General features: G+C 39.8%; 1 pseudogene; it reads right to left on the bottom strand.

Moving 5' to 3' along the window:
- Positions 1-7,648: 7,648 nt before the first annotated feature.
- LOC142844216 (small ribosomal subunit protein uS2 pseudogene) lies at positions 7,649-34,635 on the bottom strand (annotated as a pseudogene).
- Positions 34,636-72,089: the final 37,454 nt, after the last annotated feature.

The raw sequence follows: 72,089 nt of genomic DNA on the forward strand, positions 1-72,089 counted from the left end.
ACTAAATCAGATTGTTATGCTTGTCAACTTTGCACAAAGGAAGGAGGCAACCAACAGTTGTATCCAGCTATGATGTCTATGGACCACACCAATGACCAGCAAGACGTGATAATCTAAAGGCACAGTATGAGCGTACATCCTTTGATGGTAACCAACAGGTTTCTAGTTGGACTTCAGACCAGCTCAATGAGAGTAAAACTATGCCTGGTGCTGGGAACTTAGCTGAAAGTACTCAGGGCTAGGGAAGCCATGGCTATTGGAGGAGCATCTATAGTCACTAATTCCCTAAGTTAGCATAATCCCTAACAAAAATCTGTATATATGTGTTTCTATACCCACAGACATGTGTAGTCTTCATGCTTCCCCTTTTGCAACAGCAGAGACCATTACAGAAAACCACAACCAACCAAAACGCAGAATTGTGGAGCCTAGTCACAATGATACATCTACAAAACACTCCCATACTGAAGGCTGTAGTGATATTTTATTTGTATGTCAATAGATCAAGCTGGTCTGAAGTTCAGAGAGTAAAACAGCTGCACTGATCAGCCTTACAGACCAGGCAGTGGTGACACACACCCTTAATCCCAGTAGCCACACTAGTTTGCTATAGAAACCAGGCAGTGGTGGTGCATGTCTTTAATTCCAGCGCTAGACAGGAATACAAGATGGGAGGAGACAGCTCTCACACACAATCTCATTCTGAGATACCTGGAGGCATTATTGCTATTTCGGACTTAAGAGGTAAGACCCAGTGGCTGACCGTTTTGCTTTTCTGACCTTCAGGTTGACCCCCGATTTCTGTCTTTGGGTTTTCATTAATCATGAAGGCTAAGGGAAGAAAGATTCTAAAGGCTAGACGGTCAGGGAGCTTTTTTTTTTTTTGTGAGCTGAGCAAAAATGGCAACGATAAACATGTCACAGCAGACGGTGAAAGCCCACGAGGTCTCAGCCCTACCTGAAGAACTACAGGCAACTGAGGGAAGCTGGGAGGTTGAGATATAATCCTTCCCAGGGAAGATCATATCAATTGGTTGTCCAGTTTCAAAAGCATACATAAAAATAATAATATGGACAGAAGAGGTTATATTTAGAAATGTGTGCACATATACATATATTCATATAATAATAATTAATGAAAAGAAGTCATGAGTTGGAAGAAGATCATGAAGGGGTGTACGAGAGGGTTCAGAGAGAAGAAAGGGAAGGGGAAATATTGTAATTATTACTGTAATCTCAAAAGTGAAATTAAAAACATTTTTAAAAAGCAGTAAGAATTACTTCTACTCACTGATTACATTGTGGCTTAATCACAGTTCCATGTCCAAATAGTGAATTAAACATTCCAAAAATCCTACAGAAATGGAATCCTCTGATGACTTAGAGGCAGCTAGAAGCAATTGAGAGCCAGAGTTAGAAATACCGACATAATACAAACACTCTGCTCTTCCAGGTTTGGTTTTATTCTTCTGTCATTTCTCTGATATAAGTCAGTTTCTGTTTTATTTTAAAGGGAAGTGCTTTATTCTTGTTGAGCCTTGCTGCTCAGGTCACGATTAATTCGAACGCTAATGCTTGATTTGACTGGTGGACTTTCATTCCTATTGTTGGTTTGGATCCCTACAGCTCCCAAAATTGTTCATTGTCAGTTCCTTCTGCTGTCCTGACATCTCTTTGCCTTTTTTCCCTTTTCTTTTCTTTCCCTTTCTTTTCCTCTTTTCTCCTATCCTCTCCTTCCTTCCTTCCTTCCTTCCTTCCTTCCTTCCTTCCTTCCTTTCTTTCTTTCTTTATTTATTTCTTTTTTGTATTTCTCTGCATTTTTGTTGCAGGTTTTTACACTACCAGTCCTAGCTTGAGACCAGTCTTTCTCCAAAGATTACTGGTCCCTTTCAGTGGAGAAGGGTGTTTTTGAAGGTTTGAGGGGTAGATGCAATTCATTCTTGTGGAGTTTTGCCATTTCATGACCCTCTTAATTGACACAGCTACTAACAAATTTATTTCGATGTATACCCACACTAGCGTACATCTTCATAAACATATGCATACATGTAAAATATAAGTATCTCTCTCCATGCACTTAGTTTTAAAACAGGGAGGCAAAATATGCGGTGAGAAGAAGACAGCAGGAAAAAGAGTAAGGAAATAAAATGCTAAATCAAGCTAAAGAAAAAAGTAATAAGAGCTGAAGGGATGTCCTGGTGGTTAAGACCACTCCCTCCACTTCCAGATGGCCTGAGCTTTGTTCCCAGCACCTACATTGGATGGCTCACAACCATTTGTAACTACAGCTTCAGGGGATCTTATGTCCCCTTAGGGCCTCCAAAGACACCTATACTGGTATAATTGGTATTCATACAGACACACATTGCACATAAAACCAAAATTGATCTTAATTTTTAAACTTAAACTAGTTAGTATATTTGGCTCACATACTTGTAATTGAATCTCAGTGACGGAGGATAAGCCACAGCAATATGAAAGTAATTGGCACAAAAAGTTGAACACTTACCGTTGGGGATGTGTTAAAATAGTGACACGATCAGGACTTTCTTTCTGCTGCAGAGTGAAAAGTGGCCTTTGAGCAAAGTCTCAGGATGAGATTATGCTTCAGAAAAAGTCCTAGAATGTATTGCTAAATCAGAGTTAGGAGATGAGAGCTTTTACCTTTAATTTTGAGAGCAGCTAATTGGTCAAAAGTTTTCAGAAATACTATACTTATTTATCCCATTGACTCATATATAAAGCTTCATATGTAATATTTTCATGTTTATCTTATATGTGTCTAGGTATTCATAGACACAGTCATAAAATATAGCAGCAGTGTTAGGCCACAGTAGAAATCAATTCTGTGAATGGTTTATCTCAGGTGACCCAGGTCTGATACCCGTCAAGTTATAAAGGGTTACCTAGAGGTAAAATCATTTCAGATGAAGCCATATGGACTGACAGAAAAAGGCCTCATAAAAGTATTAATAATAACACAACAACTGTGTTTTGTGTATACATGTGTTCTAGAAAGATGCATGTGAATGTAAACAAAACACATTAATTTATTTTCTCTAAAACATAAACAAACATTGCCTTGTTTGGCAGAATCTGCAAAATGCATATTGCTCCCTTTAGCTTTTTCCTTTGCTACAATAGACAAATGTTTTGTATTAAATCCATTGTTACTAGAAAATTCATCCCAAAATACACCAATGTCATTTTTCCATAGTATTGAAAAATCTGAATTTCATATGAAAAAAAACCCTGCACCATCGAAAGAACGCATAGGCTCTGAGAAGTTAAAAAAAAAATTAAAGGATAAAATTTCCTCAAGTTGGATGCAATAGACAGTCTGAAAATCGCCAGGAGAGTTGGATACCTTTGTTTGTCGGTCAAGAAAGGATTGAAGAAGCATGAGTATCAGTAGGAGACCAGTGGAGAGTATCACACATCGAAGGAGTTTGCTAGGTTAGATCACTCACAGAGCTGTGAAGGGCAAGGAAAATGGAGGCAATCCAATTGTCTGAGGACATTTATAAAGACAACCCCTGTAAGACACATTTCTCCCTTCAGGTGTAACTGAATTAGTTGATGAAAAAAAATATTGTGTATAACATAATCAACCTTGAGAACTCTGAACCCAGAGTCATCTTGAAGTTTGCTGACTTGGTCACTCTGTTGCATGTCCCAGGTAGATAGGACTGAAGAAACGTTGGAGAGGTCTGATCCTGACTGACAACACACACACACACACACACACACACACACACACACACACACACACACCATGGCAAATGGCATTCTAAAAGTTCTGGGCTCCTTTGGTCCTTCTAGTGACTGGACCATGACCCTTTCCATATTAACTCCAAATCTGAGTACTACACAATTTTCTTGTCCCTTAAAGGGAGAAAATGGTCATGTCTTCGCATGATTAAAAATGTCTCTATGAGTATGGAGAGGCCACAAAGCCAAATTCATAGAATTTCCAGCTATCACCTTAGGGAGGATGAGGCACAATGTCCACCTTCACCTTGGAGTAGCAATGTATTGGGTCCAATTTTAAAAGTTACAAGGTTTTCTTACTGAGTTCTAAGAACACCTTTGTCCCTTCCCCATGGGCAAGAGTATGAGGTCTACTCCTTGCTGTTCCCTTTTTCGAGAAAAGGTTCCTGTCACTTGGCAGGAATGCAACAATTCATCTTGACAGAAAGAGGGACTGTCACAGGTGTGAAGCAAAAGCTCCATGTGTGGTGGGTGCTGATGGGCATTTTGGAAAGCAAGTAGGGAAACTCTCTTGTGTGTAGGGAAACTCTCTTGTGTGTAGGCTGTCTCCTGTCCTCTCCACAGTGACAAGTAGGTAGGGTAGACTCCTCTGTATTGCCACACCCTCTGCATATAAGGGACCAGAGGCCCTTGTAAGGTAGCAAAGGCTGCTGAAGCCTGACAGAGGCAATGCAGCCAGGTTTTTTACAGCTGTTTACAGGCCTGGACTTCACATTCCTAAAGTGCTGAGATGAGCAATAGGAGCTTTAATGACATGGGACCAGAAGTTGATGGACCTTAGAAATGATGCTGAGTTGGATCACAAAGTCACTGGAAATTGGGCAGCAAAATGATAATCTGTTTTGACCTGAAGACTCTAGAGAGGAGTTTCTAGGGTTATGGTTACAGATATTTTCCAAGTAAGAAACTAGTCTCCAACACTGATGATCTGAAAAATAGGAAGAGTGGGTTCAAAACTGAGAACAAGCTGAGACCCCAAGAAGAAAGATGGCTATTTTCTGACTGACCAGATAGCTGTGATGGCCTTGCATTGTCTGCCTTTGAACAGAAACCTTGTCGTGAATGAATGAAACTCTAAAGAAAATGCTTCCACTCTGAGACCTATATTAAAAATGCCGTAATGGGAAGACAGTATTGTCAGCATATCACCAGAATATCCAATAGCAAGAACAAGAATTGTGTTAAATTTCCACACAGTGCCTGGCTCAGAAGTTTACTTAGAATTAAAAAAAAAATTATACTAAGAAAGTGAGGTTTCCTTTTGAAAACCCCACTGTTAAAGCCGATTCAATTCTCCTCTCACACCTTTTCTACGAACATCTTGCAAATGTTAATAATTAGTTCACACAACAGTCTTATAAATTAGTAGTATAACCCTTGCAACCTCAGGTTGAATGAGCTTGGAAATCACGTTAAAAACCACAGTTTGTTACCCAGGAGGGATGTTTTCTATTATCAGTTCCACCAAAAAAAATGTTTAGGGGGAAAATGAAGTATAAACAAAAACTCTAAAAAGTTAGGACCAGAAAAATGGCAGCGTGTAAAGGTGCTTGTTGCCTGGTGGTACAAGCCTGAGTTTGTTTTCTAGAACTACATGAAGGCAGAAAGAGAGAACCAGCTTCAAAAATTTGTCCTCTGACCTCTATATATCTTCTGACCTCCGCACATGCATCATGGCACTGATACCTGCACCCCCCCCCCCCTCTCTCTCTCTCAAACACACACGCTAGGCTCAGTAGTTAAGAGAGCTTGCTGTTCTTTCCCAGTTTCAATCCCAGCACCTGTAAAGGAGGCTTACTACTGCCTGTACCTCAGCTCCAGGAGATCAACATAACCCTCTGGCCTCTGTGAACACACACACACACACACACACACACACACACACACACACGCACGCATGCACGCACGCACGCACACACACACATGCATGCAAGCATGCACACCTATACACAAATAAAAATAAAATTAATTTTTTCAAAACCTAGAAAATCATTAATATTGTATGGTTAAAATGCAACAAACAAACAAAATAATAGAAACCACTCTAATCATTATATTTCAACTTGAGGAGAATAAGCTTGGAACATTATCTTTAAAGAACAATAGATGTACCCTTCTGTTCTTGATGAAGTCATTGCTCAATCTCCATTTTATATTAACTTTGTTGATCCTGCTCATTTATTTGCATGTCTTTGACCAAAAAGCAAAAGCAGTCTCATAATTCAATATACTGTGTTGTGTGGCTACATCTAATGCCAGAGGGTTAAAACCTGGACTTAACTTCTTGGAGGAGAAATCGCACACACTGGGTTGGCTTCCAGGGAGGGCTTTTTCCACTTTCTGAGGCCATGTGTGCCTTGTCCATCTTCTGGATTTTGGGTCCAAGTAAGTAAACATGGTTTGGAATAATTGATGTGGAGCATGTTTGGTAAATGACTAAAATGTACTCCAGATTCAAGAGGTTTCCAAGGGAGACAACAGCAAGTTGCTGCTGGCAGTGTCCCAAAGTGAGGGGCAGACAGAAAGAAAATCTCCACTACCATCCCCTTCGCTAAGCTAAGACTTGGTGTGCTGAGGTCAATGAAGATTGCTGAATGTCATCTAAAATGTTTAACTTCAATGCTCAGATGTAGCATCCCTTAATTTGTTAATTTTAATACTGATACTTGAAAAACTAAATATGTACTATCTACAGAGTGTTCTGTGATATTTCAATATGTATGCATCATGAGCTATATAAGTTAGGTGAAACGTATCTATTCAAAGATACATTCAAAACATTTAAAAACACTCAAAATTCTTCATTGTAGCATTAAAGCATATATAGCAATGTAATCCCACTGTCCCAGATCCTTGAGCACCTATATATTTTTGACAAAGTAGTGTACCTATATTTGACACTAGTTATGAGAAGTAGTGATGTTTGTGATGTGGGATGTCCTCCCGCATATGTGTTGTTCTTATTGGTTAATACATAAAACTGCTTTGGCTTATGGCAGGGAAGAGTATAGCCAGGATGGAAGATTATATAGAAAGAGTAGGTGGAGTCAAAGAGATGCCATGTAGCAGCCAAAGGAGGCAGATGCCATGTAACCACCTAAGACGCAAGAGGTAACAAACCATGAGTCTGGTGGTAAAACATAAAATAATAGATGATGTAAAAGTTATCTGGAAATATGCCTAAGCTGTTGGCCAAACAGTGTTATGATTAATATAGTTTTTGTGTTATTATTCGGGTTTGGGCAGCCAGGAAATGAATGAACAGTCTTGGCTTACACATTGGGCGAAATAGGCAAATGCTCTCAATAAGTCTGACATCAACTTGTACAGGGGATACACAGTATCTCTAGTGTCATTTGCTGAAAGATACTTTCTCTGACACACTATTTCCAGTCACCAAAATATGCAGTCAACATAAGGGTCTATTAACTGACACAGAAATAAATACGTATTTTGGGATATTTAGTTACAAAGTGAAGAAAAGTCAGTCATCTGTGGTGATATGGACAGAAAAGGAGACTACGATGTTTAGGGAGCCCATTCATGTTTAATTTTAAAACTGTTGCTCACATAGAAGGTATGGGTAAGGTGGTGGTTCTCAAAGGTGAAGGCTGGGGATGCATGAGACAGAAGGAGAAAGAGTGGCGAACGGTTGCTAAGCTACTTTGAGATTAAGACTGAGATGTGCTGGTGTGATATTTCACATGACCATCTAAAGATGCTCACTCAAAACTGTACAGCTAACAAAGCTGGAAGTGAGGATATTGAAAATTTTCACTATGAAGAAGTGTTAAATATATTTTTTTCAGCTTGTAGGAACTTTATTTTCCTTCCACCTTTTTCATCTTTGCTCAGGTGTCTATGGAGGAGCTCAGGATCACTTAGTGGTGGCTCCAACCCACTCAGTTGCTGTAGGAGCTGCTGCCCAGTCCTCAGTGGCTGGCTGGGAACTCCAGCCTGCAGTAGGGAGCTGCTGCATGGGTACAGAGAGCACCTACACACTCAGTCACCTTGGGTGCTGGAGCGGTCCATTCACGCTGAAATTCCTCCTTGGTCACAACCTTTTGAGCAACAGCCTGCTCCTCCTTCTCAATCTCCTCCGGTTCTCTGTAGAAGTAAAGATCAGGCATAACCTCCCATGGGTGCTCACTGGAGATAGTGTCATGCATGCGGAGTACTTCCCTGGTCAGCATCCACCACATCAGACCGACTGAGTGAGCTCCTTTGTTGTTGCACGGGATGCCAATGTCCACATAACGAAGAGGTGAGTCTGTGTTACACAGGGCAACAGGGGCAGTTGACGTAAGACGCCTCTGTGAGGGGCTGGTGGTCAGCCCTGGGATCAGTCACCACTAGAAGTTGTGCCTCCCTGAAGGCTGTGTGGATCTGGCATGTGAAGGTGGTAGGAGTGAAACGGCCAACAATTGGAGAAGCTCCAGCCGCCTCAGGAAACTTCGGCACGGCTCGCTGCCCAGTGTTCCTGGAGGCGATGATGCTGACCTCAGCAGGGTTTTCAATGGCAGCAGTAGCCCTGGCTGCAGCTAACAGCTTCTCCCAGGTCCTCTTCAGATTTATGACGCAGATGCCATCACTTTTCCTTTTGTAGATGCACTGCTCCATCTGAAAGTCCAGGGTGGTGCCGCCTGCAGAAAGGAATTTCAGGACACACTCTTCCATGATCTTCAGGCTCTGGTTGTTGTGTGAATTTCCCTTTAAGTTATGGAGAGAATCAAGAACAAGGTGACCCTATGAATCTGCCTCAGGGCAGTGTGGGAAAAGCAGAAGGATAACTATATAAGGAGGTATACTTAATCTGTTTTAACCATTACACAATACACACATGAATTGAAACATCACTGGGAACACCCATTTCATTAACATGTGCAATTTTGGTGTTTTATGCTGGCTTCAAAACTACAGAAAAACAACGAAGCCAGACTTTGTTCCAGCTTCAGAGATCCTGTCCAAGGCTCTTACTACACATTTGACCCGCCTCTGAGTCTCAAACCCAGCCTCAGCTGGGATCCAAAGGAAGTTAGTAGGAGACTAACTTAGCCCAAATAATTCTTAGGCAATGGTGAAAGCTGGAGTCTAGAACATTCTAAGAAAACTTGTCTGAAGTAAAATTTTAATTAGCTACCATTTTTTTTTTGCTTTTGTCAAATCCTCCTCTGATGTTTGCCTTGTTATTCTGCAGTTTTAACTTTTCTACCAGCATTTAGATATTTCAACTCTAAACTCAAGAGACAGGCATAGACAGATGACTGCACCACAGTGATTTTGACATAAACTCATCAATGAAAGTGGATTCTCTCTTATGTTTAGAATAATTTTGGTTGGTAAAAACAGATTAAGTATACCTCCTTATATAGTTATCCTTCTGCATTTTACTGGGTGAGATGTTAGAATCTAATCAGCTAAACCTTCTAGTAATGGTTGTAGAGCGATTACTTTGGCAAATATTTTAAAGAGAATAAAATTTCATTTTCATTTATGTTTTACCTTGTCACGGGCACCAGAATACCTTGCTTAGCTTTGAACTGAACTAGATGGCACAATGTCTTTCCCTTAGTCAGGGCTGTGTTGAAAACACCCACACTGAGGTTGCCTGTGGGTCGAAAAGGCTTTTGAGGCTCGAGAAGTCAGCTTGGCCACTTCAGGTAAAATAAAATATCTATTTAAAGATCCAAGGAGCCCATCCCTTCTCTTCTGACTTCAAAGGTAAAAGGGACCACACAGTCCACACCAGAGAGACCAGAAGGCGTTTCTATTACGCCTCTGTCAGCGAGGATCCCAGGCATCCTCCATTCAAAACCCACACAGAAGGGGAAAGGTGGAACACAACTGTATGTTCTGATGTCATTCTGTTTGTGCTCCCAAAACAAAGGACTCCTTCTTTCCAGGAGAGAAGAACCTCCATGTTGGGTGTTCAGAGTTTAAGAATTGTAGTTGTGATGCTTCTATCGTGAAGAGTTAATTTCTTTACTTCTTGGCTTTCCCATTTGAAAAATAACCATTGGCGTAGGACCAATCAATTGAGAGAAGATAAGAAAAACAGTCCAAGGGCCAGGAGCATAGTGAGAGTTGTCCAAATTTTCTTTGAAAATATGAAGTGGAATAGAATTACAATGCATACTAACATCTCTCCATGTAGTCCAGTGTTTTTGCAGGATGTTTAATTTGTGTAAAAATTCAGATTACATTATGCTTAATGAATATGTTCATTCCTCATCTTACTTATTCTATTTTGTAGTTTTCTTTTGTAACTTTTAATTATGTCTTTTACCTGACTTCTAATTTAGCTAAAATTTAACAAACACACATACTAACAGAATATTTTCATGTTATGGTTTATTGTGGCATATTTATCTTTTTGCTTGCTCTCCTTTTGAAGGCTGGTAAAACATTTCACTGTAGTTACCAACTGAAGATATAACCGTTCTTTTGTAATTCTGTGAGGTTTCTGTAAACATAAAACAGGAACCTGAGACCAATAACAGAGATGAACATTCCTGGTTTCCTTTTCTTTAATTTTTCTTTTTTTTTGAGATTATAATTACAATATTTATCCCTTCCCCTTTCTTTGTCCAAACCCTTCCATATAACCCTCCTTGTTCTCTATAAAATTTCTGGCCTCTTTTTTCAATAATTTTTATTGTTTGCATAAATTCCTGTATCATGTTAGGTTCATTATGTTTTCCGGTTTGACCATTTGGTATTGGATAACCTGCTGTTGTGTTCTTTCGTCCTGCTCAGTATTCCTTAGTTGCCTTTGTGTGTGGGACGGAGGCCTCTTGGGCCTTTGGCTTTCTCTCCTGCCCACTTTAGCCAGCTTGTTGCTGATGTCCTTGTTCATCTCATGTCCAGGCAGTCGTGTTTGTTAGACTTTATGGATATAGCTTCTGGCTTCAGAGCCTCACAGAATACTCTGATCTTCTGACTCTCCCAGTCTTTCTTCACCACCTTAAGCAATGTTTCCCAAGCAGTAGTATTTGATAGATTTATCCCCTGAGATCCGGCTCCACAGTTTCGCATTTTGATTGGTTGTGGTTGTCGGTAGTGGTCTTCATCTGTTGTAAAGAGAAGTTTCCATGATGAGTAATCCTCCTCCTAAGAGACCTTGATGATGGTTATATATTATTTTGAGTACCTGGTTCTGAATATCCCGATTGTGTGATTTATCACGTGGCTTCAAACCCACAGTAACACTGTGGCAAAGGAAATTTGGGTTGGCTTGACACACAGGAGCAGTCTCTGATTGTTTTTCTTTTGTTGCTGGGTTCTGTGATAGCTGCCAACTAAACCATGTCTACCATGCCATAGAAGGTGATGTCTGTGCTTCCTTAAAGCTGTATATCCTAGCAACCAAGTCTGTATTTTATCACACTATCTTCAGTAATTAGGATCCAAAGCAGAGATAGTCACTTAACTGCTGTATCTGAAATCGGCCACAGTTGAGAGGGTCAGGAATAATCGTGTTCACTGGGGACTGAAAGAACTCTAAGCCATGTTCACAATTAAAAAATGTTCCGAAGCAAAGAAAAATAGTGGGAATAAAACTATAAAACAAAGAATTATTAAAATGTTTAATTCATTTAAAGCAAAGTCTGCTTTTTTGCTGGCCTCATTATCATTAAATTGTATTACTTTATTTTCTACTATCTATAGTTAAAAATGGCTGATCAATTTACTGAACTGTGTTGTTATAATACTATAATAGTACTAGTGACTAATGACTTCTCATTGTATCTGAAACATGGTGTTAAGCTGTTTTATTTATTAACAGATCAATCATAGAATGAAGTAACACTATTTAAATTTATAGATGTGACCCTAAGTCTTGAAGACATTTTGTAATCTTAAAAAAATAAATCAGTTAATCGGTAATGCTAGAGCCAGGATTTGATTGGTTCCAAGCTATCATTTAAAATTTTCTTCTTCTTTCCCTCCCTGATGGCCTCACTCTGCTTCATTGTCTATGGATTCATAGCCTACATATCTATCTGAGGTTCTTAAGGTAAGAAATCTTCAGACTTCATTTCCATAAGGTAAGAAATCTTCAGACTTCATTTCCATTTCTATCTTAAATATTTGAATGTATATGATAAAGCATTGTAGATGATATGCAGGTTTAAAAATAAAATGTGTGTGTTTCTTGCATGTATGTTTGTGCACCACATGTGTGCCTGGTGCCTGCCTAGGTCAGAAGAAGATGTTGCATGCCTGGGACTGGAGTTACAGATAGTTGTGAGCCACCACGTAGGTGCAAGGAATCAATCCCAGGTACTCTGGGAGAGTGACAAGTGCTTTTAGACACAGAGCCATCTTTTCAGTCCCCCCCCAACTTATATTTTATATACACCTTGTACAAGCCTGAAGGCTATTCTATACAATACTTTTGTTGTGCTTATTTGGGTTGAAACCTGTCACCCCAAGTATAAACCTTCCATTTGTGGTGCCACATTGGTGCTCAAGAAGGTTTGGAGTTCGGAGCATTTAGGATTTTCAGACTATGGAGCTCCAGCTTGCATTTATTTGAGTGTGTGCCTATGTGCACGTATGTCTCTGTATGTGCACATATATAGATTTCTGTATTTTGAGAATTCAGTGCTACTATCTATCTGGCAGTTTGAATGAGAAATGTCCCTCATGGGCTCAGGTACTTGAGCACTTGCCTCCCCTTGATGAAAGTCTCTGGAGGGTGTGGGTTTCCTAGGAGGTGGAGTAATTTACTGGGGTTAGGCTTTGCTAAAGTATAGCCTTCAAAATCCCTGCTCTGCTTCCTTTGTGCCAATAAATGTGACCCGCTGCGTTCTGCTGCCATGCCATGCCTTCTGTGCCATCTGGAACTATTAACCAAAATCAACCCTTTTTCCTTAAGTTGCAGTTGGCCGTGGTATTTTTATTACAGCAACAAAAAAGCAACTAATACTTTTAGAAGCTTCTCATTTTCTTTTCTTTAATGAAAGTTGAATGAATGCAGACAGCACACATCCGTAGCTGTGTGTTGGAAGACACACCCAAGAAAGAGCAAAATAAAGATGGATTCTGGACACAAAAAGATCATTCATATGTTCATTGCAGTTCATTTCCCAAGTGAAGCTTAAAATGCTCTCATAATTTGCCAAACTCAATTATCATTAGAACTTGAAGTCAATCCCTAATCATACCCTGCCTGCACTTTGATGAGTTCAAATAAAATCTGATTAAAAAATTCATCACATTAGAATTATTATAGATAGCGTAGAAGCATGATCAGATCCGCTCTCTCTTCTTCCTTGTGTTGAACTTCCCAACCTGGTCACAGATCTGCTGGGCAACAAACAGCTTCCCCGGCAGATGCTGTCAACACAAGAGAGCAGATGGTGTTTGAAGAGGCAGGGGCTGCATTGTCAACAAGCACAGGCAAGACCCTGGTTCCTCAGTCTCACCGGCCAGAGGTGTCTTCATTCTTTTTCTTCTTGGAGAAGATGGGGAGAGATGAGGGCAAGAGGCTATTATTCTAAACAAGCATACAACAGCAGCAGCAGCAGAAACTAACACTACAGGAAAACTAAGCTTTATGGATTTTCTACTCTGCATCCTTCTTGGGAATAAAATCACCTTCCCCCAGTAGAAAATAAAATGAAATGTGGGTGCTTATGCCAGATTCAGAAATTGACAGTTGTGTCTCTCATTGGAAAAGCCTTTGTGGTTGGCCATAAGCTGTCCAGGGCTAGACAGTCAGGGTTCCAAGGCTACCTCTTTATCCTTTCCACCTGAGAGTGGCACTCACATGGGAGTCTCATTTCCTTCATCTCTAGCGCTCAGAGTTGCTGTTGCTCTGATGATCAGTCATATGATAAACACGTTTGTAATTGTAATCAATCATCAGTCAATATCTATATGCTGGTATTAATGACAATAGTGTATCTCTGTAAGCCTCCGGCTAAACAAGGCTCAGCCAACACCTTTTAAATTCTGTTTTTGTGGAAAAAAAATTGATGCTGTTTTATTTAACCATTTTTAAGTACTGAATGTTAGCTTTTGTTATCTGTACCCCCAGTAAGTGAACTAAACGAATTTCTCGTTCAAAGTACCCTGTTGCTAAGGAGAACTGGATTCACACTGACTTCTTCTAACTTGGTCTAGTTGGCAGTACCCAGATGCAGTTACTCATCACACCGTGACTTTTCAGTTACTGGATCAGGCTTGTAGAATGAATACAGCATATTAAAAATAAGCACTAAAAAAAATCTTTGCAACTTGGGAACGTATTTCCTAAATAGGAAGCCCAATCTCAAAATATTTGTTCCAGTCAGGATATGTCTAAAATCCTGTCTGAACAATTTTATTGCTTCCAGGGATGCAAGAAAAAAAATTAAGAGAACATTTACCCTAGAGAACCTTTCAATATAGTAGGATAAAGGGGTGATAATAAACACTATAACCTTGCTACAATGTTGGTCATAAAGAATACATCTCTTGGCAAGATTTTCATAATTGTGTAAAATCCATGTATTCAAGGGAATTCTTAAATCACTTCAGATATTACTTATACTATCTAAGTTTTCCCATTTGGTTTAAATTTTTAGGGTTGAGAACTGTCACCTTCACTATAATACTTCCACATAGACTACTTTTATAGAATATGACACTCTAAAATACGTGTTGAGTTAAATTTATTATAAAAGATTTTATTTATGAGACCATTTTGGAAACAGGGAAACAACAGATTAAAAAAACCAGTAAATCAGCTGAAATCTTGGCTAATAAAGTTGAAATTAACTTATCAAACTAGGAAGGAAGTGAGTACAACCAATGAAATGATTCATCTGAGATAAAATATTCAACAAATGAAAATTATGAGGGTCTAGGGAATTGACTTGACTCTTTTCTTCCCCAGGCTTAGTCTGAAGCCATGTCAGCTTTGTGTTTGGGGTAGGACATGCATTTATCACGGAACTGTTGAGAGGCGGAACAATGGGAGTGGGCTGGTGATGTCAGGCTCCCTTTGGGAATGAGATTGCTTCATGAACGTTGAAGCGAAAACACTGGATTTTGGAAGAGAAGAGCCAAAAGAGAAAAGCAGCAACATTTCCCCTCAGGTTTCATGAGATGAAGGGGCTTCGATAAATCTAGGAACGGTCGGGTCCATAGTCTCTACACTCGAGGAGAATTCAGGCGAGAGCAGGTGATGGTCAAGCTCCTGAATGAACTTGGAGATGAGCCTTTTCAATTACGCTCTCATGACTCATGCTTCCTGCGTGGTGATAACATAGAGATATATATTGCAACATCCATTTTCATCATAGCTATCAGTGGGAAGCTCACATATGGAACACATTTTGATTGATCATCACATGCACCTCTGTAGTGCAGAATTATAAGCCATGTTGCGAAGATTCATTTTGAAGAGATAGATGAGATTTCTTTTCTGTTGGGTGAATGATTTCCTCCTAAATACTTTTGTAGCTATAATGACTGAAGACCTACCTGAGCATCATTTCATAAATGTTTGCAGGATATTTATAATGACTATTAGTATTGCTCATTTTATTCGTTTGTTTGTGGTAATTCATGCAAATCACCATAACACCAAGCTAAATATAATTGTTAGTTTAAAAAATAGTTCAAGGAGTATGTGTATATTAAGAAGTAAAATTGGCCATTAGAATGTATTTTATATATGAAAATACATAAAGGATAAAGCCAATCATTTTAATAATTTGAAAGTGTAGTGTGCTGTGGTGTTATTAACATGCACAAGATTGTGTAGTCTGCTAAACAATACCCTTCATGCCCTCTCTCCTAAGGCCCTGCTCACTTTCAATTTAATTCTCTTTTCTATGAATTCATCTATTACAGATATATAATATATATAATATAAGTAGACTCAAGCAATATGTTTTCCTTTCAAGTCTAGTTTACTTCATTTAGCATGCTATTTTCTATGATCATCCATGTTGTAGGATGTGTGAGAACTATGTAGGATGTTTTCACTTCAGTTTCTTATGATGAATAATTATAGACTTTCATTTGCCCGAGAAAGCAAGCTTGAAGTATGGCTGTTCATAATGAAGTCATTTAAAGGATTAAGAAAGAGGGGATCAGAGAGATAAGTGGTCAGATTATATTAATTGTTACCGGATTCGCAATGCCTGATTTCGGTTGCTAATACTCCAAGTCACATCTCCGTCAACTTCCACATCCTATTCCAACTCATTTCCTCTTAGACACTCTTGACATTCCTTTCTTTTTGCTTTGTACATGTCCATATCACAAATTCATTTTCTCTTAGATATTTAGTCTACCATCAGGATTCGGAACTACCAAATTACTAGTGGTGATAATCGTATGCTGCTCATCTAGGGAAATGTTTAGCTAAAAAAGAAACTGGCATACACTAGCATTTATCTTTAGAAAATCTCACATAGAATATCCCCTTAAATTCTTTGAATCAGTGGGTGTCCCCATCATGGTCTTGACCCCTTTGCTCATATTCTCACTCCTCCCACTCTTCAACCTTGGGAGCTCAGTCCAGTGCTCTGCTGCGGGCCTGCCCGTCTCCATCAGTTGCTAGATGAAGGTTCTATGGTGATATTTAAGATATTCATCAGTGTGACCACAGGGTAAGGTCTGTTTAGTCACCCTCTTCTTTATTGCTTAGGGTCTTAGCTGGGGTCATCATTGTGGATTCCTGGGAATTTCTTTAGAGCCAGGTTTCTTGCTAACCCCATAATGACTCCCAATCAAGATATCTCTTTCCTTGCTCTCATCTCTGTTCTTCCTCCATCTCAACTATCCCATCCCTCAAGTTCTCCTCATTCCTCGCCTTCTCCACTCCTCTTCTCCTTGTACCCTCCCTTCTCCCCCCAACCCTATGTTCCCAATTTTGTCAGGTGATCTTGCCTATTTCGACTTTCCAGATGAATCTACATATATTTTTCTTAGGGTTCACCTTGTTACTTAGCTTCTCTAGGATCATGAGCTATAGCCACAATATCCTTTGTTTATAGCTAGTATCCACTTATGAGTGAGTACATACCATATTCATCTTTTTGGGTCTGGGTTAACTCACTCAGGATGGTATTTTCTAGTTCTAATCTGAGCTAATGGGAGCTCACCAACACTAGCAGGACTGGAAAGAACGATCATGAGACTGAACTAGTCCCTCTGAATGTGGCTGACAGTTGCATGGCTGGGGCAGACTGAGGGGCCACTGGCAGTGGCACCATGATTTATCCCAGCTGCTTGTGCTGGCTTTTTTTGTGAGCCTGTTCTTTTTGTAGGGATGCCTTGCTCAGCCTAGATGTAGTGGGAAGGTCTTTGGACCTTCCCCAGGTCAGTGTGCCTTGCCCTCATTGGGGAATGAATAGGAATTGGGGGGATGGGTGGAAGGAATGGGTGGAGAAGAAGGAATGGGAACTTGAATTGTATAATAGAAAAAAGATAGTTTTTTTCTTTTTTAAAAAACATAAAAATAAATAAATTCTTTGAATCGTCTCAACTGGTGCCACAGTATAACTTTTAAAACGTATTTTAAAGGACATTGACAGACATTTAATATAACTTACTTATAGTCTTATCTGCTTCAAATACAGCAAAATTCTAAATCTTCAGGAAGAAATGCTTTATAATTCTGTCTTAAAGAAAAATAAATGTAATACACATTCATTTATATGACTGAGCCATTTGCTTTGGACTTCTTGGAGAAAGATACATCTAGTTGGTTTTGGATCCCAGAAGACATTTCTTACCTTAAAATGATACCTAGTTATCACCCTCTTGTAACATTTCCACATTTCCCTATAACTGTTATAATTCAGAAATGGGCCAAACTTGAAAAGTAAAAGTAAAATAAACAAACTAAGATTGACAAAAATTATTGCAGATGCTTCCAGAGTAATTGTGAATAATTCTAAAGCTATGACCAATGAGCTCAAAAGACAAAACAACAAAGCCAAAGCAATCAAGCAAGCAAGAAAGAAAGTAAGAATACCATGTTGTCTCGTATCTCACTGAGCCCCGTCGTCTGGCTTATTTTACTTAGTGCACTGCCTCCTGAGTTAGTACCTCTTCGGTTACATTCATTTGTTCAACTATGTCTAAGTCTTTTAAGAAAGGTAGGTATGGATGGCGAATGTGAGTTTTCTGAATGGGCTTCCAGTGGCATAATTCCGTGGCAATAACTGACTTCCTTGTAGGAACACAAAGAAAGGGAAGAAAAAGTTATGCCTCTCTGTTTCCACATTTGACACATTCTGTTGTTCAGGAGGTTAAAGAGGCAATGAGGCCCTGAGTTTTTCTGAACCATTGGTAATGAGACATCTGCCTCCCAACAGAGTTTAAGAAGAGTCCTATCTATGCAAAAGACCTTGTGGAAATCAAGTCCTAAGTGAAGACAGAAAGGGATAAATTTTTTTTCAAAAAACCTAAAATGTGACATTCACCTCCCAATTGATTCAGTGAAGTAAAATGAGTAATTCCTCAAGGATGCAGAGATTAGTCTTATGTACCTTCTCCCAAACTGCAGAGGACAGAGTGGAGAACACAGAATAACATACATGTGGCCAGCAAAGTGAAAATCAGGGCAGGAATACAGGGCCGGTTTGAGGAAAACACAGTATGGGCATATCTAAAATCCTCAATTAAAAACAAAAGAAACACAAATGTTTTATTTTTTAAATAAAGGGGGGAAAAACACCAGAGTTGATCAAAATAGTGACAATAAAACATTCTTAACCAAAAAAAGTCAAGGAATAAAAATAATTCTTAATTAAAGAATTTGACACATTTTACTTTGTTTGGGATAAAAGTAAGAAAAGAAGCCACATTGAAATAATATTATATTAAAACTTTTCAAAATATCTTGATAAAGGAGAATTACTGTAGTCAGTGGGATAATACACATAGAAAGGAGGGAATTTTGTCTGATTTTAGACATTTTCTCCATAACGCTAACAGCTACAGAGCCATGAAGCAATGCTACTTTGTTGTACTTTAGAACAGAAAAGACAAAATAAGGTATCTGAGTCTCCATGCAAGAAGGTTGTTTTTCTTCAGTCTTGTTAGGCTGCGAATAAGATCACATTAGCAATCTAAGCTAAAATGTTGCTTACTCCTGCAGTTTAGGTGACTGACAAAGAGCCAGATTTTAAAAAAAAAGAGAGAGAGAGAGAAACTCAAAGAATAAAAAAACGAATAAACATTAAATTAGCTGAAACTCAGCATTCCAGATAATTGTATGTAGTGCTACAATTATAAAAATGATAACAATGGTTACTTTTGAATGATTTCTAATATTGATAGCATTCCAATAAAATTTTGATCCTAAAACTTTATATCCTATAACAAAGATTGGGAGATGGCAGGATATGGGACAGGCAGTACAACTACACGGAGGAATTCCCTAGAAACCTGTTCAGATCTGCTTCTGTCATTCAGGAAATGAACATTAAAATCGATTTCTGCAAATCTAAAGTAATAAGAAAAAAAGAAATCTAAAGGAAAAATGACACGTATACATACAAATAAATACAAGTGTGTTTATAGATTCTTGGATAAACAGAAAACTGTCACAGGTTTTTGAAGGATGCATGCTCACGGGGGAAAAAAGAAACACGTGAAACGCTACAGTGGAGAGCTGAATGGTGAGACCTTTCTTTTTCCTTAAACTTCAGTGCTTTCTCAATTTATTGAGGAGCATTCATTATACTTACACTCACAAAACTCAACACACATTGCTGAATGTGTTTGAATGGAGATTCCAGGCAAAGGGCTGGGGGGTTAATTTTGGTGGAGGGCATGAACTAGGTATAGCTTGACCTGAGAGATTGGGCCCAGCTGGGCCCGTCTGGAACAACAACAAGAAAGCTGGGAAAGGCAGAAATGGGCTTCAGCAATGCCCACAGGGCTGCAGACAGTTCAGAAGTTTCAGGGACAGGCCACATTGAAGATTTTGATTTTGATACTCAAAAATGCCTTGTAAACAAGAAGATCAATGAAAATGCAAAATGAGATTTTTGTTTGGAAAGCGTCGTTCTGCTGGGGCATGTGGATGCACACCTGCCATCCATCCAGAGGTTAGGAGGTAGACGAGGAGCCTTGTGAATTTCAAGTTCTGCCCAAGCCTGAGCTGTGCAGTAAGACCATGCATCAAAAAAAAAAAAATGAATGAGCAAACTAATAAACAAAAGATCACCATCCACTTTCATACTTCGTTCAGAAACGCCAGGCTCATTTGTGTGAGAATACTGGGCACCTCTATCTCAACCATGTAGATATTATTTAAATGTGACTTTAAAATCAGACAGCAGAGTATTAAATAAATGGTGACAACTCCAGAAAACTAATGACTTAATGAACGTGTGTGTGTGTGCTGCTTGTGTTTGATCATGCCTGTAGTAAAGTGAGTGAGAAGACAGATAAGATCAAACAGAGGATAAGACATTAGCTGTATATAAAATACTTGGATAGTAAATATCTTCCTTTTCTACAGAACTCTTTATTCTCCCTACCCACAGATCTCCATGCTCTCATTACCTTCCTTGCTTCTCATTGCAGAAATATTGGTTCTATCTGCCTTAGAGTGTAGGGCGATTCTAATTGGTCATATTAATAAAAACCTGGAGTCAGATATTGATCGAGGGTGATAGCTGAAAGATCAGAGAAGCAGAGCAGCCAGCAGCTAATGCTTACCTCTATGAAATCCTCAGAACCAAGGGAGCAAGATCCTTTCTCTCTGAATCCTTAGACTGAATGTACTGAGATCCTGTCTCCACTATGTTATAATCCTGTTTCTATCTCCCTAGTACTGGGATTAAAGGCATGAGCCTCCACCAACTGTCTGCTTCTCTATTAGTCTGATTCAATCTCACGTAGCTCAGGGTGGCCTTGAAATCCTGTTCTTTCCTGAGCGTCCTCCCAAGTGCTGGGCTTAACAGAGTGTGTCACTGCTGCCTGGCTTCCAAGATTACCTAGTGGATAGCTCCACTGCCTGAAATACAGGCAAGCTTTGTTTGTCAGAAACAAACAAAATTTCACATAAGAGCTCTGTAGACTTCATGCATTCGGCCTGATTGCAGAGAAGAGTCCTATTTTAACAACAACCCGTTATGTAAAAAACAAAACAGTGGGATGGCCTAGCTCGGTGGCTGAAATGGGAGAAATAAGATGATTCACAGCTCTCAAGTCTTTTAGACATTTTGCTTTCATTCTGGTATATTTAAGGTTCCAGGGTATTATTTTTAGAGGTCGAGCATTTATGAGATCATAAGGGATCACTTTCTATATCTTCCTCTTTGGGGTTTCCTTTCTTCAACTCTGGTTCTAAAATAGAAAAGTAAATTGCATGTCCGTGTATAAATTATAGCCAAGTTCCACCAAGACCCATTCCCAACACTGCCAGCATGGCCACGCGGTGCCCTGGCACAATCAGTTATCTCTCCATCAAAAAGCAACTTAGCCCCAGAGGAGCGAGATCTGGAAAGTTTAGCTTTTCAATCCCCTCATATGTTTTGCTTTAGTTTAATATGTTTGTCTGGATACTTTGACACCATGGTGATAGGCATCACAGAAATAAATAGAAAGAGACAGAAAAGAACTAAAAAATAAAGATGAAAACTTGGGGGACTAGGAGTGGCGCTTCTAATTGAGCATTCTTTTTTCTTTCAGAAGTCAGCTAGGGGGGCTTTAAGAGCGACTGTGTGTCGGACAAGCTGGTGAATAATTATTCTAAGAGTGCTACTTTGCTGACGCTGGACTATCGGAGCTCATTAGGATGCTGAGAGTATTTAATTCTAAGAAGTGGTGCTTTAGCTTCTGTCTGCTGCACATTCCTCACAGCCCAGCTTAGCTTGGCATTAACTTCCACTCTATCTGTTAGTGTGGCATGGACAACAGGGAAGGACCAGAGTCAGAAAGACTGGAGTTTGTTTGGATTCTGCCACCATCCCGTATGGCTTATGATATTAATCATCCATAAGGCTCACTTTTCTCATCTTTAATATGTTCATATTAATGCCTACCTCAATTATTTGTGGCAGATAAAAATACCAAACTAAAGTTTCTACCGGGGTGCCCAATATGTAGGTGCTTAAAAAAATGTTTGTCTCATTTCTTATTATCCTTAAAATGTAAATCATTTGGCTTTGTTTAATAAAATGAATGCCGAAGAAGAAGAAATGAAACAGCCAGACTACTTTGTGCCTGTTGAATTTTACAAATGTTAGAACCACTGCAGTTTGTTTCCCTATCTCCTCTTCCTCCAAGATCCAAACCAAGGCCAAGGCTCGTTTCAATGCATGAAAGTTCAGGCCAAAAATCGTCTCATTGCATCCTACCAGTATTGCCTGTATACATCTGTATGAAAACATCTAATTAGAACCAATAAAATATGATAAGTTATCTTGAAGGAGGGCAGTAATAAAAGGTCAGAAATAAAGAGAAATATGATGCTATCCAATAAAACAAAATCAAGCAAAAATGCCCAGGGAGCTTCCAGCAAAAGCGTTCCAGCTATCATTTGAGGTTGGGACTGGACATACTTTTCACCTTCATGTTAAACATGCGCTCTAGACTGTATGTATTATTTGCTTTTATGGTTATGGAAAGATCCAATAACATTTTAATTATTTTCTCATTACTCTGTCTCTAAGCAGCTTTGAATCCCTGCAGATGGGTAAGTAATGGATTTATTCTTCTTTGTTCTTAGCCTATTGACGTTCACACTGGTCATCACATGAAGGAGGCCTTGGAGTATTTCAATGGGGTTAAAAGCCCTTGAGAGTCCAGTGTGCTTGTTGTCTCTCTCTCCTACCTCTCTCTCTGAAACAGTTTATCAAATAACGCAAGGATTATTCTTTTGTCTGTTCTTATCACAAAAAGTTAAATTTGAGTTAATAAACTATATATTTCTTGGAAAAGAATGATATTGCAAAATTGGAATTAGTTGTTTTCTGAGTTTTTATAAATACTATGCTTATTTTTCATTCAGGATACAAAAAAACCAATTTTGAATCCAGGAGTGCACATAAGCAATTTTCACTGTTCTATCCTCCATATTAGCATCTCTAGAGCATTATATAATATTGTATATCCTAATCTTTTTGTTGAGAAAGCAAACGAATTTTAATTCTCTGTTTTAACTTTGCACATAAACCTAAGTGCTCAGATATCATGCCCTCTTATTCCTAATCAAAACAAACTTCTCCAAGTAATTGGTGGGAACAGCATTCAGCCTAATGGAATGCTGGAAAAGTTTGTTCTGTAAGCTTGGGCTGGTGCCGTCAGCCCCAGGGTAGAAGTTGCCTATTCCAGAATGAAGAGGCATGCAGCCATACAGATTCCTGGTACTGTCCAAAACCAGACTGAATGCATAATGACAACAGTTTGCATCTTTGTATGAGTTTAAGCTGTTTTCTAAACATTTGGAAAATTCCCTGGGTTGAGAAAGGAGAATCCAATTTAAGAGGACGCCGTCCATCAGTTGGTCAGCCTCTACGTGCTGAGTGCCTACACTGTGATTTGTGTATAGCTCTCAGGGATGTGGAGGCTGTCAGACAACAAGGGAAAAGGCCAAGTTCCTACTCAAAGCCACTTAGAAAACTGATTGAGAAACCAGAATGAACATCCATAAAAAATTAGGGAATAATTAAATGCTAATGGAAGGCTGCTGACTGTGAGTGTAATAGAAATTCTTAGGAGAAAAGGAATGTGTGCAGAAAGCCTCGGGAAGGGTTTCTTAGAAGAGATATAAGCTGTAGCCTTCAGAAGAAATTTGGAGGAGGAGGTGAATCACAGGCCAACTAAGCAATTTGCTCAGCTCTTAAGCTACTTTCTACATAAGCAGAGGGACTAGGGTCATTCACAGAAGGACACAGTATAAATAAAGGTGGAATTGTCAGCTGTAACTGGACTGTTTGGATTAGATGTTGCAAAAGAAAATTACTAAAAATGTGAGTAGCGAATAACCTACTATGAGTTAGACTTGAAAAAAAATCTGGCATCTCTGGAGGGAGGGATAAAGATAGTTTGATGTTTGTCATTTAAATACTTCTTTAGAAGGTGGAGAAAATGACAAGTTCTCTAGAAGGCAGGGACTATGTATTCCCAGTTGGATATCAAAGGCCTGGTTTTGAGGGGACCAAAAGACTTCAGTGGTATTACTAGTATATTTTTAATAGTATGGGTTTATTTTTAACATCTGGTTCTGAACTTCATATGTGTTTGGCCCTTGGTATATAACATAACTTGCTTAACAGTAGGTTCCTTATTAGTTCTGGTATACAGGGTCATAAGATGATCCTTAATGACTTTTCCTTCATCTTTTTCCCCTCTGCTGAGCATCATCAGAACTTACAAATAGGATGAAATGTTACTTTATGATTCCATTATGTTTCCTGGCAATGGGATTTTAAAAATGTATTATTATTGGTCACTTGACCTTGAATTATTCTAAATGGGAGAATTTATATTAATGGACCTGATCTAATCACTTGTGCTACAAAACATAGGACCAAAGGTTAGAGTTGAAGGATACTGAAAGATTCAAATGTGAGATATTCTCTTGCTGACTTGGAACCTCGAAAGCTAAAGCTTCAAGAAAAAGAAGAAGAAATGGCAAGAATACCCTGGTGGGATCACAGCTCTGGCTAACCTCTTGGTTGTCATTGAGGTGGCACATAGATACACTGTGCTAAAGTCTAATCCAAAATCAATTGGTTACTCCTATTAGAGCCGTAACGCTGTTCCACAAGTGGGCTTATCTTGTCTAGGAGGTAGGTGATGTAGTATTCAGGGCCCACAGCTGAGTAAGACTGTTGACATGTTTGCTAGGATAGATACCGCTTTAAGTCGCTGTTTATACTGTAAATTGTTACTCAGAAAGGAATGCCAATATACTATTGAACACAGATAATGAAAATATGTCAGCTATTTTGAGGAAATTAAACATGAACACCAGTAAATGAAATATAATATGCAGAATGCAATGTGTTAATGTACTGCTTGAGATGCAGTAAATGTACAATAGATATTACCTACTTCAACTTTTCTTTTCAATGAATTTATGTGCAACAAAATTAGTTAAGTATTAGTGAAATATCTTCTAATTAATGTTAGAGTTCTCAATAAAATGAGGGATAATAGTATTAAGAAGTGATAACTATGTTTCTATGTGTCAGTAGATAATCTACAGGATAGATCGATGGATTTACCTGTTCATGTTACTCAAATAGTACCACAATTATTCTGTGGGGGTGTGAACAAATACCTATTTACCTTGGACAGGGTACTAAGGAAAGACAAAAGAAAGAATTCTTCTATAGTCTACTTGGTAAGCCATTTATTTGCTGAGGTTGCTGGAGGAACATGGATGGAAGATTGATTATAGGGGAGCAGGTGATTCAAAGAGAGCTACGTCACCAAAAAGTCCTTGGGTAGTGACTTAGGACAGTTACATCCTTGAAACTCTTTGCTCGAGTGGCCAGTAGCTCAGACACTCTCAGTCTCCATCCCCCAGAAAGTATTCAGTTCTTTTACAGCCTTGAGTAGCATCCTTGTCATTCTTGTAGCTTCTTGAGTTTCATGAGCTTCCTGAACCTCTTAAGTTTCTTAGCTTTCTGTGTCTTACAAGCCCTTTCTCTCTCTCTAAGGAAGAAAAGTTTCAATTTGGAGAAAATAGTTCAGTGTAGAGTGTATGCATAGTATGCCTAGAGAATTCTAACTTCCAAACCAGCAAAAACAACAGAAGAGGAGAGAGAGAGAGGAGAGAGGAAAGAGGAGGTGGAAGGAGAGATAGGGTGAAGGAGGGATGGAGAGGGGGAGAGAGAGAACAATGAAAATGTTTGGTACAGCAGGGTAGATAGGGATAATACTTTAAATTTTATGTAATCTGCACCTGGTCTCCACAAAGTTCTTCATCTGGGAGAGTGTACGAAGATGATTACACATCTCCATGCATGTGATACCTTTCACTGTTCAACCCTACCCAAAGGGACGTAGCAATGGACTCATAAAATTTCCCGTTGTACTTGCTGCATATATTGGCTATCTGGTCCTGATGGGTTCTGTACCAGTTCTGAGACCCGTGCCTCTCCATTAGCCACAGCAGGTTTCTATGAGATCTTTGGGCAGGATGAGCACTTTTATCTGCAGAATGCTTCCTTATGGGTGAAACTGCACACAGGGAGATGAGGCAGCCCCACGTGTCGTTGATTTAGTCTTTTTCACCTGAAGCACTTTGACATGGGCTCCCTCTTTTACCCCTTTGGTGAAGAGTTGTTCAAAGTTTTCCAGAGGCTCAAAACGCTCAATATGGCTTCCCCTAGGAAGAAAAGATGCATATAAATCTTGCCACACTTGATTGTGAGTAACCGAAACAAGCCATGCTGTTTTCCTTTCCTGCTGTTTTATTTATTTATTTATTTATTTATTTATTTATTTATTTATTTATTTATTTATTTGTAAATCTTCCCTGTTCCTATCAAGAGCTTTAGTATCCTTAGAACCCATGTGAATCATTCAGAGTTACCAGGGTCTCATCTCCTATCTCATAAATATCACCTCAAATTATGGGTCTTAGCAAAGACACCATGATCCCTGATGAATTAAGTTCATCTTTTTAGACATTTCTATGAATGTGATTTTATTAAGTCGAGTAAGCCAGTGTCAATCACTGTTTCCTTCATTCCCATTGCTCTCAGTAATTTTAATTCTTCCACTGCTGTCTTCTGATCCCTAATCCTTATGGAGACTTCTATCAGATACAGTTAGCTGCCCATAATGGTGCATCTGAGCCGACCATCCAGGGGTAGACATCTGCCACATTGAATCCAGCTGTACAGCTTTTGTCTCAAGAAAAGATGAACATTCACATTGCTCAATTTCTCCCCTTGTAGTTCACATAACTTTCTCCCATCCGCCCTGTATCAGACAGCCTCATAATCCAGGCTGTGAGAAGGTCTTTTATTTCTTCCCTACAAGCTTTTCCCAATTCGAGCTGCCCAGATGCAGAGTATTTCCTGATTAGCAGAGTTGCTTGTACTCAACCATTATTAACATCTGCACCGGAATGCTGAATCATGGATTTTTCTCTTCCAAAGGGAATCTTTTCCATTCTTCCTCACTGTTTGATTATTCCCATGGGTTTCAAGGTTTTGGATCCAAAGAGTAGTCTTTTAGCACAGACCTAATTTGTGCTCTTTTTTATTTGCACCTGGTCACTTATAGAACAGCAAGCCAACACCTCCAGCTCCTCTTCCCTTTCCTCTACTTTCTCTGCTAAACCCCCCGGAGGTTAATGCACAGGTCAACGCCCACACTTACTTCCCCCTACCACAGTTTGCCCCCATGCGGAATTCTTTCCTGGCAGAGAGTTCAGCCTTCATTGCATATATTATCAATCATAACAATGGGCACACAAGTGCTGCCATAGTATCCTTACAACCCTGACTCTTATCTTCTAAAGACTAATTTCAGGGGCCGAAAATAGTTTCTAGTCCATCAGTAATTTTGGGGACATTTCCATACTCATGAGGTAGACTCTGTGCACCAAGGAGTCCATGCCATCCCATACAGTGTCGAGGAGGGCACTTGTGATTCTCTACAAGGTACTACAGGCAGCTTAGCTTTGGTTTCAGATCTCAATACCAGCACATAGAGTTTGCAACTGCCCTTACAGCAAGCAGACACACTTCCCCATACCACGGGAAGGAAGGGGGACATATTGGTATTGCTCCTACGTGTGGTCCACTCTCAGACAGATGAACCTCTGTTGGATGTCTTATCATCCATTTTGGTTGCCATGCAGTGGCTTCTTTCCAACCTTCTTTTTGGTTCCGTTGGTTCCTAAGACAGTGACTATTGTGTTGTGTGGTTTTTCCTGGGGAGATATGGACAAACATAAATTCATCTTAGACAGGGCAATAATGAAAGAATACAGAAACTATTCCAATAATGCCTAGCCTGGTAAACAGATGAGTTTATTGGGGTTATCCATGTGAACATGCAAACCCCAAAGGTAGGTGCATCACCAAAAAGCTCACCTATCATGAGTGACAACTTATGAGGCTGTGTCTCTAGAGCTTCTTGCCTTGCTTCTTGGTAGCTCTAGCACTGAGTTTCCATTTCCTCAATAGTCATTTACTGCTTATGGAACCTTGGAGAGGCCTTGCGAGTCTTATAATTCTCTGAACTTCCTGAATAGGTTTTGTAAATTTTCTAGAATCTCCTAACTCTATTATTGTGCTAAGTCTCATGAACCTACTGCCTCCCACAGAAAGGCAATGTTTCAATTTGTAAGAAATATATATAACAAACAGTTCCACCTGGTAGACTCTACCTAAGAGCCTTATTCAGAACAACTGAGTACAAGCCTAATTCGGTGAAAAGTCCACAGCCATAGCCCTAATCCATTTGGGATCAGCAGCAATCAATCCCTAAAACGGGGTGTTAATATAAGATGCTAACACACAACATTAACAATCTTATATATGCCAGGTGACGTCTCTAGGGATGATATCCATATATTGAGAAGCTGAAAAATATTAACTGACACAATGCAGGCATTGTGTATAGCCATTATGTCTACACCGGGAAAGTGTTCATTGGAAGTAGTTGGTGGAGACTTCCATCTCTAACCAGTTTTTTGTCTTGCCCTCTCCCAAGAATAGAGTGGGCAGACAGAGACAGCAAAGAGTACAAATGAGAGGCACTTTTGGCAACATGGAATTTACAAGCTTTAAAGGGGACAAAAGGACTCAAAAAGTTGCCACACTGAATTTAAATTTGAACTTTGAGTAGCGGTAGGATGCTAGCAGAAAGCCCAGAGAGCTCTGAGAAGTGTTACAGCACCAGAAATGGTCACAGCAGAAAAAGTTTGGTGGTGGTGGGGGCTTTTGGCTCCTAGTCAAGAGCAGATCTTTCCAGAGCAGGTCTGCGGGTTAACAGTAGCAGATTCCAAAGTCCGGCACTAGGTCTCTGAAAGCTTGGGTCTTGAAAGCTGGAAACATCTACAGGGATGAGTTACCTTGTGCAGGCCCTCTGAGCATGAAGTCTTAGAGACTGAGGGAGGAAGGAATCCTTTTCCCTGCCTTTGCTGGTAAGATCATGAAGTTGGGCTCCCCTGAGCTCACTACCTGGGAGGAGCACAGGGAGCTTCCAATGAGACCATTCTCTCGTTGCTACTCCCCCTTCCAGCCTGGAAGGCAGTATTCCTTATCTAATGAGCAAGGTCTCTGGAAGCTGGAACCCTAAGTCTTCAGGCTTCTTCCTCTAAGGACAGGAGTCCCTGGAGTGTGGGCTCCCTGCTGGAGTTGGGCGCTGGAAGCTGGTAATAGGGAGCTGAGCTCTGAAGCCGTCTTTTTTTCTTTCTCTGCTAGGCTCCAACAGCAGCTCTGGAGTTGCAGCCCCAGAATATCCGAATGTATAGAGTTGCCAGCTGCTTCCTGATTGGCTGGGTGCGGTACTCAAATAATGTGAAGAAATAGAATCAATCAGGAAAGAGCTGTCAAGCGTGGTTGAGGGGGCACAGGGAAAAAAACACTCAACTCCCCAAAAGCTTCCAGAAGTTCAGTCAAGTCCACCGGTCTCTGTCTCCATAGGGCTTGTGAGACACGTGAAAAAGTTTCTGCTCATCCCTGGTTCCTACAGCCCCTTCGCAGCAGGCAGCCTGCTGATCTTGTTTCCTTGCCTAGGGCATGGGAAGGGTTAATGCTGACACTAATGGCTATCAGAAGCCTGCTCCCTGCTCTTTAGGCTCGAGGATGCTTGGTTGTCAGAAAGCTCTCTACAGGACCTCTCTATTCCCAACCCATTCAGCGTTCAGTGACAATGAGTCCCCATTCTGTGTCAGCTACTCTGTGCATGATTGATGCTCAGGATAGACCTCCACTACCGTTAGGAGAAAAATTAAATGAAGTCAACAATAACAACACGTGGATGTAAGCACAGCTACAGGTGCACAGGCTTGAGACTACAGGTGTAGAAAGACAGAGGATATACCCTTGACTCAGTTTCACCTGGACGCAGAAAACCAAGTGTTGCCTGAACTTGAATTCAGCTCAAGTCTATAGAAATTCCTTTGACTACATTGGAGGCCAAGGCATCTCAGGCTGAGCTGGCATTAGTGACAATGGTAATTTAGAAAATTTTGGTACCAAATAGCTCAAGTTTCAAGGGTCAGTCATCAGTGGAGACATGGAAGAGGTCGTCTTTGTCTTTATTATATTTTAAATATACTTCAGACAAATTAAAATTCTTTATTTTCCTTGAAAAGTCTCACAGTATGGTGACAGTCCATAATGGTTTAGAGAAAGAAAAAACTAAAAGCAGGAACACCAGTTAGGGTGACACTGTTGTAAGCCAGGACAAAAAGAACGGGTCGCAGCAAGAGCATTCTGGTGGTAATGGAAAAAAAGAAGATAATTCAATGAATTACTTAGAATCCGAACCAAATGGAGTTAGTAATGGATTAGTTGTGCGTGTGGAAGGCATGGGAATATTAATATGACTTTGCATTTGTAAGTTGATTTACTCTGTAGATAACGGTGCTATTTACTGAGGTAGATAATACAAGGAAAAAAGAAGCCTCCAAGACAGCCATGCTGGCTTTAGAGACTCCATGAGACAACCAGAGAGATGTCTATGAAAACATTTAAACATATTCATTTGGAATATACCTGGAATCAGCTGTATACATTCAGGACTTCAACACAAATTTAACTTTCTTTATCCTGCACCAATTCCTTTCCTCCATTCATTTTTTAAAAAAAAGTATTTAGCTTCTTTTTCAGGCAGCCCCCCTTTTCCTCAGAGTCTTCATCACTTGGAGGACACAGGTGCTACTCCAGTCTCTAGGAGTGAGGCTAAGTAAATCTGGACAAACCTGCCCCCTCCCAAGACTGGCCTGCCATCTACTTGTCTCTTCCCTTCTCTTCCCCTTCCTTTTCTCTTTGGTAGCATCCTTTTGTTCTCTCATCATTTCTCCTGTTTTTTCTCATACTTACAATCTATGAAGTCCTAACTGGCAGAGGGCTTTGTGGAACTCTTTGAATCGTCTGATATTTATCTTATTTTCTAATTAGCAAGTTCGCTTGCCACAATTTCATACATAGACTGTATATATTCACAGCAGTCATGGAAATGGGCCATCAAGATGGCTCAGCAGAATGTATTTCCCGGAGGCCACAAACGGGAAGGAGAGAAACAGCTTTGCAAAGTTGTTGTCTGGCCCGTACAGAAATGGAATGGCACACGGTCCCCAACACACAAACATGTACAACAATAATAAGCATTTTAAAAATTTAAAAAGAAAACATACAAGTCCTAGTTTAAAGCGAATGACAATTTATGACTTGCAGCAATAGCAGTAGTCAGAGTGCCATCGTAGGGTGACTTTTAAGATTGGTTTATAGCATTTATTAACCCAGTGGATTGCATTACATGTGTAGAAACTTAAATTTAGGGAATCTGAATCTTTTATTATTGGGTAATAATCATACCTTTGCTCCAGAACTGGGGTAGGGGGTAGGGGATGCATCATGTTTTTCAGGCCTATAGATACAAACAACTTTTTTATTCAAAAATTTCTGCCCCAAAGCTACTATTCTTTAGCTAAATGTTAGTTTCAAACAAGAAGTTACTAGGTAATTCACAAGCTATGGCAATCTTGGAGAAAGTTTGAACATGAAGTCTCAGCTAGACACTGGGGAGAGCATGCTGAGCATATACAACATTTGAGAAATAAGTCATGATTTTTGAAGTGTTTTAAGGGAATATAGAGAAGAATCTATTGGGAAAACTGAGAAGAGGCAGCCAACACGGAAGGAGGAAACCCAGAAACCAGAGGAATGTTCTATAAGGAAAGAATGGTCAGCAATGTCACAACACTATCCAGGTCAACAAGGATGCTTCGGCAATAAAAAGAGAGGGAGGAAGGGTGGGGAAGGAGGGAAGGAGCAAGGGGTTGACCTCATGAAGCAGGGTCCACAATGTTTTGAGTTGAGATAGGAGGAAGCAGAGGTACTGAGAGCACATATTCTGTTCAACCAGGGAGGTGAGTGGAGAGGAAGGCACAATAGTGGGAAAGGTGACAAAGTGCAGTTTAGGTTCTTTCCAGAGTGTCCCGAGGCTTTTGGTGAAAGAATGCTATTGCTGAAAGCACACAAGGCTCTCAGTGTCTTGTATATGGATGAGTAACAAGCTACTCAATCAAGGCAAGCATATGTTCCTGACTCCCCAGCATTCAGGTGCAGAATAAGAATATGGGGAAGAACGAAGAAGCCATTCTTCATTTGGATGGGGTGCAGGTTGTGGAATCCTGTGATCTGTGGCATGAAACTGACTTGTATTTAAACACAAATTCCATAAGCTACTTCGTGCGGTGGGATCCTTAGCCTCAACCTGAGTTTTTTTCAGCTCTCAAAAGAGCCAGTGATAAATATATTCAGTGGGTTGTTAAGAGCATGCGAAGTTCTTAGTAGAGGGCTTGCTTCATTAACAATAATTATTCTTAAAAGATGAGGCCTCATTTAAAAATTACGTTGAGGGCAGGAACTAAGGCCTCAGGAGAATCACTTATATCAGTTTATGTGGAGGTAGCTGGGCCAGTAGAGGACTTTAGATGTAATTCCTGCACTGCCCTCTTTCCGGAGAAGCACAGAGAGGAAGGGAAGATCTTACCAGTGGCCTTCTGCATATCAGTACCACCCCAGGCATTCTTGTAAGCCTGTTTTTGCTGTGAATAATTTTGGCTTTCACATTTACAATAAAATTACCATTTTAGATGGCTTAAAACTCATTAGACAAACTCTAGTTTTACTCACCCCAGATAAATCACTCTTTATTCAGAAATGACAGCGATGTCTCTACTACCAAAATGCAAGAGTTGTGCAGGTATTGCAGGTGTTAAGCGTTCTCAGCATCCCATAGCGGCTCTTACAGAGGTGCACATGTGGACTGGGAGCCAAATGACAATTTAGGGTTCCACATGGGCCCCGATTTGCATTTTATTATTTAACATATAAAGTAATTATATTAAATTGGAGTTAAATGAATTGTTTGGGGGCATTTATGCTATCTCATTGAAAGGCATACTGTGAACCCTGTAGAAAACTGGTGTGGATCCACAGCTTGGGTCATGAATGCAACTTCAATGTGGTCCTTGCCTAGCTGCTAATTAAACTAAGAAGAAAATTGGAGGCTTTAAAACTTTTAATTTACAAGCTTCCAGATATAATTGTTGTTATTGTACTACCAAAATCTGATTCAGCAGTTTGCATTTTGAAACCTCTTAATCTCATTGTTGTAATTAATTTTGTAAATCAAAAGGTCTGTGGTTGGCTAGATGCATTATCTGTTTGTTTTGCTTAACATAACAGTGGCCTCGTTGTCTTTGTGATTAAATCATTTTCATTTTGGTACGATTTTTCCCTGAGATGAATTATTAATTTACTTATGTCAGTAACTTTGTCCAAATATGATTTAGACTTTGAAAGTTCAATGTTTGACACTCTTGCCAGCCTTAATTTAGTCTCCCATATTTCTGCCTTGTAATTTTTTTTTTTTTGCATGATGGAATTAGAATTTGAGTGGTCTTACGCTGTACTGAGTTATTTGTGAGAATTCTCTTATGCATCCATCTGAACACGCCTTTCCTCCTGGCCACCATTTCATTAGAGAGAAAGCACAATTTAGATATTGGCAGGCTTGGCGTTGTCCCAGGCTGATTGTTGCCTCAGAATATATGTGGCTTTGAGCTGGTTTCATAGACGTTAAGTTATGAGAGAAAGAAGATAGTTTAGTTTTTACCTGAGGGAAATGCCATGGCAACCGCAAGAACCCCAGAGGATGTGGAGATGTTTGGGAAGAGCAATGAGAGGAACTCCTAATCCAACACTTTCATCGTCTCCTTTTCAAGTTTAGTGAAGTGGCACGCAGAGAAAGCCAGCTGCCTCCTCATGTGCACAATTCATGAAGTAAGAGCCGTTGGTGCCCCTGAGCTCCAAATCCAGTGCAAGCATCACTACACCAAAGAAACGTTTGAAATGTCTAAGGTTATATTTGAATTACAGCGCAGTCTCTGAGAACAAGTTGGGGTGTAGCTATCATACGTCACCAAGAATTATTTTTGTCGGGTTTCCAGCTCTATCACTGAGTGTCTAGAAACACTGACTTTTTCTATCCCTTATTTTGGGTGTTTACTGTCACTTAGAATTAGCCCATGGTGTATAAAGACACGATCAACAGAGTGTTTAATAAACTAATAGTCGGTGCAATTAAATCAGGATGACGTCTTTATTGGGTTTTTAAAAATCCCATTAATGTGATTGAAGTTTTAAATAATCTTCTAAAAACTTAGTTCATTTCCTAATTACGAAGACAGCTTTTGACAAAAATGCACTGCCCTCGAGGCTCGTCAGAACCTATACTGCAGAGATCTTTTCAGAATGATGAAAGCAGTGAGGTAGCCTGTCCCAGATTCCAGGATGACTCTTTCCCAATGACTGAGGTTGATATCATCTTCCTTAGAAACCTAAATCTCTAACATGACTCCATTTAAATTACTCACGATGCCTGCCCTGCTCTATTTGAGCATAACTTGCTTTAAATATAGCAAATAAGTGGCAGAAAGTTAAACACCAGGAGATATTTAAACGACAACACCAATGGAACTATGCATTATTCAGCACCAAGACGAGCTGGTGTGTGCATCAAGACAGGTCACTGCCCCTGGGTGACAGCCCTCTCACTCACACAGAGCTGGTTCCTAATAATGAAGTCAGGTTTGCCCAAGTAATTTGCATCCTGGATTGGGAACAGGAGCCCACGCTCTGCTTTCCGCATAAAGCACATTGTGCTGACTTGATCCCCTGCACAGGGCATGTGCGGATTAATCCTGCTGCCCCCACATCTGCATATTCAAAGATGGCTTTTTTCTGAGAATTCCCCTTATGACAGAGATGACAAAGATATATCCCGTTTGGTTCCAAAAGTCTGACCCCTCTACTGTGGCAGTGGGAATGGATCAGGGCATTGTGTCTATTAGTTCCCCTCTCACACCTGAACTGCCCTCCCTCAGCTGAGAGTACGGACCTTCTTCAAGATGGATAGCTAGGGATGTTGGTGCTGCTAAGCTGTAATGTTTCCAATAAGAACCCACAGTGTTCAGTGGCTCCTTCCAGTGCTAACTGATGGAGTAGCATGTGCTTACCACTCTTAGGAGCCCCCCCCTTTTTTTTATCACAATACCAGCTAGGATGATTAAGACAATCGCTGCCAGTAGCTTTTTGAATTTCAGAGTTACAAGAACTTTTTTTTCCCTGTTACTTAGATGAGATTTTTAAATGAATAGATTGCAGGCTATAGCATTTTGCTGTTGCCTCATGTCCTCTTTAAAGTTGAATGCCATAACACATGAAAATAGCAACCCCCCCCCCCCCGAAACACAGTCATCATAGAAGTCCCCAAAGGAAACTGTTATGCTAGGACCAGCCTGGTGTCTTTGGATGTTGCTCTCTCTCTTCCCTCCTACTGGAGCAATTATGTGAATTGCCTGTCCCCTAGATCTAGCATGAGAAGTGAATCACAGCTCGCTTTCCTTCTCTCCCACAGCGATGATGAAGCATTTGTTAGTGCCAACATTATAAAGTCCAGAAAGTTTGGAGAACTTCCTGAGCTGAACGTGTATGTGTTATCACTTTCCTTTAATTTGAATATTGATTGGGAAATTAAAAACAGTACATCAACAAGAACTTGTATGTCTGTACACTGGTTTCCATGGGCCAAGACATTAGCTTCTTTTCTTCACCACCATCCAACGACCTTGGGAAATAAGTATATGCATCCCTTTATCAGCAAGTATTCTCCACTGAGCAACAAAGTAAGGTGTTGGAGTAAAAATATCATGTTTATGGTATTTATATAAGGTAATCTGAAGTAAAGTTGGAGTAAGGAAAAATGATCTGTAGCCTTGGGGAAAGGATGTGAAGGGAAGGAGACAGAGACTTTTTAGTGTCCAGAATTTAGTGTTCTTGAAGAACGAACAGGATTATGCTATACTGGAGTCTCCCTAGTTTTTGGTAGTAGTTTCAGTTAGCTCAAATCAGAAAGGAAAGAATATAATACAAATTTATAATCAAAACTCAAATGGTAAACTCTGTTAATAAAACCACATTTTAAACAGATTTCAAGTTTGCTTTAGAAACATAGTCCATTTCTGTGAAGGGTTTTCATTTGCATTGTTAAAGAAGTGAAATTCTTAAGGAAGACAGTTTACATGAAGGTATGCTAATTCCTTTTTTTCTGCTATAACAAAATACCTGAAACTCACTTATAGTAGCAGGATGTTCCTGACTTATGCCCCTGAAGTCTGGGAAGCTCAGGGTCCAGGGTCTGACCTCTGCCCTGGGTCTTGTATCATTCTGTGGAGGAAGACAGAAGGGAAACCAAAACAAGAAGAGATCAACCTTACTGCTATAAAGGTACCGATAGTACCAGTAAGGGTAGAACATTCCTGGTTTAACCACCCCTGAGAGCCCCCACTGTAGTAATTCTGTTACAAAGGAAATTAAATTTCACCCTGAGTCTTGTAGGAGACAGACATTCCAACCAAAGAAAAGTGAAAAAGCAGAATGATAAGTCCATGAAAGAAGGGTTTCCCTGGGGGACATTTTGTGTCTTGAAAACAAGTACAAATAACATAGAATGCATTACAGTGCATAGATCTATTATAGGTTAGTAAGTAAAATAGGACGATCTGAAATCAGCCTCATTAGGAAAGAACTAAAGTCCATATAAGTCTAAGATTTGTTCCTTTGGTTGTGGCAGTCAAGGGGTGTGTGTGTGTGTGTGTGTGTGTGTGTGTGTGTGTGTGTGTGTTTAATTTTAGCCTGAAAAAGAAACGTTGAGCTATCACATGTTTATAAGTCTGTCATAGTACACTTATATACAAGCTTTAGTGGTACTGTTGATGTGGATGTATGCAAGATTATTAATCTCTTCAGTTCCTCACCTGTAGAAATATCTACCTTGAATGCTCATTACAACCATTATTGACTTACAATTGAGGAAGGCATGTTATTACATAAGATTAAAATTTTAGAGTGCTCTGCTATAATTTAGCATTATTAATTTATCTAATCTATTTTTGCATAGTAATTGGCTGAGCTACTCTGGACTAATGATTTGCACCAAATCATTAGCGATTGCTTCTGCCAGGCAGAAATTTAAAAACAAAATGATATAAAAATATAGACATGAAGAGAGTTGGCGATGCCAACTGAGGAAGAACTCTTAATCAGGAGCTTCAAATCACTTTCAAACAGAACATAAGAAATTAATTGTGATTCCCTACTCAAGATAGAACAGGTATCCATGGAAAGAGAAATCAAGACTTTGAATGATATTCTCATGAAGAGCTAGGCCACAAGGGACATGTCCAATTTCATCCTGTTTTCCTCCATATGGTTTCCAGTTCCCCTCAAAGAACTTGCATCTCCACTATTGGATCAGCCCCATTTTGTCTGTGTTAACTAATAGTCTTTTTAAAGCAATCAACGGAGTTTCACAGTTGAGTCTTTTCTGTCCAAGTAAATAGATCCTAAAGTCTTCCTTAGCTTGTTTTCTATGTCACTAGACTCCCGTTGTCCCTTGGTTTTCTCCTTTGATCATACTTACAATAGTGACATTTTAGCTGCAGAGTTGAAATGGAGTAGTGGAGGGGGCGTTAGGTTTAGAACCAGAAGAAAATTATGCCAGAATTTGACTGAGGGAAAGTTATTTCACCTCTCCGCTCTTTATTTCTTAAGTTATAATACGGGGTTATTATGAGCCTCCCAAGATTCCCCTGGGAACTGGAAGGGCTAGAGGGGTAAAGTTTGCCTAAGTGTTTGGAGCTTTGCAATCACCCTTGGACAGTTAACCGAGTCCGCATATTCAATGACATTCCAAAATACAGTCAGACTTTTTCCAGGCACAGGATTCTGCTTATGTTCTAAGTAAGGTCTTTTGATATTTTATGCTATTTCACTTTAAAATCTGCATCATTCAAACAACTCGTATTTAACAGTACTAACACATAAGTAAAAAAAAAATTAGTAAGTCCACACAGAGGTAACTTAGCTGAAATTCTCTCCTGTATCTTTATAACACTATTTTTTTATCCCAGTCATGTCGTCTATTTTTAAGAGCATATTTCCAAGGTCATAAATGTTTTACATACAAACTATCCAATTAATTTTTATCATAACCTTTTGTATAAATTAGCAACTGGTACATTTCACTGTAGTTTGAAGTGGAAAACACCGAGCTGTCAAGATTTGTAGTAGCAGATTATTCCTGTATGAAAAATGCTTATTTGTAAGTGGGACTGGTCAGCTAGAATATATATATATATATGTATGTGTGTGTGTGTGTGTCTTTGGAACAGATACTTTATACAATCTTATCTTTATTTAAAGTTACATTGCTTTTAGGCAGTCTCTGAACCTTTGCTTATTAAAAAGTTTTTAAGCTGAATGAGGAAATCTTAATTATGCTTCGTAGATACAAAGTTTTATTTTTAAATAAATTAAATAAACAAGCAACACTTCTCTGAAAGGTCATTTATTACCATCAACAATACTTATTATGAATAATTTGGAAAGTTCCAGAAGATCCTGTCTGGTTTCAAAAGACAATTTTTTATTTGCTTGTATTGACAGAATCTGGAAGAAGATGTAGGAATGGTTGCTAAAGTGACATTCCAAAACTATTTTGAGCAATGTCATCATGGGTGGAACAGCACCGCCAATCTGGACTACACCGAAGTGGATGGCACTTATAGGACCATGTGACTCACAGTGTCCTACTATTTAACAGTTTAACCACAATGTGGTGACCGTTTACATACAATGGATTTCCAATGTGGCTTTTAAAAAATTCAATAGCTCATGTAATTGATCATTTTAGGTAACTGAGCTCTGGTCTTTATAGCAATCTATTATGTATGTTAAGAGAGTGGCTGGAGGTAGATGTGGTGTCTGGTTTGGGGAGGGCCCATAGTACCTTCTCAATAAGTTCAGTAAACCAGTTCCAGTATTATCTGTTTTGCTTATTGTACCTCAATAAAATTTTAATTATGATATTAAAGTTTCTTGGCTTAAAATAAGACAAAATGAATACATTTTACTCTTAGCACTTTAGAGAATCCCAGGTCATTATTTTCCTTCACAAAAGCCTTCCTGGGGATACTTTAAGTTGGCTGTTTATTCTTCCTTTAGGACAAATAAAAATCATTTACTACTCGAAAATAGATAGAAGTTTGATGTTACAGATGAATTATATTTTTGGCTAGCACACCGATATCTCAGGGATCATCTTCTACCTGCTCTCCAGTTCAGCTAGTGCCAGTTAGTGCCAGATTGAGAAGCAAGTACCAGACTGACCCTGACCAAACACCAGGGCATAAGCAAGAGCTCTTTCATGGGAGAAGCCTGCCAGGCAAGCCTAGTCTCTTGACTTCTCAAGCAGTCTTTGCCTTATTTTTCAGGTCATCTCTGTCAAAGAATAGAGACACACCATCTCCCAGATATGGCTCATTAACAACAAACACTAAATGCTGTGAACACCTGATTCTGGTCTTAGTCCAGTCCAAATACACGAAAGCCTAGCAAACAAGACTGCTTACTAACATAGAGACAAGAGGGTGTTGGTGTCTGCAGAAAGGCATGGTGTGTTCTTTCTGTGTTGACCTGATTGTCCCAGAAACAGAGTTACCTGGTTGTTATCAGAACATGTCTTACAGTGTTAGCTCTAATATAATCACTTTTCTCCTTTTCTTCCAACCTGAACCCCTTTCCTCACTATTACTAATCTTTCCATGAAAGGTATGGAGGTCAGAGGTACCAAGGAAGAATATGTACACACTCCGACTTAGATGTTATATCTTAGACAGTATTTCAGCTTAACAGAAAGAATAAAATGTTTGGAAGGAGAAAGACTCTGGTTCAAATTCAAACATCTTACCTTGTAGAATTAGTACAACAACTGCATGTCTCAACATTATTGACAAAAATAAACAGCTGCTGGTATTATTTTATTAGTCTAAAACAGCTCAAGAAGATTATGTAATAATAATAATATTAATGGAATACCCAAATATATTGTCTATATCTGCTTTTAAATTGGAGTTTTCTCTCATCTGAGTTTACTAGCTCTAAATCCTCAGATGTGATTAACCTGGAATTAAAGCAGAAACCAGAAAAGTAAAAAAGTAGGCTCTTTTGGTGATAACCAACAGCTAACTGGACTAAAAGAAGAATAACACGCCTGGTGCTAGAAACCTAGCCACTTCCCCAAGGCTAATGGCCATAATGGATCTTAGAGGGGAATCTCATTCTGCTGTTTTACTACTTCAGATAATACTCCTCCTCCTGCTCCTTCTCCTCCTCTTCCTCCTCCTCCTCTTCTTCTTCTCCTCCTCCTCCTTCTCCTCCTCCTTCTCTCATTATAATTTTATTTATTTTTTTCATTTTCTATAACAACTCCAGTTCCCCCTCCCTTCCCTTCTTCCTCCCCTCCATCTTCCAAATCCCACCCCCAATTCACTCCTCAGAGGGGGTAAAGCCTTCCTTGGGGAGTCAACAAAGTCTCCTTTGTATGCTACGAATACATTTTATTAGCATTGGTTAATAAAGAAGCTGCTTTGGCCTATGGCAGGGCAGAATATAGGCAGGCTGGAAGAGACACAGAGAGAAAGAGGGTGGAGTCAGAGAGACGCCATATGCCTGCCCAAGAAGCAAGAGGTGACAAATCATGAGCCTCGTGGTAAAATATAAATTAGTAGAAATGGGTTGATTTAATATATAAGAGTTAGTTAATAAGAAGCCTGAGCTAATAGGCCAAACAGTGTAGTGATTTATATAGTTTCTGTGTGATTATTTGGTTCTAGGCAGCTGGGAAATGAAAGAGTTTTATACCAAATTGAAGCATGACCAAGCTCCTTTACCCATATCAAGGCTGAGCAAGGTATCATCTCACCATAGGAAATGGAATCCAAAGAGCCAGTTCATGAACCTAGGAAAAGTCCTGATCTCATTGCCAGCCCCCACCTCCTCTCCACCATAACAGATACAGCCACATAACTGTCACCCACCTTCAGAGGGCCTAGTTTGGTCCCATTCAGGTTTCCCAGCTGTCAGTCCAGAGTCTGTGTGTTCCCACTAGCTTGGGTCAGCTGTATCTATGTAAACCAGATAATTCTTACATTTTCTTTGCAATAGATGGAGACCATTACAGAAAAATAAAACTGGTTAAAATCCAGAAAGGATTCAATCGTAGGGTGCCCAGCCCCAATGACTGTGTCTTTAACACAACTCCTGGAGCTAAGGTTCAGGGGGTATTGCAGAAGAGGGACAGAGTGATGGTTAGACCCAGAAGACCAGGAACTCTGCCATGAGATTGTAATCCCTGGAAATAAACGACAGGGAAGCATCACCCAGTACCTCAACCACAGGGCTGTTTAAAGACGATCCAAGGAATGACCACACCAACAAGCATGTTAATGTGAAGAGGGAAATTTCAGGGGACCCCGCGTCTAAACAAAGAACTAGAGGCAACTAAGAAAGGCTGAGAGCAGAACTTGTCTCCCCTAAGGGTGAGCCCCAATTGATTATCCAATGGCAATTGATCAGCTCTGAAATCATATATATATATGTATATACATATATATACGTGCAAGACTAAATGAATAAAATTGCGTTTATATATGTAACCATAATGAATAAAAAAGCATCCATGAATTTGAGAGGGAGCAAAAGTGGGGAGACACGGGAGGGTTGGAGGGAGGAAAAGGAAGGAGAGAAACTATGTAATTATGTTTTATATTCAAAAAATAAAATTAAGAAATAATAAAATAACCTAGGGTTTTAAACATCACATTGATGAAACTTATGATCCTTAACAACTATTTCAGTGAGTAGGAACATTTAAGTTTTCTTTATCTGGTACCGTTTGAATGTCTGCTTTTGTACACCTGTGAGCATTTTTTTTTTTCAGAAAGTACTTTCAGATGAAGGAGGAAGGTATAAATCAGGTTACAAAGAGAAAATGCTAGAACTGTCTTCAACTGTAAAATCTTGTATGCCGCTGCCTTCCTTTTGCCTAAACCAACAGATTACTTTAAAAAGTTGTGTGTGGAAACTAATTCGAGATCCACTCCCACACTGACTTGACAATTTTGAATGTTTTCTTCTAAGACACAGATGATCAGTGTCAATAGGTCTCAATGTATCGTGTCAGATTATGGAATTTACATAATACAAAAGGACATCTGCTCACAAGCAACTTGTATCTCAAATCATTCTCAGTGTCAATCTGGTTTTATAAACTATCTTTACAGGACTGATTTCTAATATCTTGGGCTTTTCTGACTTTCCTAATACCCACTGCAGCACCGGGACAGGGAAACACTTCGGCACCTAGAATTGATTGTTTCTTTCCCTGGTCTGCAATGCCTTGGTTTTAAGGTTCATTTTATAAGTTCAATTTGGACACTTTGTTAACCCTCAGGCCACAAAGTATTGGCAAGCGGTGGATTTCATTTTTCCCATTGGCATAGCTGCCTTTCCAGAAACACTCCCTCCCTTTCTTTTGTTTGAATTGGCTACAGTGTTTCTTGCTTAAGGGATTTACCAGAATTTGGCCATACCTGGGACTGAGTTAAGATCAGGATAGAGCTGGGAATGGGAAGGCTGTAAACTGACCACTGGGTGGGTAACCTCGTTCTTCCAGCTCTGCAGAAAAACACATGCACACGATGAGCCCTGACTTTCAGGGATGGAAAAACGAACAGAGCATATGGTAAAGTGAAAAATTAATATTAATAAATGGAAAACCTATTTCCCCAACAGACGTTTCATTTTAATATTGTCCTCTACTGGAATGATTTATTTGACTCTCTATTCTACTTGAAATGGGCAACAGGCTAAAAATTATAACGAACACTCAAGAGAAAGAGCAGAAAGAAAATGAACAAAGGAAGAAAGGTTAAGGGGGGAAAAAGGGGGCTCTGCTTATCTAAAAAGAATGTAGATTTAAATTTTTGTCCAAGGAACAGTTGCACAGCTGGCTACAAAGACTATTACTTCCCTCTACTCCGAGTGTCAAGTTAAAAATGTTTTTAAAATGCTTAGAAACAGAAAGCATTATTGCTAGTTATTCATGCCTGTATTGGCATGTCTGCCACATTTCAACGACCTCGAACAGTAAAGTGAAACAGACTCCAACCATGCAGAAACCAGAGCTGTTGTGTAAGAATCCAAGGGCTTTCTGAGAAATGGACGACTTTGAAACTGAACAACAAATATTAACAGACCAATGCGTGTGTTTCTTTTATTCTTCTTCCTCTATCTAGATCACATAACTGTATGAAGTTGGGCAGAATGATCAATGATCTATTGGTTCCTGAAGTCTTAATTTCAACCTTGCTGAGGCTGTTGAGCCTTGCTCTCCCTCCACTATTTTCTATAGATCTCATCCCAACAAATCACTATGGAAAAAAAATTTCAAATATGCTAAGCAGTTGTCCGTTCAAAGCCTTCTTTCCCTTGCTGTTGGGTTTTCCATTTTATAATCTATTGGCTAGTGACTGAACCTGATTGATTAATACGGCAATAAAAGTGCAACAGGAAACAGGCTTTGGTCATTGCTCATCGAAGATGGTTGTTTCATAAACAGTGTCCGTCAGCTTACTCTATTCCTGATTCATTTATTCAACAAGCTTGTTTATTTGTACCCACTGTGCTATGGCAGCAGCCCTTAAAATATGGACCAGACCCCAGACTTCCCAAGTCCCAATCAGAAGGCTTGCGAGGTCAGATTTATTTCCATAATAATCCTGGCAACGATGCTCTCTTTTCATTCTCATTTTCCCACAAGTGTGTCATGGAGTTTTCCAGTGTCTCAGAAGCCTCAATGGAATTACGTTTCTGAGGGTTTCTGGAATGCGCGTTTGTGTATACTGGTGATGAAATTTCCTCTGTTTTAATTTTGAATACAATAAACAGATATTGTCTAATATAACCTATGTAATAGACAAGCTCTCCTTGGGAACCTTCAATAATTTTGAACACGCTCTGGAATCAAACCCTCTAGTGACCCTTGTGCTAGGCGATCTATTAGTTAAAAGTGAGCAGTTCAAGTAAGATGTTGGTGCTGCCTAGGTGTCTCTTCTGTGTCCCAGTGTGGGAACTGAAGCTAGGGTAGTGCGGAGACTGTCGTTTATAGTTGAATCATTTAATTAGTCCACCAGTGTTTGGCTGCTGCATCAGTAGAATTAAAAGCGGGTTTCAACTCTATGGATCTGTAGAGTCCTATGTGTCAATGCATGATGCTCATTTCTCAGCATAAAGTCTTATATTTGCATTTATGCAAATATGCTACTTGTTAGTGGTGATTAACAGCCAATCAGAGGTTATGGATTAATGCCCTCATTCTCTGAGCATATGCTATGTCATGGAAAGTCAGAATCAAAATGTGATTTAGTGGTGAAATTTAAGTCCAGTGATATCCAAAGAAATAAAAAATAGAGTTCTTAAAAGTGGAGTTCTGAGAAGTTGGAGATATGACTGATGACTTAGTGGTGGAGAGCTCTGACTGCTCTTCCAGAGAACCAGAATTCAATTCCCAGTACCCACAGGGCAGCTCACAGCCACCGGAAACAACAGTTCCAGTGGATTAGATGCCCTCCTTTGGCATCTGCGACCACAAACCGTGTATGTGATGCATAGAAATGCATGTATACAAAAGAGCCACATATATATAATAAATAAGCTATTTGAAAAAGAGAATGACATTTTGATGTAGGTATGTATTTGTATATTTTTAGAATTGGAACGTCAATCTTTCTTTTTGGCTCTCTGTCGTATTTTGTCTCCAATAGCTGTTTACAAGGGCCCCAGGGTATATCTGAGGCATTTTGACAGCGTGTATGAAGAAAGCATAATTCTTATCCTCAGAAAGCTCACAATTTGCAATGCAGAATGCACGATGGCCAGGGAGCAGAGGTGATTGTTCTATGGTGTGGAAGGGCCCATACATACATGGGCACACAGGGCTAAAGCACCTGGTCTATAGGGGCCAGGCAAGTAACATTATTGGATATTTTGTAAAAACCACTGAGATGGGATTTCCCTTTGTATGCTGTGACTACGATTGGTTAATGAATAAAGAAACTCGCTTGACCTATAGCAAGGTATAACTTAGTTAGGCAGGGAAAACTGAACTGAATACTGGAAGAAAGGAGGCAGAGTCAGAGAGAAGCCATGTAGCTCCACTGGAGAAGGATGCTGGAAACTTTACCCAGTAAGCCACAGCCACGTGGTGATACACAGATCACTAGAAATGAGTTAAATTAAGATATAAGTGATAGCCAATAAGAAGCTAGAGCTAATGGGCCAAGCAGTGATTTAAATAATATAGTTTTTGTGTGATTATTTTGGTTCTGAGCTGCGGAGTGGTAGGGAAACGAACAAGCAGCCTCCTTACAACAAACCACCTTTTGTTTATTTTCTAAGTTTGAAATATGAAGTTTTCTTAGTTTTTATTATAAGACTGAAATACACAAACATTTAACTAAAAGCTTCTGGTTTTTTAAGGCTGAAAAATGAATTTGTTAACAACTGAAATTAACACCAGGAAGCTAAACTGAGACCTGCCCTTGGTGTGGGAACTAAGTAGTTGGTTTGTAAGCAGGGATAGCATGATGGGTTTTCATTTTATGACAGCAAATCTGGAGGCTTAATAGAGGACAGGTGGAAAGAGGATCTTCTCAGTGCTAGCCATAGGGATGGTAAGACCTGATCATAGTCTCTCTGAGAACCAGCACTTGGAAAGCTATTCAACCTTATATCAAATAGATAGCAAGAGCCTAAATATTTAATTCTTGGAAGTTTTTATTTATTTATTTATTTGTGACACACACATACTGGGATTTTTTTTTTAAGGAGTGAATACAACTACAAAAAAACTCCTGCATCTAAGGTTCAGGAATCATTTTGGAATAGGGACTGGTGAAATTATAAAAGTAAGAGGATCAAGGAGTTTGCTGTGATATTGTGTTTCTTATGAATGTAAGAAGTTATATCCGGAAAGTCTCACCAACGTGACTGCCTAACCATTGACAAATGAGGACAATAATAGACATGCTAACATGAACAAAATACATGAAACCTCAGCCCTATAAAAGCAACTAAGGAAAGTTGAGAAAGGGAGAAATATTATTCCTTGTAACACACAAATTAGTTGCCCAATATAAAATGGTCAGCTATGAAAACATACATACATGGAACATTATAAAGACTGGTCAGGTTGTAGTTATTAATGAAAAATGAATTTGAACAATAGGAAGAAAAGGTATATGGGAAGACTTGGACAAAGACAAGGAATAGGAAAATGAGGTAATTATATCACAATCTCAAAAATATTTTTTTTTAAAAAAAGAGAATGAACAAAGACCAGTTTTCTTATTTGTAGGAAAAAAACATCCTGGTGAAGATGCCCACATGGCAGAAAGCCACCTCTGCTAAGGATAGCATCACTATTGATCCCACGGCTCCGGGATCCTCAGAAGCAGGGGACAGAGACTAGCATGGAGATGTTACTTAATCAGGTGTTAGACTATTTGCTTTCCAGATCTCAACCCGGATATTGGCAGATGCCTCTATCTGTACCACATACCTGATGGCCTTCTTCCCGCAGAACGAAGTGTTTGAAACAAAAGTACTTTTGAGCTTTGTGCAAAATTAATGCAAATGGGACTTTGGCAAGGATTTCCTCAGAAAGTTGCCCAAATTCCCTTTCACATTTCTTCCTGCCTTACTGGTTTGGATAAATAAAATATTTATGATTTGGTAATAAAATCTCCCAAATACTAAACCCTTTCATATGTGCACAAGGTGTGGGAAACTTCAGAAGGACTGAAAATAGTGGGACTTCGCTGAAGTCTTAGAGTGAACTGGATCAGTCCAGAATTCCCTCCTGATGTTGCCAGCAGTTAAGGACATATGTGGTCTTTTGTTTGTTGTCCACTTTTGGGGAAACCATCAAGCCGTGTCCACACCAGAAAACTCTACCTGTTGACAACTTGCTTTCAAGTTCATGTGTGGATTCTTTAGATTACATTCATAATCAGTTTGATTAGCCATGTTGGTTTGGAAGATTGGGAGACGAACTAAATTTATCTTCATTAATCCTTGCCGTTGATGTTAACACCCAACCTAACTACAACTCTAGGTGAACCCAAGGGACAACACACTACCTGTGAGACAACTTAGGCCACTCTGGACCCAAGCCTGCTCAGACTGTTCAGGCTTTCAGATCTGCATTTCCATGCTTTGTTGATTTTTTATGTTGTAAAATGTGAAATTTAGAAGAGCATGCAATTTCAAAGAATTTGCCAAGGAAGTGCAGGTGAAATGGCTTTAGTGGAGTGTCTAGGATACAGAAAATGTTGACTATCATTGCTCTTGCCATTGTTGGTGTTGATGATGCTGTTTTGACTCTACACAGAAATGTTCGAAAGCAGATGTTAGCTAATGTAGACATGGAGTCTGATTGAACCAGTGTGCCTAGCCAGCTGCTATTAAAGGATTAACAGAGGCCTTCGTTGGCCACCCTCAAAATGTATGTTGTCTTATTTTTTCCTATGTAGCTAAAAATTAAAATAGGCACATTTGCTAACATTTTGTTAATTTAAGAAAAAGTTAGCTACTCTGTAAAGAAATGCATCATGCAAAAGAAATCTTGGGTTTTTGGTTGTTGTTGTTTTCATTTCTTTCTGTTTTTTCAATCTGGAAGCCAGTTACAGGCTAACTTTACTCATTTGTACCAATTCATGTCTGGAGACATATCTGAATGGTTGCTTCAAGGCCTCCAGATGCCATTGGAGAGATAAATGATACCCCTGGCTCCAGAAAAATCAATAATCTCATGTGTTTGAGCACTTAACTTCGGGAACTCTTTGTTTATTCTCAACTTCCGTAGGAACAAGTTGACATATGGATGCTTACATCAAGTATTTGAAGCTAATATAAATGACTGGACCCTTGCATGTGCCATACCCACAAACTCGCCAACTTGCTTTTCAAGGTTTCTACACTAAGATATTCAACAAAGGTCATTTAGAATGTATTTAAAAATTTTAACACTTCAACTTTAGTTCTTGAAATAATTTGGGGAAATATAACAGAATGCATTATGCAACTCTGTGGTGACATAAGCAGATGTTTTACATATTTGTATAGCTCTATTATATATTTGTATAACTGTAGAATTAAATGGAATTACTGTGTGTGAAATTTTTGAAATATTTATGCAATTTCTGGTTTTACCCCCCCCCCCTCTCTCTCTCTCCCTCCATTGCGCTCCCTCTTTCTGTCTTTCTTTGTTTTTTAAAAAACAGGCATTTGAAAAATAAGATCCCTAAAGTTTTGGCATTGAGATCATGCTGCATGGTGTGTCTCCAAGACATACAATATCTCTAAGACAGATACATAAGAATAACAATGAACACTTAAACTTCTTTTATAAAATATTAATTATTCTAAGTTTTTATTTTATTAACTGTCCAATATATTTTGATCATATTCTTTCACCTCTGCCAACTCATCTCAGATTCTGCCCACCTTCCTACCCATCTAACTGCGTGTGTTTTCTCTTTCTCAAAACCAAAAACCAAAAAACTAAATCAAGAAAAAAAAAACCTAATAAGATAAAACAATCTTAATGTTTGAATTTTTGATAATACATGTAGCAGCTAAAGAAATAAGACATGTAGTTCATTTGGGGGACATGAACAACCATTTTAGTTTTATTGAGTTGGTGATCCTTTTGTTCATAAACAGAGCCCTTTCCCTTAGTCCTGTCTCAAACTTCAGTTTGACCTCACAGCCCTCCAGTCCATATGTCCTTATTTTACTTTGTTCTGTGCTTAGCATGTTCTTATGAGCTATGGAAATTAAATGTGTATTTCACAGACTATGTGGCAATTCCTGATCATGTGCTAAGGGGTTAGCACAACACAGCACAACAATATCTAACAGGAGCAAATCACATGACAGGAAAAGATGGTTGTCAGCCACAGAAATCTGTCAGCTTATGAAGTATTCATTGCATATTATGGTTTGAAACATTGTCCCTTTGATGACAAAGATAATGAGACCATCAGAAGAACAATCAAATCAAGAGCCACGAGAGTGCTGTTGAGGACCACACAAGCTCACTAAAGAGAATTTTCAATAATGTCCTTCTATTTAAATTTCATTTATGTCTCAAATTCTCTTCAAGTACATAATTTTAATACTCACTTTAAACACATAATTTTAATAACTTCTTTTAAATTAAAAATTTCAGCGTAGACTATTTGACACCATCAACCAGAAAAAATGCATCTGCTTATTATTCTACTATTCAATATGCTTCTAGTGTCATTTTCATTGCTTTATTTCTCTGATTTTGTTCCCAAACCAAACATGCATGACCTGTATGAAGCAACATGCTAACAGTTTACCCACCAGAAGCTTTTCAGGAGAAAGGCAGTCAGAACAGCAGGATAGTTTCTGTGAGGTCAACAAGAGGGCCTAGAAGCGTACATTCTCATGGAAACTACCAAATTCTGAACTCATGTGTGATTGTATACACATATCAGCATGTGTGAAGACATAATGAACACATTCTGCTCACGACCATTTATAAAACTTACTCCTACAGGTAATTCAGAAAGCTTAGTGCTTTATCTGAGGGACAGAGGACTGACCGTCTCTCTAAGGAATGACCTGCAAGGTGAGAGCTAAGCCTGAGGACCGAGTCAGAGATGGCTGGAGCTTGCTGACTGAGAAAAAAGTAAGAGCCGTGAGGTAGACACTGAACTACAGCTGTGTCAGCATAATGTTATTTTACAATGAGAAATAGTAAATGTCTGTGGAAGAGATTCATTTCTTTGAGGGGCATTACTTAATTTTCTAAAATTATTAATAATACTTCATTGATCAGTGCATTTTCAATACAAAGGAAGGCTTTGGACCAAAACCTACACTGTGAACTCAAGACGACATGGGAGAAGACATTTGAGCAGGATAGAAATGGAAACGTGAGAAGGTTCTTGGAAATTTACTACAGGGATCATGGAAGCAATCCTGTAATGGGAACGAGATTGAGGAGTCCACCTTGGTAAATGTCAAAAGTACGGGGGTCTCCACAAGTAACTTCTAGAAGAGGAAGAATAAGCTATCAGAAGACATCTAGTTGGTGCAGTTTTCTTTCTAATACTGGACAACATTTTGATAAAGACTTCACTGATTATTCTCCCTTCAAAATCAAAACAAAGCCATCTAAGAGTATTAAGCGCAACTCAAACTAGTGGGAGGTGTCTGGAGGGACAGACATTTGGGGCCATCTCATCTGTCAAGTGGATGACTCTATCCTTAATGTATGTAACACTGGCATTTATGATGAAAGCTTACCTTTAAGTTAGAAAAGGAGACTTTATTTAATGTAGGAAATTGTAACCCTTTTCTATGTGGGAGGTCTCTCTCTCCCTTTTCTCTTGAGAAGTCAGTATACTTGAACAGTTTCTCCATATCAATGGAGAGATATGGAGTCCAGTGTAAGATCCTATTAACGTTGAAATGGCTATTCAGAATGAAGCATTTCTGCTTACATGACCACTAAGTTAGTGTTTATTATAAGTGACAGGATGTGTATGTCTGTGGGTATATAGACATTACGTTGGGGAATGGAGGGAAACTTGAGTTTTCAGCGAATACCGCATAAAGGGATTTGCTTTGTTTGAACAACCAAATGTTGAAAACCGGCTGTGAGAATGGAAAGTTCTCAATGACCACTTGTCCCTCCAAGACCACTCTCCCGATGTAACACTGGGGTATTGAAAGTATTCCTTATTGAATTCCCTGCGTTGTGATTATTTCCAAATCCATCCTTACTATTTCTGTCAAGACCATCTTCCAAGAAAACAACAGAGCTAGACCATGTCTCAGGATAAGTTCCAAACATCTTGGGAGAATAGGAGGAGAAATAGGCTGAAGAAAGGAAGAAGACCAATGTCTATTGATCAGTAAACAAGAGAAAGGCATGATCTTGATATGTATGAGCTCCTTATTCTCCTACTGCTTTTAGACCTTTTTAAACAGTGCCTAGTTATTGGATAAAATTGTACTCCAGTGACAATTACATGTTTCTAGAACTAGACTCAGAACTCTGTAAGTAAAAGGAAAATAATTTGGTCATTTTAAAATGTCTTTCTCTGCGTGGCATGCAGTAAGATCTTGACAAACAAAAGAAGTTTCTCCTTTTCTTCTCTCTTCACGTCCAATGAGCGGCTACCCTAGAACAGATTGAGTAGAAACTAACCACTTAACTCCTGAGTACGAGCTCTGTGCTCCCACGTCTGTTTTTACATGCCAGTTTTGTGAATTTAAGCGTGGTTCCTTAATTCAGGTATGTAACATGTACCATTTTTACATTTTATTGTCTGCATTTGAGAAACAAGAAGTAATCATAAGAGATTTGAAGAACTTTTGCCCATATGAAACATAATATAGCATTGTGTGTGAAGTATTGCATGTGATGTCCAACTCATATTAACTTTTTCAGGAAATAGGGAACAATTCTATGGTGGTACATAAATGTCTCACGTCTCAAAGGCCTACCAACTCTGTCCCACAAGCATCCAAAACATTTTACAAGTAATATTACAGAATTGCTTCATAGGGTGGCTTATACCTATAATCCTAGCATTCAGGAAGTAGAGGCCTAAGGATCACTGCAATCTTAAAGCCAGCCTAAACTACAAAGTAAATTTTAAGTCAGTTTCTGAAGATCTCTATCTGTCTGTCTGACTACCTATCTTTCATCGATCATCTATCTATCTATTTATCGATCTATCATCTGTTAATCATTATCTATCAATCACCTATCTATCCATTTATATTTATATCTATCTCTCATCTATAAATCTAATCTATCAGTATAGCTACAGTTATTGTCGATGAATGCAATGATGTCAGAAAGAAATTAGTTCAGGCTTTAGAAAACTCAGAGGGCTATAAAAGTGAATCATTTCCTCAACATAATCTACAAAATGGGTGGGGATCAGTCGCTAGAATTCATGGCTGTCCACTGGAAAAGCTGGAACATTTTTTCCCCAACTGATAGATTTTTTTCTTCCTAAATTTATAAGCGAGGTTGCCTCTGAGATCACATTATTTTAATGGTTGTCATTATTATTATCCATTTAAATTCAGAGGAATTTAGTTTGAAGAGAAACTATAACCTTTCTTTATTTTAATTCACATTTTGTACAGGAAAACCATGACTTGCAGGTTCAAAGGAGAAAGCCTTTAAAAGGGCTTGTAAAAGGCCTCATAGGCTTCTTGGACATCAAATAGCTCAGCAAAAGAGCATTATGATGATTTAAATGTAAATGAATTAGAAACATATGGATCACATTCCCTGAGAAATACACATGAGTTTGGAAATTAAGGGAGAACTGCCTGACAAAATGCACAGTGCTTGGTTTAGCACAAAAATGTTGGAATAATGGCTTCAAGTTTTTGCCAGATCTCGAAGGCCACAGGTTTGTCCTGGGGACATTTTCACCAAGCCTGTGGGTTTTGAGGTTGCTTGGCTTTGAGACTCATGTTAACCTGTCAAAGCCAACTCCTGCTGCCATGGCTCCTGAATGCTGCCCCACATGGTGTATTGGGTATGTGGTCACCAAGAATTACTAAGTTCCCAGCCAACAAAAGGAGTGGGTATGGGAAAAGATGCTGGGATTTCTCCCTCAATCTTCCTTTTTCCCCCTTTCCTTCATCTTTTTACCTTTATTCTTTATTTGTTTTTTATTTTCCTCTTTCCCCATTCCCAAGAATTTTGTTTATTCTCTTAAGAAGAAGAATTATCACCAGAAGTTATCACCAGCATGTTTATCATCAGGGAAGTCCGTGAGAGTTGGTAGAGTCAATTATCCATTGTCCAATGACTCCTCTTCTTTAGACCCAGCCATCACAGATGGAAACGGGGGAGGCTTTTCCCTATGCGACTCAACTTTTACCAGGGCATAAGAGGAAGTCCTGGCTCTCGGGATGCTGTGTTTTAAATGTCCCGTGGCCTCTGGAAAGTAGCATCTCTTAAACCATCTTATTTTAAAAAGTAATTTATTGTTATTCACTTTGATTCTTAGTATAATTAATTAATTCCTTTCCATCGAGTTGGCACATTAGCGACGGGAGGCTAATTTATTGCTGTCCAGCACTGATAGAGGCAGGTGTCACAGTAACAAGATCTCTGTGTGTGTGTGTGTGTGTGTGTGTGTGTGTGTGTTACAGAATATACTGCCTCTTGATAAGCAGTTGCAGAATGGATAGTTAAATTCATCCGCCTGGATTTGCTTCCCATATGGAACTAATTGCCTCTGGAATAGTTAAAGCCAAAAGATCTCTACAATTTCAAAAACCTCTCTTATCTTTCTCAGCGTATGGCTGTTGACAGGAGTGAAACGTATCTATCCTCATTTATTATATCGGTCTCATCGAGTGCAGACGTGTTGATGGGGACTGTTACAGAACCAGATGGTCCAAGTTGGTCTTTTCTGTTTCAGGCATTCTCTCTGCCTGATTTTACAAGTCCAGACAAAGGCTGGCCCGCGCTTGGGCTGATCTTCTAGGATCTATGTTAAAGCCTCGTTCAGCCTCCTGCTGGTCCTGAACGGGCCAAACAGCAGGTTTCTGTGTCCCTTTCCTTCTGTAGCAGAAGAACACATGCTTTTAACATGATCTGTTACAGTGCTGTTAGCGGCTCACAGAGAGGAGCCTGTCTGTCTTTAGGGCTCTTGTGAGTCCAAGGTTTTTCCTCTGATTGCTACAATAGCACTACCTTCCCATTTTCTCAAGCTGCATAAACCTAAAATCTTGACTAGCTGTTCCGTTTCTCTCCTCTTTTGTTATTATTATTTTTTGAGATACGGTTTCTCTGAGTAAGAACAGTCCTGGCTATCCTGGAACTAGCTCTGGAAACTAAAACTGGCCTTGAGCTCACAGAGCTCCGCCTGCCTCTGCCTCCCAAGTGCTGAGATTACAGGCGTGCACCACCACTACCTGGCCTCCTCCTAGCGTTTTTATCTAAATTAATAAAGAACATACTATAGAGGCAATTAGTCTTCTAGTCATCCCTGCCATTCTCAGAATGCTGAAAGTCATATTATTTAATATTTCTGCTATGTGTGCTTGTGTCAAGAACAAGCATGTTAGGCATATGAACTCAATGCGTCCTCCCATCCACCTTAGCCAGCATCATTATCATCCCACAACACAGAGAATGAACATGGGGGCTAGGTAGGTTTGTCCTGGAAGACTCTTCAAGTCAAGAGCAAGCAGACTACATATGGAGAACCAAACATGGATGGTTCGCTCACTGCAAAACGATCTTTCCTACCCCTGCCTGCCTTTCAGCATATATTTCTTCTTTCCTCTTCACAGAATGGGTGGGAAGCTATGCAGAAAAAAAAACTCAGTCTACAAAAGTTTGAAACCTTGGAAATGGAAATTGCTGAGCAGGGAGAGGAGAGTCTCCACAAAAGACCTTGTGCTGTGTGGAAAATGGTTTGTCCTTCCCGTGACAGTTTCTTCGTCCTTGAGCTGATATTCTAGAGTGCCTACCTCACAACATCATTGGTGAAGGTTGACACACAGTTGTTAAAGCATTGTTTGCCTCTGTGGCTAATACTTTCTGAAGCCAAATCAGTTACAGTTTTTCTACGAAGCCTACCCATTCTGCATTTCTCATCTTGCTTGGCATCAGCAGTAAATTTCAGTACACGGTTGTAGTCCAAGTGAAAATTCTGGGAACTGGCCTTTCATTCCTCCCATCACCTCCAAAATAATCAATTTTAAAAATTCTTCTGATTCTTCCTCCAGAGTATCTTGTTCATTGGAATGATGGCTATCAGTAGCTTTCCTTATGAATAACTCACGAAATAATTTTATGAATAGCTTCCAATTTCTTGAAATAAATTTCAACCCTATTGTGGGTGCAGTAGTTTTGTTTGCTTTTCCTAAATATACTGTGTACACAGTTCCTTGCCTCTGGGATGATGACCATAATTTTTACTTTATCTGATAGATCTTTCTGGGAGAAGATTGCACGGTCTAAACCCTCAGCTCTTAATCTCTTCAAGTCTCTAACCTGAGATAATTGAACATAGCTCAGAGCAAAACTTCTGTGAGAACAGCTAATGGATACATCTAGACCACTTAGCCTGGTGTTTGGCTTCTCAATGTGACCTTGGGTAATTTAGTTAACATCTCTTTTCTTCGTTTCTACTTTCATAAGACATGAATAGTACCTACAGCACTGTGATGTGAGACCTGAATCACCCAGCACATGTAAGGTGGCGCAGGATGGCGCTTATTATCTCTTCTCCTCTTCTTATTATTTCTATAACTCCCTTATAAAATTCCATGATGCTAATTTGTGAGTGAAGAGGATTTGGAGAATTTATTGCAGTATATTTCATATAGTCTGAAAATAACATGGCATTGGAACAGCACTTTTAAGGCAGAGACCAAAATATCATTGCCATTTGAAATCATCCCCATGGCTTCTGCCTTCCTGCTCTCTTTGTCTCTGTCGTCTGTAGCCTGTATTAGGAGAGAATGTGACAGTGTGATACAAGAATTATCTGGATATGAGTCTGTGTTCCCTTTGGTGGGTATAAGTCAGGAGTTTCTGATATTTTTTTTAATCCATTTTAACTTCCTTATCCTTTCCTCTCCCTCCAGCTGTCTCCCCTGAGCCTGGCCACCAGACAGCAGGCCGGAGAAGTTGACTGAATGCATTCTGAATCGGGTAATGAGCCATTGTCCCACCTTTGTGGCTGCCTTTACAAACACCTAAGGTTTAATTTGGGACTGTGGCTGAGTTGGATGAGCTTCAGAGACCAGAATGTTGTCACAGCACCAGGGACCCCACAAACTTGGCTCCGAGAACATTTTGACAAGAAAAATGTCTGCATTTCACGATACCTGCGTGTTTACTCCCGGCTCTCCTCAAACACAGTCGGGCTTTCATGTGGTCTTACACTTGCTTATTGATACCCAGTATTTTTCTTGTTGGGCCAAATGTGGCAACGTATTATTTATTTGACACTGCAGTAATCTATTCAATTGGATGGAAAAGAACATATTAGTCAAATGAAACTGATGTCTGGTAGCCATGCACACTCACCCAAATAATCTTCCCTTGGATCCTGTTCACAGCTGCTTCTCCAGCTGCTTGACACCCAGCCACATCTGCACACAGGGGTTTATTTTCCCTGGCCCTGCTGGGATGCTAAAATCAACTTTCCGATGCAGCCTCCACCTCAGCCTTTAGCCGTTGGACAATAGCGATTCTGTGTGATGGTTCCCTGGGACAGACTAAGAGGGATGACTGTTCTAATAGCACTTTATGACTCCTCAAGATGGACTGGAAACATCACCACAAGTAGCAGAAAGGTACTCGCCAAGGAGTGGGGACGCCTGCGGAGTCAGAATCTGAGCTGGAATCAAAACCACGAGCAGAAACAAGGGCTGAGGTCCTCCAGTGTCAATTCCAGGAACTGGAGAGGAAGCTTGAGGACATGGCCATAGGGGCTTTCAGAAATGTGCTAATTGTGCAAGATTCACCACTGCTGAGGGAGATGTGATAAAATCGCCAGAAAACTGGATGACTAAAACCTGGGCTCCTGGCTCAAGGAATGAGTCTCAAGAGCTGAAGGAAGCAAGGCAACATGCAGTAGCTCTGCTTTTATTGCGGTTCTCGCTCTCTCCCTCTCTCTGTCTCTCTCTATCACTCTGTCTCTCTCTGTCTCTGTCTCTCTGACTCTTTATCTCTCTCCCTTGTTTTACTCCTGCTTTGGAACAGGGAAAGCATAAGAAGCCCATAGAGCTTTCTTATCGGAACATATAGTGCATTGCAGTAGCTGTGTTTAGGATCAAAATACACAAGATTGGCATATGCGACTAGAATTTCATTGATCAGATTTAGCTTTCAAATTAGATGACCAGAAAGGTCAGCTGTAGTTTTGTGTCTTGAGTCTGGACAATGAGCAGCATCTGAAATCCATTTCTAAAATCGTTGTGGAATGAAGCAAGGTCCTGGTAGGAAATGCTCACTTTTTAGGAGCCAAAGCAAAGCGACACAAAAATCCCCCAAACACTGGTCTATAGTGAGTCACGAATGAGAGACATTTTCGATCCGTCTTCAATTGTGATATTAATACAAAGGATTTATCACCTAGTCTGGTCGAGTCTTCAGGGATATCTCAATTAATGTGTGAGGAGTTGTGTTGTGCCAGTGCAGACTGCCAAAAGTTGTGTACTCATGAAAACCCAAAGGGCCTTCTGGAAGAGATGCCACAAACCTACCACGACTTCTTAGAACCAAGACTTGAACGAGGACAAAGGCCGCCTTAAGCCTTGGAGCTTGTAACCTTATATCAGAAGGAGTTCATTTGGGGAAAAATTTTTATATATGCCAATGAAATTGCACATATCGAATGCCACACTCTAAAAACAATCAGTTGGTTGTTCCTTCTAGAGTGATGTTCAAAAGGTTTCAGAGGCTCTAGGAAGACCCTATGGGGAAATAGAGCAATACTTGCCCTCTAATTGAATAACTGGGTTTACTGTTTTCCCATTGTGGAAAGAGAAGCACTTGGAGATGTAGTGAGGCATTTTCCAATTCAAATGGGATCTTTTCTGTCTGGAAAACCAGCTAGGATTTTTGTAAGAGCATGAGTAAGTAAATTGAGCCGTGAATAAAAATGATTATATAAAATTGTCATTTGAATTGGAAAGATACATTCTTCATGTCACCAAACAGTAAGAAGAAAAGCAAGGATGAAGTCAAGGCTCCCATTTGCTCTCCAGCCCCTACTGTCTCTTGTCTCACTATCTTCATTTTGGAGCATGTTAGTATAAAGCCTCCCTCGCCATATGCCTCTTGTCTGAGTGAGAATGCAGTTTAGAAAACGGGTCTCTTAGTGGGTTCTTGAAGCATTTTATGTGTAAAGAAGAGTTGGAATTTGTAAAAGATAAATTATGGAAATAAATTTAAATACAGTCTTTTATGTGCCTTTCTCTATTCGAGATGTGGAATATAAAGATAATTTCTTTGACTTGTGTTGCAGTACTAAAATCAAAAGAAGAGATTAAATCTGTATATGAATAATACCAATTTATATAACATAACGTAATACTTAGAAAAAAATTATCCAGTAGTGGGATAGTATATAGGATAACTTATTAATATATGAACTTTGAATTATTATACAAAGTTGTGTGTAATATGTGTGTGGTTGTGAATAGTACAGAAATGTATATAAACTTTAAGAAAACACTCACGTACTATTAAGAAGGAGTAAAAACCGTGGAAAGCAAGATTTGCTCAGACATGTAGCACATTAGCCATGATTTCAGCAAAGGGGAGGAGGCTGGGAGCCACCACCAAAATAAGAAGGGACAACCCTAAAGTAAATAAGAGGTCAGGAGTTACACTTAAGCATAATGACAGGCACGGAAGTCAATGACTAAGAAATGGGACAAGCTGTCACTGACAGGTGGACCTCACATTGGTAAAATCCACCAGGAAACCCCCTCGTTCTATCTAAGTTTTCCTGGAACACCACACTGCTTACATCTAAAATCTTTACAGCTTTACCTTTGACTCCAAACCCGTAGCGATGTGGTCTTATATCACGTTTTCCATTACATGCCTCTTCTTAGACTTAGATTGGCTGACCTTCTGGTTATTACTTACATTAGCAGATGAAGGCTTCAGTAGACATGGCTAAGGGGGGCATATTGTACAGCATAGACAGGAATTTCCACAATTGTAGAACACTACATTGTAAAGCCCTGATCTAAACCACAGGGGAGATGGTATTTCTGTCACTGTAGGACATTACATTGGAAAGCCCTGGTCTAGAACACGGGGGAGAAGGTTTATGGAACTAGCTTTCTAAGGACAAAACGGAATAGTCTGTACTTCTTTCTGTTGTTTTTCTGACATTCCTTACTCAAGTCTTGAAGCTGGGCATATGCAATAAACACTGGGGTGTAGACCTGCTTCTGCTGTTGTTTGGTGGGGTAGCTGGCTGTATAAGCTGTTGCAGGTTTTGTGGCTTTTGCTGTTTTGTTTGGAGGGGGGTTGCTTTTGGTTTCTTTCGAGTCAGAAATCATTAAAACTGATGGTGATCTTGGCCTGGGTGTGATTCTAGGTTTTAGTTGTTTGTTTGTTTGTTTGTTTCCAGTCTTCAAGATGCTCGTCAGAGTCAGAATTTCCATTGGTCTTTTGGCCAATGATCACATTGAAATGTTAAAAAAAAAGAGAGACTCATAACTAAAACAGTACAAAACTGCAAAGGACCCTGTTCCCCAGACACAAGCTGGCCTGTTACTACCATGCATTTACTACTTGGGAGAAGGTGGAGGCACTGAGAATTTTAGAGTATAAATGGTTGAAGTGAAGGGGTAGGGCCAGGTCCAAGGAGATGGCTCAGCAGGTAAAGGACTTGCTCCTAAGCCTAGTGTAAGTAAGCGATTTCTCTGCTGCTCACGTCCAATTCTGGATATCATGCCATTTTTGTCCCTTGGGTATTCAGTTGCGGAGTAGTTCTTAGAAGAGTTCCATGAAGTCATAAATTCTTTCACTGGTTCCAAACTTTTCAAGTCAAATTCTAGCAACTCAACATCAATATCAGTGACTTGAAAGCCCAGGGGACTGTCCAGGACTTTCAAACATGAGGTGGGAAGCTTCTTATCAATGTTCTGAAGAACAAAATCAGCTTTGCAGCTTCTTAGAGGCATTTTAGCCTCTAATCTCTCTTTACAGGAAGGCCCACCAATGTTCCTGTGACTTTTGACCCAGAGCAGTCCTGGTCACAGAAGAACTGCTTAGCTACAAGGCCAGACACAGTTTGCTCTAACCTTCTCCTCTGATCCATTTCTAGGAGAGTGACAGCTCATGACTGTAAGGCTGGACAATGTCTCAGAGACGTCGCTCTTATTCACAAAACACAGAATGCTGCATACACTGTGGCTTTGCTATGATTTTTTTTATTTCAGCTACAGTTAACAGGAAAGAGTAGACAGAAGTGGAGAAAATTCAGTGTTCAAATTTATATTGAAGGTAAAACTCTCAAAATCACTGCATCAGCTGTGAATAGCTCATCTTCACCCACTGGGTTGTCATATGTTTTTCCCCGAAAATTGGCTAAAGTTATGCTATCCTGTAGCAGTCTTTATCTGTTGATGATCCACAGTCATTGTTTGGAGACTGCACATTCCAAGTTTTGAAATCTGATTGGTTTTAATAAAAAAAATATAATAAAACCTCTCTCTACCGGAGACTTCATCGTTTCCCTATCATCTCAAAACTGCACAAGCCCACGAGGGATGGTTTCATTTTTGAAGAACATACTTTTCCTCACCCTGATTACTCTTCCCTGTTGGATTTCTTTCTGCCTTTGGAAAACTCTCAGAGAGTATTAGTGATAGTATTCTACTCCAGGACATCAGGAGACCCTTGTGTTTATAGAAGTGGCACCAAAGAAGCCAAACCAGGAAGATAAGGATGTTTCAGACTGCCTGTTCTAGGCCAGCTGAAACTTAGGGGTTGTGTAAAAAAACAAAACAAAACAAACAAACAAACAAAAAAAACTTCACCATCTCGCCAGGACTTTTGTCAACTGAATTCATTCATCATCTGCCAGTGGCCATCAAAGACCCAACTTCATGCACTAAAAAGTAACCATTGTTGTGGTAGCTGCGACGTTGAATTTTTCTCATTAGTTACCATCTTTCATACGTTTTAGTAGAACACAAATGAAATCTTTAAACAAAGCTTCATGGGTCATCTGATTGCTTAAAAAGAAGTTGTAAAGTACTATTTAAGAATATTTTCCTTTAATGCAACATCTTCATACATTATCAATCAAGTCAAGCATAAAATTTTTAAACATTAGAATGTGCTTTCAAGAAAGGTGAAATGCATTTCTTCTTTGATGTGTATATGTCAAACTTTGATCCATCTCAGAAAATGTCTTCCTTAATAGCAACAATACGTCACAGTACAATAATATCCGTAAACACTTTGAATATTTTATACTTTGTGCCTTAAATGAATTCTGAAAGTAATTACTTGAACCAAATCACTTGGTTTTAGATACTAATGCTCCTGTAAAGTTATTCTCTATTTTTAAAAAATTCCACATTTACCATGCACTGCACACATCCCTAGTATTTGGGATCTTTTCAAAAACCTCTGTTTTTATTTATGAACATTTGTTCATAATATTGTAATTAGAAGCATACACATTAGATCTTCTCTTTGAAAATGTTTTTCTTGTTTATTCAATCTTCCAACACAGGGAAAACTTTTTGCTACCTCTTTTACTTTAAACCGGGCAATCTATATGACTCCATTTTCAATGTGACCTGTTTTGATTATTCCACAAAAAAAAAAAGAAATTTGAATTTTTTTGATTCATCGGAGAGGCATATACACTTCTATAGTTGTCACTAAAAGAGTTTACTTTTTCATCTGTGGTAGTTTACTTTTCTGTTTTCTGGAGTGCTAAGGAAAATTAGTACAAAAGAAATCTAATAGTTTCTAATGGTCTTTCCTATACACGCTTCTCACAATCCCTCTGACTTTACAGGCGAATTGAAATGAATCATCATTGTTCTTCACGCTCTTGCTCTTGCCCTGCTTCCCCGTTTCTAAGGCCAAGATTCTCAAGCTCTCGGCTTAAACTGGGACAATTGACTTTGATTTAGAAGCTTTTCTGTTTTCTCAAGCCGAAGCATCACCTTTCTTTATTTATACACCTTTTTTTTTGTTTGTCTTCCAACTGCACACAGCCACTGCCCACCAATCATACCAAATTCACGCCTTGCCAATCGTCTTTCAAAAGTTCTGTTTTATAGTACACATTTGTTAAAAGGCTATGAGGGTAAAAATACATTTTTTTAAAAAAGAGGATTTTGAAAAGGAAATATTCAATAATGATTGGTATCCAGGAACAACTTTTTCATACTGTTCATAGACTGCTCTTAGTGAACAAGTTACACAAGATCCAAACTGCAATATTAAATGGCAAGATCTTCCTTCCCCCACTTTACTTCCAGTGCCCTTGCCTATTAGATCTCTCTATCCGGTCTCAGGCTCAATTCCCAGTGACACACACATACACACACCACACACATACACATACACACACCACATACATGCGCATGGGGGTAGGGTGAGGGAGAGAAAAAGAGAGGAGAACGGGGGGCAAGCATATAAATCTAAAACACAGGCTTTTTACCTCCTTTCCATTAACTCAGAAGTTATTCCTGGAAGATTTTTTTTATAGATTCTGAGAATAAGCTTTTGTGTTTGCAAAAATGCCTGTAAGCTATCTTTGCCATATTCTGATGGTGTCAACATTGTCCTTTAAGTTTTTTTTTTTTTTTGAAAACCTCTTGAGGAAGGAAGCTCAGAGTTCTGGATCTAGCCAACCCGTCCGACATTAGAGATGACCCCACAGCACTTTTGACAATAAGTTTCAACCGTCATCCTCCCTATGTCTTTGCTCCATTCTTCCTCATCGGGAATGGTGACGTGTTTCGTGTTTCACTACAGAACGTAAAACAAGCTTTCTTGGTGTTCTCCCTTGGAACTGTTTTAATTATCTGAAGGATCTCCTTGGAGGCTTCCTGATCTTTTCCTCCCATCCCGTCAAAAATCTCTCTAGTTCTTGGAGCCAAGCATCCTTGGGTTTGGATTCCAGATGTCTCAATATCCTGGTCTTTTTCCTTGGGATACTCTTTCCTCCATCCTGAGAACACAGTAAGACAGATGTGGCCTGAGGAGGGCAGAACATGTGGAGTCCTTCACTACTCATCCTGAAATGTTCTACGTTTCATTAGAGGCCGAGTGTGTTAGCTTTAAACACAGTAGCATTGTGCTTACGGCTTCTGCTGAACTGGTGGGAGGAGCCCCAGACTTCTTATTTTCCCCTCAGGAAGTGCACTGTAGCTATGGGTCTTTCATCCTGTCCTTATGTAATTAATTTTTGTTTGAAACCGTGTGGAAGGCTTTTGTGCCTTTTATCGTGTTGGCCCCCAGAAGTGCATGATGGGACGACAGAGGGGAAAAAAATACCCCGCAAGATTCTTGGCTGCCCTGGAAGCTGAGGATCTGAAACAGCTCTGGTGAATTACAATAAGAGTTCCATTCAATAACCCCAAGCCGTGTGGATGTTAGAAACATAAAAACAAGCAGAATGAAGAGAAACCCTACACAACCGCTGGCTGGCGAGAGCTGCAATTTACCTTTAGAGAAAACTAAAATGGGAAAATGATGAGGGAAACCCTAAATCCGCAGGAGCAGAGCCTCTGGCCCGGACCCCACTTTTCACTCTCTAGAAACCTTTCTGCATTCATTACATTTAAGTAAGGACTCAGGGGACAACACATTTTAAAAATGCAGGGTGCTGTGCATCCCCTTCTCTGAGCTAATAACCTCTTTGCAGCGGCTTTTCCACAAGCACATAAATTATCTCCAGTCACTCAGGAATCTGGAGAACTCCTGGCTACTTGGACTTTCAGAGCAAGCGTCTACTAATAAACGTCTCTCACCAAAGGTGGGGGACACCTCTCTCTTCCAAGTGACCAGATCATGATAAAGGCAGCTTTTTGCCTGACAAACATGTGAATCTTTATAGCCATTGTTTCTTAGTTTTCCTCCATCGCTTTCCCACTTCCTTTGTCTGATTTGCTTTGTGGGATGCTCCTGCACCTGGATTATATCATTATGGCTGCCATAGCAAATACCACAGGCTAGGTGACTGAAACAGCAGAAATTTAGGGGTCTAAGATCCAGGTGCAGTCAGGACTTGTATCTTCAGAAGCCTGTTACCTTCAGTAGCCGACTTTTTCTGTTGCCTTTGCATTGTTCATCTGTTTGAGTTTCTACACCAATTTCCCTTCCTAGAAGTACCCTCAGTCATGAACGAGGGTAGACCTCACTCTAACAATCTTACTATTCCTTAATGATCACTTTGAAAGCCCTCTGTCAATTAGTGTTCTAGTCACTGTGACAAAATATCTGAGAGACATGAGCAAGGTTGTTATTCTGTCTCATGGGTTCAGTGGACACAGACTAGCCAGTGGGTGGACTATCATGGAGGGGGAGCAGGGTGTGCCTGTATCATCAGAAGCTTATGGTAGCTGCTTCTGTCATTTAGGAAGTAGCGAGAGTGGTCCAGCGCTGGGGGCAGGTTATAACCTTAAAGGCCCAGTCATCAGCCACTGACTCTCATCCCCTAACAGTCATACGGTTTCCTTCCAACTGGGAACCAAATGTTCAAACTCATGAGCCTATTAAGGACGGTTCATATTCAACCTGGAGCAGACACTATCTCCAAATATAGTCACATTGTGAAATGTTGGATGTTTGAATGTTGCAAGGATATAATTCAGCGCTTAATAGAACCTTCACTCAGATTCACATTTCTGGACTTAGGCAGCCTCTGCAAGCAGAAGCTGTAACATCACTGCTTGCTCATTTCTGCAATTTCTCTGGAGCTCATCTCTGGGATGACGGGGACCGTCTATTGTGGACATGGAGCAAGGTAGAAAAGGCCATGTCACAATTGTGAATAACAGAAGCTGCCTTGTGTGGAAAGCTCAGTCAAATCCAGAGCTCCTTCTTCTGATCTTGTGTCCAGTGGAGGGGAGGAGGAAGATGTGGGGCACAGGGGTGGGGGAGTGAGATGCAGGCTCCAGCAATCCCCAGGAGACTGGACAGAGGTTCAATTTCCCCTGGAAGGGTTCATGTTGAACCACTTCTTTCTCCAGGATTTCTCACCAGCTAGTCTTAAAGTATTTTTCCTTTGAATCACTTGCAATTTCCATCTCAGGTTCTGCTTCATGGAAAGACAAAGTCAAGGGTCTTCTTTTAAAAAAAAAACAGCATTTGCCAGTATATTAAACTCTGCAAGTATCGAATCTACTTAATGCTTACTAAAATAACACAGAAGTTTACTTTTTTGTTTTTATAAGAAAAGCTTCTTGAGGACGGGGATGAGATATATAACCCCTTTTCTACTTCTGTGTGGCAGAATGCTAATTTAATATGCCTTTGTTGACCAGTGCTGTGTTGTAGAAGGTTGGTGATGATGCAGTCCCACTCAACAGAGAGCAATCCCACTATTTTAGTGGGGAACACAAACAAACTGGTATTTAACTCATCATAGTCCACATGTGTCTACAGAAGGCACAGAAAAGTGGCCTGAAAGTACAAGGAAAACATGGAGGGATTATTAGAATTATTCATTATTTCCTGTGATTTCCATAAGGCCATGAAGCTAAAATGACCACACTCCACTCATTCTTGTGTTATAGAGCACTGGACACAGGATGAACAGAATGAGGAGTCTTAGAATAAGCACAAAGCACAATTTGAGGCTAGCATGGTAACAGATTTGTGAAGAAGTGTATGTGTGAGTATGTGTGTTACACGCGTGAGTGGATGTGCGAATGTACATTTGCTCAGGCCACAGTGTGAATACGTTAGCTTTTCTGTCATTTGAATAAAGGAGCCTTTTTCTGGTGGGTGTTCAAAACCAGTCTCAGTCTGCATCTGAGAATACTTCAGAAAATATTTGTCAGCTAGATGTTGTATCCTGCCTTCAGAGACAGCCCTGAGAAGGAAATTTGTTAGTGAAAATTCTTCATGTTTTACATATGCTTTCTTCATATTTCTATCTCTAAATCTTCATTTCTGAAAATCAGTAATGTTGTTGTCTAGGTAGTGGTGACAACAGTTTCTCGTAAGAATCTTGTCACTCTTCCTACAAAGAAGCAACATCATTAAACCTATGACAGCCTTAAGGAACTGAACATGACTTACGTGACAGACATTAGTGATATTTCAAGAAAATGCCATAGACGTCTACCAATCTCTCTTGGAACTCCTGCTTCTAGAAACTGGACACTATGTTGTAAGCAAACCTCATCAGTCTGTGGAGTTGTTCAAGCACAAATGTGTTTGCCTCCTAGGCCCGCTACCAAATCTGAACTCCATCAGCATCTCAAACTTTCATTCACGAGAGGGGTCATTCTGATGTTGATCCTTCAGTCTCTGACCTGAGTCTCCCCAGCTGAAGACATGGGACTCGGAGATGAACCAATCTCACATGCTGTCAAACTGCACATTCATGAGCAAAGTAAATGATTATTGTTGGTTTCAAGAACTAAAATTTCTTATTGATGCAATTTCAAGTGTGATGCGATCTTTCTTGGTCCAAAGTTACTGTCCTGATACTTAGCTTAGGGTGTTGTAAACTCAACAGCCACCTAGTCAACTGAAGGAAGTGACTCATGAGCACCGTGTGTCTTGAAGGTGAAGATTAAAGACGTGGATACTTGAGGGAGTGAACACAGCTGAAGCACATTTTATTCAAGAAATTAGGCAGCAGTGGAAAGACTCCTGAGAGTGGGAGACAGCCTCAGGAAGAAACAACTTTCCTTTGTGCAGTGGGTTTAATCGGACTGTGGTAGAAAGGTGAAATAGCAGATGTGGTTTCTATGGGACTGGTTAGTTTCCTGGGCTGTTCGAGACAGAACCAATGGAGGAGCCATAGGATCCATGCATCCCCCCTCCAGCCTACCAGAGAGATGACCGTCCTCTGTTCATGTGCTGCCCACCCAGTAGGAGATGGCTGAACTCTCCTTTTGTCCACCTCTGACTCTGGCTTTCTCGGTTGTGACCAGGACTCTGGTAACCGTTCTTCATTGGCTAGTGTTCCTACCCCTGATCTTGCAGATATTTCAAGTGCTGGTAATCATTCTAGTTCTCTTTGTTCTCACAGAGACCAAGAATTAGCATTATTACTTTAGTTAACTCCTTGTCTACAGGATGTTCTCAGGTATTGAAATGGGTATAAGCTTTCTGAAAAACAGTATTGCTTAGTTTGTTGTAATCACTGCACTAGACACAAAAATATTAGGCATAAGTTCCTTGAAGAAGGATTTGGGGAAGCCTGCTGTCCCTAACTCTGAACCCTGTTCTTCCTCTTTCTGATCAGTTCGGTTATCTCATATTCAGCTATACATCCTGTCAGTCAGCCCTCTCAAGTTTTAGGCTTTGTTATATTCACCCCTAGTCTTCTTTTGAATTTTGGCATCACTTAGCACTACAACAGATGCGAGCAACTTGCAGTTCTCATCATGGACACTTTTTCATTAACTGCCCACGGAGAGCATGCTCCTGCATCACTATTACAGTAGGGTGAATAATGACTAGTATTTGGGACTTTAGTGTTCCTGGGACAAAAGCCTAAACTGTGTGGCAGTAGAGCAAACAGTGAGTAGAAACTTAGTCTTCGAAGACTGTGGAAGCAAGGCCGAGGGACTTGGGTAAGGAGCTCAGGATCCAAAAGGGCCTCAAAAAGACTGCCAGTAAAACAGCAAAAGATTCTAAGGAAGAGTTATTGAAAGTCGGAGGAATGGAGCCTTTTGTTATGCAGCAGGACAAAGTTTGGTCCTTTAATAGCCTGTGGCAACCTGGAGAATGGGAAGTGTTCCCAGTGATGTAGTGAGTTCCTGGCAAAAGACAGAAAGCACCAACTGATTCCATCTTGTTACCTGTGCTAAAATGTAAGATGAGAGAAATGAGCTTGTGAACGCCTGCTAATAAAAAATATTCAGGGCTTAGTAAGTTTGGAAGCGATATAGTTTCCCATCCCATGCTAGTTCAGATGGCAAGATTGTAAATAAAAAGGTCCATTTAGGTTCAAGACATTCAAGGGAATGTCATATCATCTGATAAGAAAACACCAAGTTTGTTTACTATAGTTCATAGATGCTTTGAGGTTAAATAAAAAAGAAGCTCCTTGTAGTCTTTGGCTGTGCTTGAAAAACTTTCCCTGGTAACTTTGTTGAGATTGTACCAAGGACCTTGACCTTGCACATGCTAAGCTTGAACTCTACCATTGGGCTACAACCCCAGTCCAAGAATGTTCAGGGTATTGTCCCACAACTGTGAAATCCTGAGGGCAGACAGGAAGCTCACAAACATTGATTTATGAATTTCTGCCTGTGACTTTAGCTAAATGAAATGGCTTTGTAAGTGATATAAAGGGAACACAATCTTTGCAAAAGCTTTATATAGGTTGGCCCTAAAAATAATTTTAACAGTATAAAACGAGACAAAGACTTTGGCCCTAATGTTTCTATGTGTATAAAATAGGTGATATACTACACAGCTCCAACCATAGGCTAATTAGAAAAAAAATTAACCTTTATTTTTATATGTATGGGAATTTGCCTACATGTCTACCTATTCACCATAGATGTGGAGGCCAGAAGAGGGTGTTGGATCCCTTGGACTGGAGTTACAGATGGCTGTGAGCTGCCATGTAGGTATTGGGAACCAAACCCAGGTTCCATGGAAGAGCAACTAATGTTCTTCATTGCTGAGTTTTCTCTGCATCCCCAGGCAACTTTTTGTGGAAAATAAAATAACACCTGAAGAAAAGAATTGAGATTCTAGAATGCATCAAAAAGAGAATGATAACCCACTCTAAAAATAAGACTGAGCTCCAGTCCAGAAATAGACAACATTTAGTGGACTGAATCTCAACATTCTAGTGGACCCACATCCGGGTTTGCACCTCTCTTGGGTGAGTTTGTTTAGAAATGCCAGCAAGCACAATGCTGCTCTCCCATGTATCTCTGTCAGATACAAACAGGGAAGACACCCTCTTTGTTCGACAAGTCTTCAGAAGGAGAGTAACAGTACTGAAGGAGCCAGACCTGAGAATGCAGCCATGGAGTCTCACTCACACTTGTAGCTGATTTAGCTGACGGGATGCTGAATGCTCTTGCCTGCGCTGATATATAACGATGAAACTTTGGGGGAGTTCTTCGAAGAAGAGGTAAGTGAGTGTGTGGAAGCTGTGTCTTACGGACAAATAGAGGATTATCAGCATGTTATCCGTCCCACAGATGGTCAGATTATCTCTTGACTCGTGTGGTTTTTCAGAACTCTACCACTGTGTCATCAGATCATGGTGAGTCTATCACTTCTCCCTTGAACTTAGACAGATGTTTCTGATTCACTTACCAATAGAAATGAAAAAAAAATTACTGTGGAAATACATTTTTGATGACAGGTCATAAAAATGCTCTGTCTTGGGATGTTTACTTCAGATACAACTGTAACAATATGCACAAAGTTAAGTGATATACAGGAGAAAGTGGGTCTTACAGACTCCAGGCATCTGCCTCCAGCTAACACTGCATGAAATAAAAATCCTGATTTCACTGACTTCTGTCCAGATTTTGTGTTTATGAGAAGTAAGTAGTAAATATTTTTTTCTCTTTCTTTTTTTTTCTTTTAGTTCACTAATTTAGGGAACAGTTTACTATCAAGCAGAAGAAAACTATGAACCAGATCGGAAATTTAGGTTCAGGGGAAGCCCAGTGACCACACTTTCCTGTTGAGAGGCTCAGCTATTGAGAAGTTGTAATCTACAGTAGCCTGGCAGCTTTCTCTAAGCTGTGCAACATGGAGAACATCCCCCGCCCCCAGTGGGGGCTTCCTATTCTCCACCCAGCCTTGTCTGGAGTTCGGGATACCTGACTTGACTTAGGGGTGAGCTTTGACACAGTTCCTTGAACATGCACTTCCCCGACAACCCACAGGGTAATTAGGCAAGTTCTCAGACATTTTGGTAGGACCCTACTGCCACACATGAAGCCTAGTGATAAGACTTTGCCACTTAATGCAAATTAGGGTTTTCCCCAGGCTTCCCAATCCTAAATATTCCTTACACTCTGGAATAAAGTTGAGCTGATTTACCAAGGTCTGTCTCCAGAGAACTGTCTCTGTTGTACCCACATCCGTCCTAACCCTATTCCCTGCTTCTGCCTTCTGCTCCCTCCACCCTCATGGTCCCGAGGGAGAAGAGTCCTGTATTTCTATAGGTTTTTCAGGGACACCTCCTGAGAAACCGAGCTGGAACTCAGTATAACCTTAACTGTGGGAACGAGTGATGTAAAACTGCGCGAATGGGACCATAGTGGGTCCCATGCAGGTGGAGCGCATGACAGAACAGGCCATGCAAGCACGACTTAAGTGAGGAGTTTTATTGGGGGAAGGGAAGGAAAGAGAGAACGGGAGAGACAGAGAGGGAGAGAGAGAGATAAAAGGGAGCCGGAGAGGGATAAGGAGAGGGAGCTGCCTCCTCAGAGAGAGGGCAGAAAGGAAAGGAAGAGGAGGAGGGAGTGGGCGGAGCTTGTCTCTTAAAGGTTCCTTTGTACCCGCATAAAGATTAGGGCCCTGGGCTGGAGAAGGTGCTACCTGGGTACATCCTGCCAGAGGACAGAGCAGGGGAGCCCAATCCCTGAATCCTAACAAATGGTCTCCACTATCTGTGGGGAGCTGTGGACTCCACTATTTAAGGGGTGAAGTGGACTCTCTTGTGATTCTATAGACAAACTCTGTTTCACCCTCTCCTACTTTCTTCCTCCTCTCCAGGCATTCTCATTCTTGTGACCTTCCAAGACTATTTTGGTGAAAACAAACCCCTTAGGGGGCACAAAGTCTTCCTCCTTCTGTCCCCTCTGCAGAGGAGATGTGTGTTGTTCTGGAATGTTCTTTGTTATTTCCCTCCTTTGCCCTCTTCTGCTTTGTGTTCCAAGAACAACGCTGCTCAGGGATGCTGCAGTCTGAGCTTCTCGGTTATCTTCTCATTTTAAGTTGTGACAGGAAGGGAATATGGAATCATCTTGATGTGTTATGTTGCAGAGCAAAACAAAATGCACCCTTCTCCCCTTCATTCTGAAATAGATGCAAATAACTACAATATTTTGATTCTTGACAGTTTTGGTTTGAGTGCAGTTTTTAGAAACTACATTTTACTTGTGAAGGGCCATTTGCAAACCAGCAGCTCATCATGTACAGTTAATTCCCCCTTAATTAAAGTAGTCAGTTGACTAGAACAATATAATTGCCCAATGTGTGTTTGCTACTTAAGGATTTAAATTCTGTGTTATAAGTTATAGTTAAAGTAATGATTTTTACTTTCTTTTTTCCAGACTGTTTTTTTGGTTAATTCACATATTCCACTTCTCCAGACTTTATTTTCTTCTTTTCTCTCTTACTGAGTTTCATGTTGCAGCCCATGCTCTCGTGGGGTTAAGAAAACCTCCTATTTCAGTCTGCTGAATCACGGAATGACAGTCATATACTACAATGCCTGAGTTGAAATGCTGTCATAAATACCAAAATTTATATTGTCTAGTATAATTTTTATATTATATATTATATAGCCATATATGACTAATACTTAAAATAAAAATTTAGTTCCCTGGTCCTACTAATATTATTTTAGTTAGCTGGAGTCTGATAATGGGACTGTGCTGAACAGCTCTGGTATAAGACATCCCACCATATAAGATTCTTCTGTACAGTATAAACATAAAATACAGAAAAAGAAAAGGCAGGTGGAGGGATGATGTCTTTGAATGAAAACATTCTTTTGTCGATTTTACACATTCAAGAACCTCCATCTGAAAATGTCAGTATCTTCCATATGCATCCCATGTGGCCAAACACATTTTCAGCTTGATAGTGGTCATGCGGGAGATGGAAATGATCTACTCCTTGATGCTGGATGAATTGGTATTAAATCATTTGCATGTGGTTAAGGTGAAGTCAGGCTCCTGGGACCAGGGACTACCTCCTACTGCATTCTACCCTGCCTCGTTTCTGCTCTGGTTAGTGTCAAAAGGAGGCAGGTTGAGAAACTGAGCCACTGCAGGTGTCTCTGTCACCTGGGACTCTATCTGAGCTTCCCTGATCAGCACAGCATGGCTTGTGTGCAGTGTGTGCTTTCACTTGGCAAGTGTGTGCAACAAGGCTGAGTGGCTGGTTCCGTGAATTCTGGCTTGAAGTTTGTTGTCCTTCAGATCCTGACTTAATTGTTTATTGATCCAATAAACAAGAGATATAATTTACTGGGTCCCAATGGGGAGCTGTTATTCCAGCCAAAAGATGATAAATATGTTTATGCTCCTGTAGTTAACCTTTTGCATGTTAGAGAGAAAAAAGTCTACTTAAACTTGCCAGTAGAAATGAAACATTTCTAATAATTACTTGCTTATAAAATATGCACATGAAAACAGACTTTATTATTTTAGAACAACAAAATGCTCTTTTAAATTTAATAGAGAGAATAATAGAAAAAA

This window comes from Microtus pennsylvanicus, chromosome 2, assembly GCF_037038515.1.
Source record: "Microtus pennsylvanicus isolate mMicPen1 chromosome 2, mMicPen1.hap1, whole genome shotgun sequence".
Lineage (NCBI taxonomy): Eukaryota > Metazoa > Chordata > Mammalia > Rodentia > Cricetidae > Microtus > Microtus pennsylvanicus.